General features: G+C 55.8%; 1 protein-coding gene across 2 annotated transcripts; it reads right to left on the bottom strand.

Moving 5' to 3' along the window:
- Positions 1-32,876: 32,876 nt before the first annotated feature.
- On the bottom strand, positions 32,877-66,719 carry CXXC5 (CXXC finger protein 5). Of its 2 annotated transcripts, none has more exons than XM_068980284.1 (3): positions 66,635-66,719; positions 35,406-36,469; positions 32,877-33,868 (listed from the first exon to the last, which is right to left on the bottom strand). In XM_068980284.1, exons 2-3 carry the CDS (start codon positions 36,306-36,308, stop codon positions 33,824-33,826), a joined length of 948 nt encoding a protein of 315 aa, XP_068836385.1. In that variant the 5' UTR covers positions 36,309-36,469; positions 66,635-66,719; the 3' UTR covers positions 32,877-33,823. The 2 variants fall into 2 exon arrangements, with proteins under 2 accessions (XP_068836385.1, XP_068836387.1); XM_068980286.1 differs by lacking the exon at positions 66,635-66,719 and adding an exon at positions 66,472-66,539.
- Positions 66,720-70,289: the final 3,570 nt, after the last annotated feature.

Below are 70,289 nucleotides of genomic sequence, written 5' to 3'. Positions count from 1 at the left end.
GAAGGACCCAAGTTGTGAGTTTGAATCCTGGTTTTGCCACTAATTAGGCCTAAGACTTTCGAAAAGTCTCTTTCCTGCCCAAGTCTCAGTTTCCTTATCTGTAGCATGGGAGTAACAATAGTTGTATAACAGCATCATCATTCTCAGCATTCAGACAGGTGCCACGCCCAACCTAAGGTTCTTGTTACAGGCACTGGGGAGCCACAGAGGAACTCCTGACAGAGGGATTCAAGCCCAACTGTGAAGAGACTGACCACAAAGGAGCCCTCCCTCAGCTTAAAGATCACTAACTCAGGGTGAGCTGCCCCACCCAACGTTTCTTTGACATCTCCTGTTTTATCTTTAAAGAAGACTCTTATGAATTCCCCTATAAGCAATTCAGGCTTGTTTCTACTGGATTTAAATCGTAATATTAAATTATTGATCTCCCCCCCTAGTAAAAGATACAGTAAAAGACAGGAAGCAGAGCCGTTCACTAGCCTGCCCCCAGCCACCCAAACAGCCAGGCCCAGGCACAGTTGCTCAGGTGATGGCAGTCAGTGGCCCAGGATCATGAGGGGAATGCTTGTCTGGGGGTTGCCTGCCTTGACATCTGCTGGTTCCTTCCCCTGAAATGCACTCTTCCTACCCCAGCCCTCAACAACACTAGATTTTCAGAAAATTTGCTTCACAATGGAAGGGTTACCCCCTTCTGAAACTCAAGTGTCAGCTTAACTGTATCCTCCTCAGAGAGCTCTTGCCTGACCATGCTGGGGAAGTTGGCCACATCACCTGACTTTAATGCTTGCCTGTCTGTTATTTTCTTATTTACCTATTACCAGTCTGTCTGTCTTACCCAGGCAGAATGTCTGTCCCATGAAAGCAGGATTTCTGTCTTGCTCTGTCTTGTGTTCCCATCATATGACAGAGCCTGGCACATAGCGGGTGCTCAGTAAATAAAAGCAGGGAGGGAGGGGAGAAAGAATTAACACAGAACAAAATCTGGGTTCTTGTCCCCAAGATTAGGAGGCTCCTGCAAGCCTCAGTCACCCCTTCTGTAGAAGGGACAGGGTTAGGGCCAGGGACTACCACAACCACATGAGGACCCCTCTGGTTCCTGCATTGCTGTCACTGGCCTGCCTCTGGAGCTGCCCTTCCCTTCCCCATCTCAGAGAGACAGAAATTAATTTCCCTTTGGCATAAACTGATTTTGATGAGCCCAGTCCCGGGCGATTCATCACAGACCTCTCGGGGAGCACTGCAGGGAACAGCGGGTGGCGGCATGACTTATGGGCCTCGCAGCCCCAGACGCCCAGCTGCTTCTGATGGCTCCGGACACCTCCAGCCCCCCTAAATCAGCTGCGACGGAGAGACCTGGAGAGCTGCCCGGCCTGTCCTCCTGCTCGGCGGGTGCCCCTGGCAGGCGCCTCCCAGGTCAGGGGGCACAGGCTGCGCGGAAGCCGGTGACTTCATCCAGGCTGACTCACCCCTAGCCAGCCTCTGGGGACTGCAGGAGGGAGGCAGCAGCAGTCCTCACCAACTTGGAGCTTTGGGGAAGGGGGATCCCCACCCTCTCTCCATCCCCAGGGCTTCCCCACACCAGGCTGTGCCCCTACCCCATGGCATACCACCATCCCAGAATCTACATTGATGTCCTGCAGATAGTCCAGGCTGAGTACTGGCCTGAAGAGGTCTAGGGCCCAGGCCCAATGCCCCTCATACCAGCCAGGTAAAATGGACCAAGCCAATAACCTCTGAGATTCAGTTTATTCATCTGTAAAGTGGATATGGTGACCCTGGCTCCACCTACTGCTAAGAGGTATTGGGCAAATCCGCTTGATGAAAGAGGGTCTTGAAGATAGGAGAGTACCTATCTAAGTAGAAGAGGGGACAGGAAGCAGGATAAGTGGACCCGCCCCCCATGCCACAGAGACAATACCAGACCTCCTATCCTGGCCTGACGTCCTGAGTCAATGGCCTACCCTTCCTCTACCCCTTCCCACTCCAGCACCTTTAGCATCCTTAATTTCCTGGGATACATTGTTCTCCTTCCACCTTTTAGGCCTCATGGTTCTAGGCTGTACTCAGCCTAGAACTCTTCCCTGCCACTCTTTCTTCTTTGTCTGGCTAAATCCTGAACCCTTAAGTCCTCAGCTTAGACATTACTTCCTCTGAGAAACCTTTCCTAGCACCTCAGGTAGACCCGCGCCTATGTCCTCACAGTCTAGCCGTTCCCAAACATTAACAGTTATCACCAGTGTCTCTCATCTGCCTCTTAGTCATTGCCTTTTCTCACCTGCAACCCTCTGTCTCAGCCGAGTGCTCGGTGTCTGGCAGGTGCTCACTGACGCGGGCTCATTGGAACTGAATTCCTGTGCCTACTCATATCGGCTGGCAGGGCTGCCTCAAGCACTGGCCACACAAACACACATAGACACCACGCACATCACAAAGTCAGGGCCCAGGACAGGTCAACCGTTCATGCTGCTGTGGCTACTGGGAGTTGACTTGGGAATCGGCACCCTTTCCTCACGTGTCCCTGCCCTCAATCACAGCGCCAGCAATGCAGAGGTGGGGAACAGAACTGGGGAGGGCTTTTGTTCTGAAATAACCTGAGGATGCTTACCTGTGTCTAACAGAAGGAATATTCACATGGAGTCAGGAAATCTGAGTGATAAGTCAGCACCTTCTGACTTGCTTAGAAGACTGACCCCAACACTCTTGAGCCTCAGTATCCTCATCTGTAAAAGAAGAATTCCCACCCTGCTGACCTCACAGGGCTGCTGTGAGGACCAAATTCAAAAGTGTGGAGGCAGATGCTTGGTTCATCTTAACAGAGGATACACTTTATCAACATCAACATCGTTATCATGGACACGCCTCAGCCACTGTCACCTAGGCCAGCGTAGGGCTCAGAGTGTGGAGACCCCAAAATCAGTGCCATTGCCAGCCATGACAGTCTTACCCCAAGGTCCCCCCCTGAGACCCCATCCTCATATAATTGCAGGGCCTGCTGTGAAATTTTAAGAGCAGCATCAGACCATACCTTCATTCTCTAGCTGTGTGACCTTGAGCAAGTCCACTTCACTGAACCTCAGTTTCATTTAAAAATGGCAATGATGGAACTTCCCTTGGTGATCCAGTAGCCAAGACCCGTGCTCCCAGTGCAGAAGACCCAGGTTCAATCCCTGGTTGAGGAACTAGATCTCACATGCTACAACTAAGAGTTTCCATACAAGTAAAGACCCTAATGCTGTAACTAAAAGATCCCGCAGGCCACAGCAAAGACTGAAGATGCTTCATGACCCAGTGTGTGTGTGTGTGTGTGCTAAGTCACTTTAGTCTTGCATGACTCTTTGAGACTCCATGGACTGTAGTCTGCCAGGCTCCTCTGTCCATGGGATTCTCCAGGCAAGAATAGTGGAGTGGGCTGCCATGCCTCCTCCAGGGAATCTTTCCAACCTGGGGGCTGAAACCACATCTCCTGCATTGCAGGCAGATTGTTTACCCACTGAGCCACCTGGGAAGCCCAAGACCCAACACAGTCAAATAAATGTTCTTAAAATGGCAATGATGATGGTAGCTGTCTTCTAGATATCTCAGAAGGATTAAATGGGATAACTGGGTTAAGAGGACACTTAGCACTCAGTCTGCAGCACAGTAAGTGCTCAGTAACTGTTACCCTTCACCATTACCATCATCATCCCCATAAACGTTGTAGCTATGTGTAGGGTATGATACTCACGCTAATCCAAATCCTCCTCTACTATGTGTGTGAGTCGCTCAGTCGTGTCCAACTCTCTGTGACCCCATCGACTGCAGCCTGCCAGGCTCCTCTGTCCATGGGATTCTCCAGGCAAGAAGTGTGTGCTGCCATTCTCTTCTCCAGGGGATCTTCCCAACCCTGGGATCGAACCCAGGTCTCCTGCACTGCAGGCAGATTCTTTACCATCTGAGCCACCAGGGAAGCCCATCCTCTACCATAGTAACTTCCAGAACATTCACAACGAACTGTCATCCCCACTTCCTGGATGAGGCCCACTTTTTGGGCCTCAGAAAAGCTAGGACTTTTCAGACTGAAAACTCCCTGAAGGCAGAGGCCATGTCTCCAAAGTCTGGGCTCCCCATAGAAATGAGGCCATGCCTCTCTCTTCAAACTTTGTCTCCCTCACTGGCCTGGGGGCCAGGTCTCTGTTTTAGACCCTCCCCCAGCCAAGGTCAGAAGAGCAAGAAAGGGAGAGGTCCAGCCACCCTGTCTCCTCGCAGCAGAAGCAGAGGTTCAGGCCGTAGAAAAAAGTTGGCCCAGTCCTGCCTGGTCCTAGCTGCCCCAGCTGATGCAGAGAAGCCTCGTGACTGCCCCTTCTTCCCCAACTCGGGCTCCAGCTTCCCACCTGACTGGGCTGAGCGCTTCAAAGCCAGCAGCCTCTGAAATGAGGCTGCAGCATCCAAACTGGCAGCTGGTGGGGGGAGTCAGGCAGCCCCCTGGCCCCCTGTGTGTATCTCCAGGCACTCCTGTCAATGTTGACTTGTCAGGCAGCGTTGGCCACCAGGGTCCCAGGGGATGGTTCTAGGTGCCCGTATCATGGCCAAAGAAGCATTAAAGCTACCGGCATGCCAGTGAGACCGGGCTGCAAAAGGCCAACATCTTCATGCAAGCAGGCACTGGACGCCCACGTGCTGATGGGAGAGGGGAGCCACGGAGAGTGACTGCTAGGACATACACATGTGCTCACACTCTGCACCACACAGTAGGATGGTACTATGGGCTCTGACTTTCCAGACCCAGGATCAAATCCTGCTTCCCCTATTTCCCAGATGTGTGACCTTGGGTAGCACTATGGGTTAAATTACTTTCCACCCAAAATTCGTATGTTGCTGTCCTTAACCCCAGTATCTGAGAATGTGAACTTACTTGGAGATAGGGCCTTTACAGAGATAATCAGGTTAAAATGTGGTCATTAGGGTGGGCCCTAATCCAATATGACTGATGTCTTTACAAGAAGGGGAAATGTGGACGCAGTCACATATGGAGGGAAGATGATACAAGAAACACGGAGAAGACTGTCATCTACAAGGCAAGGAGAGAGGTCTCAGACAGTTCCTTCCCTCACAGCCCACAAAGGAGTCACTGATGCTTTGATTTTAGACTTCTAGTCTCCAGAACCTTCAGACAATACATTTCTGTTGTTTAAGCCACTCAGTATGTGGTACTTTGTTAGGGCAGCCCTAGGAAACTAATACAAGTAGTGACTGTTGCTTGGAGCCTCAGTTCCCACAGTCCTAAACAGGAAATATAATAGTACTTGCCTCATAGGTTGTATAGGGCTTTCCTGGTGATTCAGTGGTAAAGAATCTGCCTGCAATACAGAAGACATGGGTTCAATCCCTGGGTTGGGAAGATCCCCTAAAGAAGCAAATGGCAACCCACTACAGTATCCTTACCTGGGGAATTCCATGGACAGATGAACCCAGCGAGTTAAAGTCCATAGGGTCACAAAAGTCAGGCATGACTTAGCAACTAAACTTCCAACTACCAACCATATGTTGCTATGAAGCTTCAGTGAGATGCTACCTCTAAAGACAGCACTTAGCATAGGGTTAGACTCTTAGCATGGACTCAATAAATGGTAATCGCTTTACTATTATGGTTATTGTTCACGCATACATTCCTGTGTACACTAACACATTTATTCATCTATTTCACATAATACGGTATTGTACACCTTCCAAATACCAGGCATGTGGGCCCTGAAGTAGAATAAATCCCTGTTCTCTGGGGTACCTGCAAACGCCTGAAGATAGAACTATCCTCATGGAAAACAGACAATCCACATACACACAAGGTAGCTGATGGGAGAGCAAACGTTTAGGGGTTTGCCCATGTGTGCATTTGTTATTGTTGTTTAGTCTCTAAATAACATCTGACTCTTTTGCAACCCCATGGACTGTAGCCCACCAGGCTCCTCTGTCCGTGGGATTTCCCAGGCAAGAATACTAGAGTAGGTAGCCATTTCCTTCTCCAGGGGATCTTCCTTGAACCCAAGTCTGCTGCATCGGCAGGCCGATGATTGTTTACCACTGAACCACCAGGGAAGTCCCCATGTGTGCATCTGTGAGTGTCAGAGTGTGCATATGTGCATGCATAGGTGTTAATGTGTGCATCGAGTGCATCAGGATACTGTGTGCACATGCATGTTAGTATCTGTGCATCTGGGAGCTCAGCTGCATACCAGTGTGAATTCATGCAGAAGTATACGTGTGTGCTGCACATGTGTGTGACGCTTTAACATGTGTGTATGCACATCTTCCTGGGTACATACATGTGGGGGATGAGAACATATGGGCACAGTGTGAGTCTGGATGAGTGAGCAAAGACAGATGTTTAGGCAAGCGTGTGTGAGAACTTTAAAGCCCAAAGCTGGTGCTCCACTACTTACAGTTTAAGAAGGAGGTCTGAAGGCCATCTCGGCCATCTGCCAGCCGGTCTCGAATAGACGCACCCCTTCCCCACATCAGACTTCAATGCTCTTGTGCCCAGGGACAACCCCCTAGAACCCTCCCCTGGTTTTCAGGAAGTCCTTCCAGCATTCTAACCACAATTCCTGGGTGACACTTCAGAAACCAGTAGTCTAAAAGCTCCCAAATGAAACAGCCATCAGTCCTGTGTTCCAAACACATGTTGGTCCTATGTCCTCATTCAGGTCCGACCTGCCTTTCCAAAGAGGAAGGTGGGCTTCCCCACCCTCAAAGATCTGTCCAATTTGAGTATCCTATTCCTGTCCCCAGAAGGCCCCACACCAACACTCCCTGGGTGGGGAGGAGGTACTGTTACCTGGCCTATTTCCCACCATCATGGGGTCTGATGCTTGACAAAGAAGCATGGCTGGACATGGGCCTAGGGTGGGGGTGAGCCCTCAAGCACTAACTAGGCCAGTGCCCACTGGGCATCTGGAACTGTTGGAACTGTGAGAGGACCAATACTTCCCAAGGGTAAAAAAGGACCAAAGTGTAGGGCTTGTGGTAGGGAGACTCACAGATGAAACCGCCCCCTGGGTGGACTGACTCCTAACCCATACACACTCTTCCCTGTCTAAGACTTGGTGAAGTCCTGAAGGACCAGACTTGGGGAATCAGCAACAGCTGGGCCAGAGTCTCTGCCCCTCAAAACTAGTATCTGAACCTCAGACTTGAGTTCTAGTTCTAATAGTGATAACAATGATAATAAAGGCTCACATTTATCACACCCGGACCTATGCTCACACTTTCAATGCACTGTCTCACTGAGGTCACACACTGTTTCAGTGAGGTTAGGGACTATTACTGTTATCCCCATTTTACAATAGAGGAAAACATGCACAGTTTAGCTCAACATGCAGCTGATTCCTAGTAAAGTCAAGAGAGCTTGAGTCAAGTTACACTTTAACCATAGAACCCTTACTTTACAGAGTGACCCTAGACGGTCCCTTCTCTCTCCATCTCCCAGTCTATGCAGTAGGGCTGCTAATGGCCATGAGCACCTAGCTCTGTGGGACTTCCAGCTCTGACTCCTTGGGTGAGGGGATCATGCCTCTGAGAGCCAAGTCCTCCCCCTAGGGTCTTGTGAAGCACGTAGATGACAGGACAACCAAAACCCACTGAATCAGACTCTCAACATACTGCAACCCCTCCCTCCCCACATCTGCAAGCCCACAAGGCCAAATCATCTGCTGTGCACCAAGGTTTGAGAATTTCTGGGGTGGTGGGATCCTTTGACAAGAAGGAAGGTAGTGGAAAGCTCCCCCAACTCAAGCCCTGCTAGAAGGACTTCAAGTCACAAGGCTGAGAATGCTCTGGGGTCTGGCTTACCATTTCTTCCTCATCCAAAGGACAATTCCTCATCTAATGGGGAGATCAGTAAATTCTAAAGGTGTTACCTATTATGGGGGTGGGGAGAAGGAAGAAGTGGGTTCTACCCCTTAATCAGCTCTCCTTGCCATCCCTGAGATGGTCAGGCACAAGGGTCTGAATAGATGCCTCCTCCCCAAAAAAGAAAAAAAATTTGAGTGAGGTGGGACCAACAAGCATAGCTGAGGGAGGGGGAGCCTGGGGGTACTGGAGTGGCAGGCAGCAAGGTGGGAAGACGCACATAAAAAAGCTGACCCCAGCCAGGCCTACTGGCCAGCCAGCTCATCCCCACCCCTCTGCGGCAGGCAGCTTGGCAGAGCTGAGCGCCAGCTTCTCCATCCAAACCCGAGTTCCCACCGAGCGTGCTTAATGCAGCGGCGGTGACATTTCTGCCGTCAGAGGCAAAAACAGGAACTCGGCCATTTTTTTGAAGGGCGCCCACAGTGCAGGCGGGAGATGAAAGAGGGTGGGGTTTCAACTCCTACATCCACCGCCCTAACCACCCACTCTTGCCTCTGGCCCAGGGCTCCAGCCAGGTCATAAAACTTGGGTCTCCAGACAGACTAGGAAGCTGCTACAGAACTCTGACCTTCTTGTAAAAGTGGGGAAACTGAGGCCATAACGCTGACGCTAGCCGTTCTGGAAAAGGTAAAAGGAGGGATGGAGAAAAGCTCCGAGGAGAATGCCTTAAAGAATGTTCAGGTGGGAGCACCAGTCTGAGGAGCCAAAGGGCTGAAGCCAGCAGGCCCCAATGACCAGCCTCAAAAGAGCCCACACACCTGACCCCCCCCAACACTAGCACGCCCTCATGAGGGCGCTCGCGGCATCTTTAATCCTCCAAGCAATGAGAGGGTTAAGCTTCCTCGCGTTACTTGCCGCAGTAAGTGGAAAGGAAAGAAGTGTCAACTCTGTTCTCACCACAGCGGGGCTGTCGGATGGCACCTCCCCCCGCCCCGCGCACCCGGCCGGGCCGGCTCCCCCGCCCTCCTCTCGGAGCGCGCGCACACACCTCCCACCGCTTTGCCCAAATTATTTTCGATCCCGGGAGACTCCGGATGCCAGACGCGCTCCGCAGCGGCGGCGGCGGCCGCGCCTGATTCATTGCGCCAAAGCTGCAGATGCGACCTCCCGCCTGCGCCCTGTGCCCCTGCCCGCGCCGGGCTGCGTGCGCTCCTGGAGAGATTCGGGGGGGCGGCAATTTGTAGGCGCTCCCCCCTCAAGAGGCAGGCTCCGGCCCCCCGGGGCCAGGTCCCCAGTCCCCAGCTCCCCGGGCTGCACTAATTAGCTTCCTCGGGGGGCGCCACGCGGCGTGAGGGGCGGCAATTTCCCGGCTAGGCTGCGGGGGAAGCGCTCCCACTGCCTGGGAAGGTGAAATGGGAAACTCGATTCAAAGAGAGCTTTCCTCCCCCCCCACCCTCCCGCCTAGCGCGGTAGAAAACGGGTTTGAAATTCCTCCTCTCTTTTTTTTTTTTATTTATAGTGCACCGTCTCCATGGAAACCGCGGAGGAGGTCACGGTAGCTGGGCCCCCTCGCGTCACCCCGAGCCTCGCCGGCTGCAGGCGCCGGGATTGCGGCCTCCCAGGCGCCTCGGCCCGCGTGGACTCTACTTTGAGTTCCCCGCCCCCGCTCCACTCAGCCCGCGGCTCAGGCCATATGACTCTGGCGGGTCCTAACCGGGAAGGGCGCACCTGGGCACGAGTGCGCTAGGCTATGCCTCTGTCCCCAGGCTTTGGCACGCGGGAGTGCGCCAAGATACACGTGCCCAGCTCCAAGACTAGAACACGTGCAGCGAGACGCCACCAAGGGGCTCACGGAACTAGTGAATGCCCTGGGCGATCAACCTATATAGGCGCACCACTCCAAACCTCTAGCTAAAACAAGACCACCCGTAAAGAACCTGGAGTCCCGCCTAGGTATCTTACTAGCTGTGACTTCGGGCAAGTCGCAACCTCTCTGCGTCTCACCTTGCTCATCAGCAAAATGGAATTGTCGCGTGGCTTGAGACTAACAAAGTACGTTAAACGTTTAACACTATGTTTGGCACGTGGTTCCGAAAAATGGTAGCTGTCACTAGGGTTATCTTTTACAGACTGCAAAAGCCGAAGCCCAAAAACCATGGCTCAAGGGGGCGGTCAGCCCAAAGGCTAAGTTACACCTTGGGAGCTTCCCAGCATCTTAGCCTAGTCTCAGGCCGGAGGTTGAGGGGACGTGTGCCTGCTCTGCTGAGCCTGGGCCTGCCTGGGGGTGCGACGGGCGGGACCTCTTAGCCAGCCACATCCGCACCCGGAACCCTGGAGACGGGACTCCCCGCAGTGCGCGCCCCACCCCCCTCCTGCCCTAGCACTGTTAGCAACGGGCCTGCCTGCCCTCCCTCCCAGGGCTGAGGCCGCACCTGCCCCACCGGATGGCCGCCCCGGGGCCAGGCCGTGCCCCCCACCGCGCACACTTCCTCCCGGACCCCCAGCGCCCTGTTGAGCACGCAGGGAGGAGGGGACCCGGCCGCCCCCGCCCAGCCAGCTTCCCACAGCCCGAGCAGCCCGGAGCCGAGGAGGCAGGAAGTCTCAGAGCCGGGGCGTGGAGGCGGGGTAGGGGCAGGAAGTTGGGGGTGACTCTCCCAGAGACCCTAGACAGGCCCCGGCGTGGGAGCGGGGTGGGCGGGCGCGTAGGGATTAAGGGCGCGCCCCCACCCCCGCCTCTGTAGCCTTAGGCCACGTGATCCCGGCCGGAGCGCCCCGCTGGGTGAGGGCGAAGGCCGCTACCTCTGGCGACCCCCAGCAGCGCGCAGGAGGGAGGGGCAGCCTTTGTCTACTTTGCCGCAGAAGCAGCCCCCCACAACCCCTCCCCCACGCGCCCGGCCGGGCCCTGCACAGCCCGGGTTTTCCATCCGGCCCGGCTCGGCTCGGCAGCTGTCAGGGGACCGAGCTGACCTTCGCGAGCAGGGAGTTTCAATTAGCCGCAGATCAGATAAGCGGGCGGGCCCGTCTCTCCGGGCACCGCGGGGGCGCAGCCCCGCCCCCGCCACGCCGCGCCAAACGCGCTCCAGATGGGAACAAAGATGGGGACGCAGCTCCACCTGCCTCCCCGGGGAGGGGGGAACTGGAGGCCCCGCCGGGAGGAGCTTCCCACCGGAGGAAGGGGTTGCGCACCCTCCCCAGCCCGTCTAGGCTCTCATTCGGGGCAGGGATCTAGTCAAAACGATCCTTGCAACTCTCCTTGCCTCTTACACAGCGGAGAGGTGCCTGCCACGCTGACCTCATCTCCAGGCGGGCATCGTGCCCTCCCTCCCCCGGAGGAACGCTTTTGCCATCTCTGATCTCATCCGGAGCTCTCCCTGGAAGGCAGAAGGAGACAAGAGCCCAACAGAGAAAGGAAACTGAGGTAGAGAAGGGCTGGACTTCTTGATCCAGGTCACACCAACCACAACATTCTTTCAGATGTTTATCGAGTGCCTACTAAGTACCAGGCACAGTTTAGACTGTGGGGACATCAGCCTCTTAGAGCTTACATTCTCATTCAGGGAGACAGACCATAATCAAGTAAACAAATAGTTTAAAAGAATCATTTCGGAGATTCTAAGGAGCCATAAAAATACTAAAACAGGTCATGTGAGACTGGATTTCAGGGAAGGGACCGTGTTATGGTAGTCAGGGAGGGCCTCTCTGAGGAGGTGACATCTGAACTGAAGCCTGAAAGACCAGAAGGAACCAGTCAAGCAAAGGAGAGGGTGTGGAGCATGCCACTGTGGACATGACTTTCGGTTCAAAGGGGAAGCAGACAGGACAGAGCTTTGCAGACCAGGTGAGGCATCAGGGTTTATGAAAAGTGCAGTGGGAGCCTTTGGTGGGTTCTAAGCTGGGAGTGACATGGTCTGACTTACATTTTTAAAGATCCCTCTGGCTACTGTATAGATCAGAGGAAGGCAGAGGGATAAGAGAGACCAGAGAGGAGCAGAGAGGATGGGGCTGGAGGGGAGGAGTGGGGAGGGGGAATGGCTTTCTGCTGTAGTGATATATTTTGACTGATGAAGTGGATGTGGAGGTGAGGTGAAGCAACAACAGAAGCCTGGTGAGAAAGAGGCAGGCCTTGAACCTGCGTCAGCCTTTGGGAGGGAGCATGGAAGGGCTGCCCAGAGGTGAAGGGTAAAGCTATGGAGCAAGAATGACAGGGTTCAAATGCTGGTACAGATATTTTCCAGCCGAGTGACCTTGGGCAGTGTCTCTATCAGTATCACCAAGCATTTTAAAAAGAATAGCAGATTGTCATTGTAAGGTTTGAATATGATAACATCTGAAAAGTGTTTATCACAAAGCCTGGTAAATAGGTGCTCAATAAATTTGGGCTATTTGATGGGCCTTTACTTCCCCCACACCCACATCCCACACCACCACCACCACCACCTGCCTCTTTGTATCAGGACCATCCCCTGGCATTCCTACCCCACCTCTGGCCTTGCTTTCATTTGTTGAGAGTAGAAACTCCTGCTCTCATTCCCCCCACCCCACCTTTATTTAGAAGGAAGTTGGGTGGGGAATTAATTGGAAAAGGACTAACCCAGTCATTGTTCACTAAACTGACTGCTGGGATCCCTCATCTAGGACCCCAGCTTATCGATCCATCTAACCCTCCAAGCCCCTCAGTGGTCTCCATATGGGCTTGCCCTCCATGCCTGCCAGTGGAGTTGAGAGCATTCAGTTATCATTCATTCAGTGAGATGAGTGCCCCTCTGAGCAAGGCTGAGTTGGGAACAGAGAAAAGCAAACCTAGGCCCTGCCCTCAGGCAGATGCTAGGCTAACTCTACTGTGGTTAGTTAGGGAATGTTGTGCTCTAGGAGCTTAGAGCAGGACCGGAGAGGGTGGTGGAGGGGGCTCTGTTGGGAAAGCAATTAGTACAGTCACAACTCCCATTTATGGAGCCTTTACCCAGAGCTAGTCACTGTACATGCAGGCATGTCATTGAGTCCTTACAACCACCCAATGAGGTCCACACTATTACTAGCCTTAATTTATGAGCAAATAAACAGAAACTTCCAGAGGTGAAGTGCCTTGCCCAAGATTACACAGCAATTAAGTGGTGGAGCTGAGAATCAAACTCAGGTCTGGCTGAGGTCAGAACAGGAGAATTTAAACATTCTACTATCTGGTCTCAGATTCTATTAAATGCAAGGATATCTCTGAAAGGCCTTCAGTCAAATTCCTGTGGTCATGGCTTTTGCCCTTACTTCACTCAACTTCCCTATGCCTGAGTCTTTATCTAAACCCTCAGGAACCCAGCCTGGTGCCAGGTATCCAGTAGTACTACTTAAACATAGCTTCCTCTTGACAAAGCAGTGTTGATGCCTGCCCTCACCACCACTCCCCTTGGATTCTTGGGCCCCTGTATCCCATTTCAGAGCCTGTCAGTGCTGCTGACTGGAAAAAGAAAAGTTCTAGTTTGCATAATATTTGCATCTGCTTTGCATGCTGTTCATATAACATCAAAATACACAAAAGCCTGGTCCTGGCACCCTGTCCCCCCAGGTACCCTATTCTTGGCATACTGCCCCCATCACAACCTGCTGACCAGAACAAGGGGGTAAGGGTTTTGGGGAGTACTCATTTAGGGTCCACAAAACTGCTCCAGTGTTCTTGCCTGGAGAATCCCAGGGACGGGGAGCCTGGTGGGCTGCCATCTGTGGGGTCGCACAGAGTCAGACACGACTGAAGCGACTTAGCAGCAGCAGCAGCAACCACCGTATCTATTTGCAACATTGTGTGGACAGAGATAGGAAGAGTTCTGTCTACCCTCATCCTTCCCTCCCCTACATCCCTTCCTGGCGGAATTCTGGGTCAGGGCAGGGGAACCAGGGGCAGAGGCAATGTTTGTGCAGAAGCAACACGCTCACACAGACACACTCACAAGGCAGTGCAGCAGGAAACATCTGGGGTCTGGGTGCTCAGCACCCCGTGACAGAGGATGAGGAGAAGGGAAAAGAGGGGGTCCTGCTGCTGTTGCGACCGCTGGGCATCCTCACGCCCCCAGCCTCTTCTCTCACAGGGCCAGTCGGCCTCCCCCACAGCCAGCCTCACACCTACAAACCCCTCTACTCTGGCTGCCTGGGCTGAAGGGACATGGGGAGAACGGACAGGAAGAAATAGAGACACCAGTGATGGGATGGTAGCAAGGACTGGAAAGAAGGAAACTGTGGCTCTGTGATCCTGGGAAAAGAGAGGGAGAGTCTGTGTCCAGCCTGGCTTCAGCCTGGGCTGTTAACCACATCAGGAACTTAAGAGACCCAGTGCCCCAGTGCTGGGGCATAGGAAGAGAGAGCTGCTGTGATTGGCCGATGAGGTGTGACCCACATGAGTTAACAGAGGAAGATAACCTGTCCTGATTGGACTCAGACATCACTGTAATGAGTGTCTAGGGGTCTGAAGGGCCATGAGGTGTCAACAATTGAGGACTGTGATTTGCAGAGTCATCTTGGCAGTCCACACATGCCCCTTCCCCTACTCCGGGTTGAGATTTTAGGGTTGGAGGCACCTGGAAGCTGAACAGGAACCAGAGACACAGGAACTCAGAATGGTGGGCTCACATGAGGTCCTTGGAGGACTGGGAGACAGATACTGACTGAGGGGTGACACCGGCACCTTGACAGGCCGTAGAAGACATGAAAGGTGGGTGCACACTGAAGGAAGAGGCTGCCACCCTGGCTTACAGTTCACGTCTTAACCCTGCCCTGGGATATACAAAGTGCTAGGCCTGTAAGGCCCCCAGTCACCGTCATTTCCATACACTCACCTCCCTGCACAGTATGTTGGGATCTGCCTCTGTGATGGACTGAATGTTTGTGTCCCCCTCAAATTCATATGTTGAAAACCTAACCCCCAATATAGTAGTATAAAGAGGTAGGAGCTTTGGGGGCAGTTAGGTCATGAGGGTGGAATCTTCATCAATGGGATTAGTGCCCTTATGAAGGGGAGCCCAGAGAGATCTCTTGCCCCTTCCACCATGTGATGACACAGTGAGAAGATGGTGTCCTTGAATTAGGAAGCATGTCTTCACTGAACACCCAATTTGCCAGCACCTTGGTCTGGAACTTTCCAGTCTCCAGAACTGTGAGTAATAGATGGTTATTGTTTAAGCCACCCAGTCTATGGTATTTTTGTTACAGCAGCTCAAGTGGACCTAGCCCCCATGCCCAGGAGAGGCTCCAGCTGAGCTCCCAGAGGAGGCTGCCACCTGGTATGGCCTCTCCCGAGCCCTGGCCTCTCACTGTGCATGTGCCTGTCACTAGCCTGTGCTCAGCCGAGACCTTCACAGTCATTCCCACAGCCCTGGGCATAACTTCAGCTACCGTAACTTGCAGTCATACAATCTCCTTGGGCTTCAGTTTTCTCATCTCAGATGAAGACAATGCCAACTTTCAAAGATTCTTATAAGAATTAAGTTGGGTGAAGTCCTTAACAGAAGACCTAAATTTCATTTATTTAATCATTTTCTCTCTGAGTGCCTTCCATGTGCCAGGCATTGTTTTAGATACTGGGATTTCAGCAGTAAATCACAGAGATAAGGTCCCCAGTTCTCAGGGGTTTCCACTCTAGAGAGGGAGAGTAATATAAACCACAAATATATGTTTCACATTATGATAAATGCTATGAAAGTATAAATAGGATAATGTAATAGGGGGACATAACAGGACCACTGGATGTAGCAGTGGGTGGTTTTTGATAAGATGGTCAGGGACTTTGTCTCTGAGGTGTCATCTGAGCTGAGATCTGAATAATGAGGAGTCAGTCATGCTAAAAGGCAGAGCAACGGTGTTCCAAGGAGCAGAAACAGCAAGTGCAAAGGCCCTGAGGCAGGAAGAGCTTGCCCTGTGGGGAGGCTGCTATGACTAGAGCAAGGGGGACAGGTAGGGCAGAGGCATGGGCATTGGGGGTCCTCGAAGACCTTGCAAAGAGTCTGTCTTGAATTCCAAGGGCCTTAGCAAATCACTGGAGGTTTTCAGCAGGCATGCACTAGGAATTGATTTACACAGTAATTGCTCAATAAAGGCTGGCTGTTGTCATTGTGAATAATAATAATAATATAAAGCCCAGAGAGGAATAGCAATATGCCCAAGGTCACAGAGTCCCCATCCCACAGCCCCTTCTCCCTTTGATTGGCCTTCCTCCTCCCCTAGGGAGCCCTGTGGATCAGCCCCGGAGCCTGGCGGGAAGGAGGGGAGGGCAGCCTCCCTCCCCTCATTCCCGCTCCTTCCCTCCGGCCATTTCCCGTGCTCCCGGCGCCTGCGCCCCAATTAGCCAGCGAGGCTGACGGCCTCGGCTCCGAATGACAGACACCTCCTGTCACCCCCTGACGGGCGAGGAGATTAACTCTGAGCGGCACTGGCTCCCAGGGACAACAACAGGGAGGGGGAGGGGATGACCAAGCCTCCCCCCCACCAAGAGCCCCCTGTGCCTTGGAAGGGAGGGGGGCTGGAAAGGGCCCCAGCTCTCAGAGAAGAGCCTTAGCAAGTTGGGGAGGACTGCCCCAGTCTGCTGATTGGCTGCTCCAGCTGGGGCCTGCTGCCCCAACCTCGACCTTTAGCGCTCTGAGGGCAGGGACCTTGCCATGCCTGTGGGGGCTTCACAGCTGAGCACTCAGTTCTGGGCACAGAGTGGGTACCCAGTAAACATTTAATCACTGACTATGCTAAGTACATTTTTTTATTATGCAGACTCATTCAATCCTCAGGGCATCCCCATTTTAAAGAATAGGAAACGAGGCTCAGCGGTGGAGGGACTGGATCACACAGATGGCCTAAGATTTGCACTGAGGCTGCCTGATGCCAAAGCTAGTGTCTAACCACTATAGTATATCACTTCTCTCCCTAGGAGGAGACTCAGCTCCTGCCACTTAGGAATTTACAATCCACTTTGGGGCAATGAGACACAAGCCCTGGGAAAGGGAATTAACACAGCAGTTCTGGGTATAGATGCTGAGTGCCAGGCTGGGGACAGAAGTTCCAGATAACATTCCCAAAAGAGTGGAGCCAGGAGAGATGGGTACAGAATGGAAGTGAGTTTTTCAGAGGAAGAAAGGTGAGCTGGACCTCTAACACAGGCATGATTAGTCAGGAAAGGACAAGAGGAAGGTGTTCCAGGAAGACCACTGCACAGGCAAAGGCTTGAAGGCAGAACTGGGTAAGGCATGCATTAACTGGTCAGGACTTCAGGTTGTAAGTGACAGAAACCCAACACACACTGGCTTAAACAAAATTAGAACCTATTGGTTCATTTTGAGGATCAAGTATAAGAGTGGCTTCAAGAGCAAGGATCAGTTTCCCTTTTCTTGCTTCACTCATGGATAACTGTCCCCAAGGGGTAGCAGCCTCAAATTCCACAACATACTAGACAACCCCCACCCCATAATTCCAACCAAAGCCCTGGGGTTTAATCTGATTGGCCAGACCCTGAACTAATCCAGGAATAGATGGAGTCCCTCTAAAACCCTAAGGGTGGAGGGGGAAGGTAAAGGAGGTCCCTGGATTGGGGAGGCATTTGGGGCCAGTCAACACCAGGGTTCCCCATTACTAGGGTTAGATTCTGGGTCCTGAATGACTCCTCCATGGGCAGCCTGAGGACCTCTACTCTCCCCAATTCCTACCTGGGTAGATGACATCCACCAGTCCAGCTCTGGCCAGGTAAGAAGGAGCTCCAGGAAGCCTCTTGATCTAGGCCTTGAGACTTCCCCCGTCCAGGCTCGCTCCGGGGCCTTGGATGTCTCTCCATGGGCCTGCCTGATCTCTCCATCTATCCTTCACCCTTAGCCTGGCTGTTTCCCCTAGAGTTTGTTTCATTAGCAGGGTCTTTAATTGCCTTTCACAAAGTCACCAGCTCTGACTGCCAAGAAGAGCAGTTTTGCAACAGGAAAGACTATGGCCAGGTTCCAGGAAGGACTTCTAGAGGGAGTGTTCCACCCTGTAGCAAGGGATAGACATGACTGTCAGAGTTAGGAAGCCAGAGAACAGGGAACAGCTGGGTCAGCCCCCCAGGTTAGAGTGATAGCTGTAATAGCTCATCTTAGACCTAATGACTCTGGAGGTAACGAGCTTCTTTCACCAGGAAGAGAGAGGGAAGCCCGTACTTTTGGCAGGCATGCTCATGCTTGGGGTTTGGAGCATAGACTTGTAAGTCATACCAACAAAGATCTGAATTCTGGGTCAGCTGAATCACTTTGGGCTTGCATTCTCCAGTCTTGGTTTTCTCATCTGTAAAATGGGGATAATGGAAGGCCTGCCCTCATTCAAATGAGTCTGGCCCTTAGCCTGGGGCCACCAGCAACTCTTTCTGAGCCTCAGTTTCTCCATTTGGACCTCCAGCCCTCTGACTCCTAGGATGGGTGACTTGGATGATCTCACTGAGGAGAGGACCCCTCCCACATCAGTCAATCCATGTGGGTTGTGGGGGCCAGGAGGGAAGGCAGCAGGCAATGCCCAACCAACGATTTCACCAGGCTGGGCAGGCAGCGCCAGGCAGGCGGGAGCTGGTCAGGTTTTTAATTGAACGCGATGCAAATGAAATGTAAATACCATGCAAATAAGCTCTTGCCAGGAGGCTCTGGGCTGGGAGCGGAGGGAGAAGGGAGGGGACTGCTGAGCAGGGGCCCTCCCCTGTCCCCCTTCCTCTCTCTCCTGGGGCTGCCCACGCCCCTGCCCACCCCCTGGTGCTGCCCACCCAACCAGGCCATTACATTCTGGGAACAGTGGGCATTGCATCCCCCCCCCCCAGAGCTCCCTTCCTGATCTACTCCCCTAACTCTGCGGCTCCTGATGGTGGTGATAGGATGCTCAAGGAGGAACCAGCGAACTTGTGGATGGGGCTAGCCTGACACAGACACCCAGTCACACGGACAGATCCATGAAGACATACATGAGACGTGCAGAAACCCACCATCCCCTGTCAAGTTCCCTGCAATACTGTGACCCACACAGACAGCCAATCACACATAAATATACACAAAAGTACTTTCAGTCAACAAATACACACAAATAGACCCAATCGCAGGAGCATGCGCGCACACACATACACACACACACACACACAGAATCTGTCCTGACACAGGGACTGCAGACTGAAGTCCCTGTGCTGGCCTGAGGTCAGGTCTGGGGGGTGGGGGGACAGGCACCCTGTGTGGTCAAAGCCTGGTGGTCTGAATGAGGCCAGATGGGCTGTAGGGGGTGAGGGAATCCTTCCAGGTGGCCTGGGCCCTTTGCCCACCCCCATCCCAAACACATCACCATATCCCAGAGTTCATAATCACTAGACAACTCCAGGTGTTGGTCTATCCCCAAGTCCTGAGGAACTGAGCCCCATCTCTATCCCCCTGTGGTTCCATAGGCCCCTTGCCCTTAAGGAGCCAGCCATCTGGAAGAGGTTGGCTCAGGTGACAGGGCCTGATCTGCTAGGGCAGAAATCCATCCCCCTTGCCAAAGCACAGAGGACTAGGGGAAAGGCCGAGCCGTCTGGACAGAACTCCATTCCACCCAGGATCCACATCTGGAGGTGGGTCCAGCCCCCACCTCTGAAGTGACTCACGCCCCACATTTAACTCTCATTAGCGCCTCTGAACCCAGATGGGAGGGACAACCACCATCTTCCCCCAGCAGACAGGGAGCTCTGGGTGGGCCACCCCTGCAGCCTCAGTTTCCCCTCAAGGGCCCAGCGACAGGGTCTGTGTGGGAAAGCAGTGGCTCACAGTCTCCTTAGTCTGAGCTGGGCCTGTCCTTCGCCCCATGGAATGGGGGACTGGGTATGGCCTCTTCCAGAAACCCCAGCTCCAGTCCCCTGCTGGAGGCCCCACAGCCTCAGATAATCCCCCACCCCAGACTGCGGAGCCTGAGGGGCAGCAAGGAGGGGTAGGGGCAGATGGCTCTGAATCAGGCCAAACGCTCAAGAAAAATAAGTAAGTAAATAACGCTCCCCCGCCACCAGGGCCTTACACCGGGCGGGGTGAATGAATGGGACCAGAGAAGCAGGGACGCGTCCAAAAGGACCCATGGCTCTTTAGGACCTCCTTCCTTCCCTCGCTTGCTTCGCAGGCTGGACCTTGCTCTTTGACCAACACCATAGTGTTACTCCGTCACGGTGCACAAGGCGCGCTGGGCGCTGCTCTCTGGGAAGCTAAGCTGAAGACCCCCCTCCTCCACTGCCCTGGGGGCGCCATTCAGCCTGCCTCCACCACACTCCCTGCCCCCCCCTTCCCCTCTCCGTGGGAAGGAGGCAGCTGGGGCGGGGGTGGCCGCGGGAGCGTCTTGCCCGTGTGATCGTGCCGAGCCGGGAATTCGGGGCCATGTGGGAAAGACATTAGTGCCGGCCGCCCTGCCAGCCAGGAATGCGCCCCCCGCTCCGCAGCCGCCGCCTGCCTGGCCCAGAAACGGTGACTCACCCGCTCCGTGTTCGTGTTCCCACCCCCTCATCGTGCACCCTCCACAGCCCACCGCCGGCCCGGCCGCAGGCTTCCCAGCCTCCCTGCCTTTGCTCCAGCTGGTCTTGCTACCTGCCTTGCCTACCCTCCAGGCTCCATCAGCCTCAAATTGCTCAGCCAGATCACACCTCCTGGGCAGATCTCAGACCCCCTCCCCTGGCCTGTCTATTCTCTCCAGTCTCGCTCTAAAGACTAGCTTCTTAGGGACATAGCCCCTCAGGCTGTTTCCCTCACTCGGGGATGACTCACTCACCTCTGGGTCCCCACTGTCAAAGAGCCTGAAACACAGGGCAGGTGCAGAAAAGAGAAAGGAGTCAGTGTAACCTGTTACCTTTGGGAAGCAGAGCAATGAGACAGAAGTGGTCTTCCTCCAACGTTCCCCTCCAGTGACCTTGGAATAGCAAACAGTGCCACCTACTTCCTAGGCTGTGCGACCCTGGATCCCTTATTCCCCTTGTCTGAGCCTTACTTCATCTAATACAGTAAGATTATAGTACTGACCCCGCTTGCTAGCCAAGGTGGCCTGGGCAGAAACTTTGGTCTGTAAGGTCCTCAGCTCGGGGTCTGTCTGCTGCTTGAGAGAGACCTAATCGCCATGATGGTAGTGATGTCATTACTAGTAACCACAGTTATTTAATGAACACCTACTACGTGCCAGCCCTAGGCTGGTTACTTTCTAGAAGTTATCTCACATCACCCCTGCCTCCGTCCTGTGAGGGTAGGTCCTGTTGTTCTTCTTTTACAAATAAGGGAACATTAAAGTTTGGTGAGGGGAAGGCACTGACTCAGGGACCCCAGGGCTGTTTTTACAGCACCCCTAGGGCCCTCCAGCATCCCCTAGGTCCGATTCTTCCAAAGACCCGACTGGGCTCCAGTTGGTAATCTCTTGCAGACCATACCCTCCTTGAAACCTCACAACCAGCCTCCCACCTCACCCAGATCCACCTCTCATAACTTTTAATAAGAAGTAATAGCACCAAGCAGCGGGCATAGGCTTCATTTTTAATTATCCAATCTACATTTAATTTTCCCCACCAACGTGATGCAGTTTATTAATGTTTTACCTAAGAGCATCTATTTATGGGCTAAAAATATGTTTAGAAAACTAATGGGCAATGCTTCTCTTTTGGAGTCCCCTAGTTCAGACCCAGGGACTCCAGCTGGGGCCTTAGGTCCTATGACCCAGCAAACAACATAGTTCTTGACACTGGAATAATTAGCAAACAGGTATCCCAGAATCCCCTCAGAAAATGCCCCTTCTCTTCCAGCCTTCAGAATGAAATGATGATTATTGAGAGTTTACTCTGCCAGGCACTTTATGGGAATATCTCATTTAATTCTTTCACCATCCCTTACAGACTGGTGCTGTTAAACACCTGTTCTACAGATGGACAAACCCAGGAAGAGGAAGTATCCTACCCAAGGCCACTTAGGAAGGACTAGCATGGCAAACTTAGGGTCTATGACCTGAAGCCTACTCTCTGCACTGCAGGATTGAGTGACCCCCCTCAGAAAACCCATGCACTGGTCCTACAGATACCAGCTCCAACCTTTGAGACCTTAGGGGAAGTGTGCCCTGTGGTTCTCAGGATGTCAGTGGAATTGGGTGCCAGGATGGAGTAGGGAAGAGTAGGACTCAGTAACACAGGTCTCACAGCGTGGACCCCCAGGGCTTGCTGAGATCTGGGTATAGTTTTCCCAGCCTCTCAGCACCCAATGGTTGTGTCTTCCATGTAGGGTGCTGGAATTAGCAGTGGCACCCATCTTTCTTTTCCCCTTTGCTCCCCATATGAAAGAAACCAGGCTTTCTCTAAGGCAGAGTAGGGACTTCCCTGGTGGTCCAGCGGCTAAGACTCCACATTCGCATTGCAGGGGCCCTGAATTCCATCCCTGGTCAGGGAACTAGATCCCTTATGCTGCAACTAAGAGTTTGAATGCCACAACTAAAGATCCCGCTTGCCACAACAAAGATCAAAGATCCTGCATGCTGCAACTAAGACCCAGCGCAGCCAAATAAATAAATAAAAATAAATATATTAATAAATAAAGCAGGGTAGATGAGCAAAAATTCTGGTTTCCAGAACTTCCCTCCTGGTTCAGTGGTTAAGATTCCACTTTAGAGGGCACAGGTTCAATCCATGGTAAGGGAACTTCCACATGCCACGTGGTATGGTCAAAAAAAAAAAAAAAAAATCTGGTGTCTAGGAGAGAAGGGAGAGTATGAAACCTAAAACGAAGGCTGAGTTCAGGGCTGGTGGAGAGAAGACATAGGCTCAGGGCAGAAGGCTGGGGTGGGTACTCACTTTGACCTCAGCGCCTTGTGGGCAGTGTGACCCCTTGGCCTCGGCCAGAACTGCAGATGGGCAGCATGGCCAGACTGCAGGTGGAGAGCCATGTGGACTCCTCCTCAATCCCAGTCATGCTCACAGAACCAGGGACTCCTCTGAGTTTTGAGGGAGCTAACCCCTCCCCTACTACACAGGCACAGACCTCTTTTTCAGCAGATGTCCAGGGGTCCCAGAAGCTCCACTTACTACTGCAGGACAAGAGAGGGCCATCCTGGAACCCAAAGCCCTGATTAGCACCCTTGAGCCACACTTACCTTGCAGCCTCAGTGTGCTTATCCAGAAAAGGGAGATAATGGCCCAGTGGGTAGTTTGGGGTGCTGCCAGGACCTCCATGGCAATGGAATGAGTTGGGGCAGCCAGGGCTTGGCCATCTACTCCATTCTCAAGTCGCCCCTCTTCCTCATAGCACCTTCATTACATGGAAAGGGAAAGCAAGGCCCAGAGAAGCCAGAGGGCTACTGTAGATCTCATAGCAGATTGGGAAGCAGAACCCAGATTTGAGTCTTGCACAGGGATGGGACTTTAGGAAACTCCATGGATCATAGTGAGTTAAGCTGCACCTTGGCACCTGGTCCAGGCTGGGCGTATGTGTGTTGCTGGTTGGGAGTGGGGGTGCGACGGACAGGGTGTCAGGGGAGCTGGCGCTGCCGCCTCCCTGGTATTTTTAGCCTCGAGAATGAGCTGAGCTCAGGGCTCTGAGCAACCACCAGCAGTGAGGGAAATGGGAAGGTCCCCGCCACCCCTCCCTACCATCACCAGTGTGGAGCCAGGTTTAGGTAGTGGGGGCAGCCTAGGAAAGAGCACAGAACCCAGGGGCTGGGAGAAATCAGGCCCTGAAACGCTGCACCCCAGCCCACCCCCATTCAGGTCATCCTTCCAACGCACCCTTCCTGTGGGGTGCATCATCACCCAGCCACGCTGGGAAGGACAGGCACCCCCGTGTCATCCCCTGCTACCCTCAGCTTCCCCTGCTAGGAGCTCCGGGCCAGCTCCTTCCTGTGCAGCCAGGTCAGAGCTATGAGGTTCCCATGACAACGGATGACAGCCGCAGAGGCTGCTGGCCACAGGGTCAGGGGTGAGGAGGTGTGGGTGTCAGAGCAAAGGAAAGGAGGAAGCCCAGCACGGAGGTGGGAGAGGGGGCTGTATTGAAGAACCCCCAAATTATAGCTCCTTCTTGATGTCTAAACCCCTAGGAAAGGCCTAGAACTTTGGCTGATTGATGCTGGAAAGGACTCCTTTGCATCCATTGGAAAGACTAGACAGGGGGACTGGTTATACCTTTGATCACACGATCACAAAGCCAGCTACCAGGTTACAGCTTGGATGGAAATCCTAGCCCCCTGCCTCTCAGCCCAGGACTCTGCTGCCTCAAGGCTAAGGTTTGGGGGATAGGAGTTGGGACCCAGATGTCCCCAGGATATGAACAGGTCCTGAAGCTCTCCAACCTGGCCATTCTGCAACTTGGGTTCCCCATACTGTAATGAGAGGCCCCAGAACAGATAGGTCACTTCTGGCAAGCCCAGCCCCCTAGTTCCTAATTAAGAGCACGTTTCCTTGGGAAGGGGCATGGTAAGTAGCATGATCATGTTCTCTTGCTGACTCCCTAGCCCAGCCCCAGGGGTCCAGAATGCGGTTGGGAATTTGTCCTACAAACCCTGGTTGACTGGAATACCTCATTGCAGATTTAAGTTCCTTCAAAGACTGTCCAGGTTCCAGAACCATCACTGGCTCCCACTGTGCCCAGAACAAAACACAATTCACTCATCCTGGAGCTTGAGGTTGACACCACAGTCTTGTTGGCTCTGCGCAGTGTGGTCTCCTCACTGCTTGAATCTCTAAGTCTCCTAGGTAAGCAACACAGTCATTCAAGGCTCAGTTCTACTCACCCCTCCTCTAAGAAGCCTTCTTGGCTTTTCCCATCCACATAGATCTTTTGTTCACTGAGGGGTACAAGGCTTGAGAGATAACAAGGACATCACCCAAGATGTCTCATTCCATTCTCAGAGTATCTCTGGGAAGCAAAGCCAAGAGAGAGAAGCTTCTTGTAGAAGGGTATGCAGCCTGCGAGCGTCAGCTTCCAGGCAAGTCCCTTTTTCTCTGGGGGGCCCCTCTTGGCAGTCACCAGCCTGTGACCTTGCAGTTGGGATCCTCCAGCTGAGATCCAGGTCCTTTTCCAACTCCTTGTATATAGAGGGCCACCCCATGTTCTCTGGGCTTCCCAAGTGGTACAGTGGTAAAGAATCTGCCTGCTAATGCAGGAGACACAGGAGACTCAGGTTCGATCCCTGGGTTGGGAAGATCCTTCGGAGGAGGAGATGGCAACCCACTCCAGTATTCTTCCCTGGGAAATTCCCATGGACAGAGGAGCCTGGGTTTGCAAAGAGTCAGACATGACTGAATGACTGAGCAGGCACACACGCACGCACACACCCCATGTTCTCTACCTCCACTTCAGCTATTTATTCCACATTATTGAGTACCTAACATGTTCCAGGTAGACAAGCCTGTCCCCTTTGGAGCTTACTTTCTAGCCGGGAAGACCAGCAAGTGAACAGAGGAGGGTTCATTCAGTCTGATCTCAGCAGGGCTGTGATGGGAGCATCCAGGGCAGGGGGTACAGAGAAGAGAGTTCTCCAGCTAGACCTACGGAGTCAAGGTGGATGCCAACCACAGCTCAGCATCCCTTAGGTTCTGCCTGCTTAGGAAACTGTACTCCCATATCTAACCTCAGTCCCACTGGCAGCAACCCCTGAAAGACAACTGGCCGAGAAAGCCCAAAACCCAGGCCCCTGCCCCGAGCGCTGTATTAACCAGCAATCTCACTGTTTCTGCTGGGGATGGCCCTCCCTCCATTGTCTCCACAGACCCACCAAGATGGTCAAAGGGGCTAGCTGGACCATAGGCCCAGCAGGCCTAGGACAAACAGATCCATTACACCCCTCTTTGAGCACCCCCCAACCCCTCAGCTCTGCTTTTGGGATCAGTGGGGTCTAGCAGGTGGTAGGTAGACAGGCAAGGGTCAGAGCCCCGCCTCTTCCAGCTGCTGAGCCAAGCTGGGAACAGAGGAGGGAAAGAGGCCCCAGGATTGCTGCTTGGTCCTCAGGATCCCCAAAGGCCACAAGGAAGGGAAGAGAAAATGAGAAAGAACTCAGTCTTGGCTTCTCAAATCCTCCCACTCGTCAGAACCACGGGGGCTGGAGGAGGCAGGGCGGGCTCCTAACACAGGACCCAGAGCCCCTCCTGGGGGTGGGGGTTGGAGCACTGGGCACCCTCGTGATGAAGCCGGCTGCAGGGCGATTAATCTTGTGAGGCCTGTGCGTCAGCCCCCTACTCCTCAGCCTCCCATGGTCAACCCCGCCCGCGCTGCCCCGGGAGTTAATCTCCGCTCGGGGGACTTCTCAGCCGCTGTCACGGCTGCATTAATTCTGAGGCAGAGGGAGGCAGGCAGGGGTGGCGGGGGGGAGTAGATAGACTCCTTGGGAAGGTTTCGTGGTCAGCAGCTGGTGAGGAGGGGGTCCCAAATAATGGGGCCTGTGTCCCCTTCAAGGCTCAGCCCTAGATGAGGGGAAGGAGGGGGTGTCTGTATTATCCCCCTCAGACCACCAGAGCTGGTGCACCCCCTAGCCTCTAGCCCTCAGCCGACAGCTGAGCCCCAAATGCAGTTTGCAGTTTTGACGGCAGATGTCTCTCCTATTATGATTTATCAAAATGCTTAAGGTAAATAATGCACACAGATTCATAGGAGAGGAGGGGGCGGTGGAAAGTGGGAGGGACTGAAGGGGTCAGGGGGGTTTGGAGCCAAGGGCTCAGAGCACCCTTGCCCCTGTCCCCAACCCTCCCCACTCAGGCTCAAGGCTTGACCCCAGCCTGGCCCTGGGGAAAGAGGGCTGGGGTGACATCAAGCCTACCCAGCGGCCTGCTAGAAGCCGGCCCCCGGGGTCAGGGAGCCAGTGGACCTGTCTCGCTGGGGCCCCGCCAGGCCTGGGAGGCGGCCACCTGGGGGAAGTGGTTGAGCCAGCCTCAGCCTCACACCTCAGCCTTGTTTCCATGGCTTCACTGCGTCCTGGCTCCCCAGGGCTCCGTCGCCTTATCAACAGCGGCAGCGGGCACTGCCCTTGCCCTCACCCTCGCAGTCACTCCCCCCGGACCCTGGCAGCTGCCTATGGATCCCACTGCAGCCAAGCCAACTCAGCCACAGGCGGTGCCCCTTCCTGGGTAGCCTCAGAGCTGGGTGAGCGGCTGGGAGGGTGATGGGGACAGGTCAGGGAGGGGCGGGGGTGTGTGGAAGGGCAGAGGCTTCTGCAGATTCAGGCTGCAGCCACTTCGGGGCCCCTATACCTGATTCTGTCGTTCCAGGGGAGGGGTCTGTGATCCTGGGCTCCCTTCTCATCCCCCCACTCTCACTCCACACTGTGCTGTTTGTTTCCGAACCTTCCTGGGCCTAAGAAGTTTTGGTTAGAGAACTTTATTGGGCTTTCTGATTTGAAAAGCAATACATATTTACTGGGAAAAAAAAATAAAGTAAAAAAAATAGTCAGTGCAGAAAAGTTTAAGTAAGTAATGTCTGACCCTAATCCCACATCTGGGCAGGATCACAGGCAACATGTGGGGTGGGGGTGGGGGGTTCTTCCAGCCAAAGCCTGAGGCATCACCAGGTATTTATCATCTGAAAGCAGAGGAACTTGGCTTTGTGACACTGTGTATGTCTCTCTACTTCTACCTCTCTGAAACTCAACTTTCTGATCTAGAAAATGGGATAACTGATCATTGCTGTCCTCACAGGGTTGTGAGGACTGAGTGAGCTGGTAAATGCAATGGACTGACCCAATGCCTGGCACACAGGCAACAAGCTCTGCCTCTTGTGAGGCGGCGATGTCATCAGCACCTCTGACCAAGGGCAGAGATGCAGAATCTGCAGTTTCCAGCGGGCTGGGAAAAGAGGGCTCTTTTTGGTACGTTTCCCCTCACCTGTGACTGGTACGTCAACTAGAGCTGGAAACACACAAGAGGGAAAACGTGCCCAGAAAGAGGAGATAATGTGTGTATTCAGTCCATGGAAGGTTTCTGGTGCCAGTGACGCCTCACTGAGCTGCAGAACACAGCCCTGAAGCCAGGCCATGTCACCCAGAGTGGTCAGCAGTGATGGGGGTGGCACTGGGACAATAGACATGGCCTGCAGGGTTAAGAAAGCTCCTGAGGAGGTAGCACCTGAAAGGGGAGGAAGGCATCAGTCAGGGAGTAGAAGGTTGCTGGAAACAGACTACATCTGGAGGCAGACCTGTCGCTGGCCGCCAGAGCCCAGCCCAAGCCCTGCCCCCAGCCCAGGCCGGAGCCCTGGAGGGCCTGGGTCCCCTCCCCTGGGCCCACCCCATCTTCACGCCCTGCTGCCTGGAATCTGAGGCAGCCCTTGTTCTCTGGCAGGAGGGGAATTTAATGCCGCTGAGGGATGGCAGGTCGACAGGCGAAGAGAGATGAAAGTGTCCGCTCTGGCAGCTGGGTCGATGGCCTCGGGGGACCCTCCCATACCCCCTCTATCTTCCCCAGCCGTTCTCCACTCGGTGTGGCAGGAGGAGCCCTCAAGGGGCCCTCGGGGGAGATGTAGACCTCAGGGGACAGGATTCCCTGCAGGGCTGTGTGAGCTTGGGGGGCAGCTGGGCCTCTCTGTGTCGCTTAACTGCCTGCAGGGTGCCTAGGTCAAGGTCTGTATTAATAACATGCTGGTGGCTGCCTGCTCCTCCCTGACCTTGGCTGTCGTCAGTACAAGGTGGCGGGTGGGTGGGTGGTGGGGGCCAGGGCCAAGCAAACAGTGACCTCCATCCATCCATCTCCGGCACCTGGAAGGAGTGGGAGCTGGGGCTGCAATCGGGTCAGGCCGAAGTGGCCTTGAATGCAGCAGAGCCATGGGGCCACCACCACCGCCTCTGTGACAGCAGAGCTGGGCTGGCTCTGAGAGTAGAGACTGGGGCCCCACAGCAGAATCTGCCTCCAGGCCCAGTAGCCCCATGTCCCTGTTGGAGGTGCTATAGGTTTTGGCACCATGAGGTGACCTTGTTGCTCTGCAAAGCAACCCACCAAGTGCCTCCCCCTATGGTCCCTGGTTATGTTGCCCTTTTTTCCTGGGAATAGAGAGGCAAGGGCATTTAGCTGAGGTCATCCACAAGGGCACACACACACACAGAATGTGGCTTTGACACATAGTGACCAAGAAGAGGGGAGAACTTATGTGTCTAGACTCAGACTCCCAGGCCCTGCCTTCTTTCCCATCCATGGCAGCAAGTGATCCTCCCAGAGGCAACAGCCAGGAGTCCAAGTTCTAATCAGGTCCCTTTACCATCTTGCTCTGTGACTTGGGTGTGTCTGCAGCTCTCTCTGGGCTTCAGTTGCTCATCTGTAAAATAGATCATCTCTATCCTGATGATTTTCTGGAGCCAAAGAAGCAAATTTATTGAACAAATTGAAACCATCCCAGATTGAAGACAGCCTCCAACTAGCCTTGCGCCAAGGAGAAGTACCCAGACAGAAAGCCTAGTTCCTGGCCCACAGTCACCCAGTATATTACAGGGACTGTCCTGCTTCCTTCTTCCTGCACAAGGACAGTAGGCTCACAGCAGGGGGTCAGAGGCCCAGTCTGGCATGCTGAGTCAGGTTCAGGGCATGAAACAGGGGCCCCAGTTTGAGTGGGGGATAAGGGCAGCAAGGGACTAGGTCAGGCCAAACCCCACTGCTGTGGGGGGGAGGGGGCGCCTGGCAGGCTCTGGGCAGGCTGGGGTGGGGAGAGGCCTTTGGCGGCCACAGAGAACAAAGAGGCTGGGGTTGCCAGGATATTCTGCAGAGCTGAAGCCGGCGGTAGTGGGGCTGGGAGAGGGGCTGTGGTGGCCGTGGGAACTGTGCCTGCTGCCCCCACGCCAGCTCCCCCGCCCAGACTGGGCCTCAGGGCCAGGCTGGGGTAAGAGGGGCTGCCAGGGCCCTCGCTCTGTCCCCAGAGTGGCCCGGCTGTCAGGGCAGAGACCCAGGAAATGCTGTAGACAAAGACACATGGCGCATAACGTGAGCATCACTGAGGGGAGCCCAGGTGCACACCGACACACAATGTCATGAGCACACACCCAGGCAGCGTCACAAGGTCACAGCACGATCACAGGCTGGCAGCACACACTCACACAGAATCCTGGTACCAGGCCCAGGGCCGCACCCATGATGGCCACACAGACACGGCATCGCAAACCGCAGAGAACCACCCAGAATCTTGTCTCAGGATCATGTGTACCATACAGTATGCGTCGCATATCCAGTACCACACGTTCAGCTGTACAACCTGGTATCACACTGGGTCTGTTACAGGATTGAACAATGTCACAGGATTATACATGCAGTGTCACAGGACATCCCAAAGTGTGGGGCCGCTGACACCCCATTCTAATCCATGGCCACACGAGGCCTCACATCAGTCTACCACACACTGCACAGACCCATTTTCATAATGTCTCAGTCTCACATATAGCCACACTGCTGTTCAAGACCTCACCTGGTTGTCAGGGCCTTGAAGCATCTCTTTCTCTCTCTCTCTCACACACACACATACACACACAGAGCTACATGGAGGCTGGCTTTATCTCCAACCCCAGGTGCGCTCACTTCCAGCCTCTCCAACCACCCCCTGCCATCCAAGCGGGGGTACAGGGTACTTGAGGTAAAGCTCTCAGGTCACCAGGAGGTCAGGCTCCCAACTGTAGCATAAGGGAGCTGAGGGCACCCCCAGGGAGGGGAATTGGACACTCAGCTCCACAGGGGAGCCCGCCTCTAAGAACTTCTCTGTCAGATGGGAGAGCAGCAGGGGTGAGCCCACAACAGAAAGACAGGAGTGAGAGATACAGGGAGAGAGACACAAGAGACACTTGGAGACTGAGGTGCACGGCAAGCTGATGAAACACAGAAAACGGAGTCAGAAGCAAGCAATGACCACCAAGACACAGAGCCAGAGAGAAACAGGCAGACAGGGAATCCCCTGGTGGGCTGGGGGTCCCTCAGTGCTTCCAGCACTGGGGCTGAGGTTCAGTCCCTGGTTGGGGAGCTATGACCTCCACAAGCTGCACAGTGTGACCAAAGATAATATTTAAAAAAGAGAGAGAGAAAAAAAAAAAAAGAGGAAAAAATAAAAAATAAAAAAAAAAGAGAGAGAAAGAGGCGGACATGCGGGAGCAGGGTCCAGGGCTGGGGCAGCAGCTAGGCCACTCTGTGCAGAGATTGGAGTTGGGGTGGTTGGGCTTTAGGGAGGATGCACCCCCTGAGGTGGGGGACATTTGGTTAGATTTAGGTGCATAATAGTTTTAAAATAACAGCACCAGCTACTATTGAGAGAGTGCTTACAAGGAGCCAGGCCCTTCCCTAGAGTGCTATTATTTCATCCTCAGGCAACTTGATGGGGGAGAGACTATGATTGTCCCCATTTCCCAGATGAGGTAACTGAGGTCTCATCATGTGTTCAACCTCACAGTCATCCCCACCCCTGCCTAGGCCTGCCCTCTCCACAAAGCACAGCCCAAGAGGACGAAGTGGGAACAGGTATGGGGCCTCAGACTCCAGGCTTCTCTGTGATGGAGGGTGAGCCCAGGAGCTGGGCTATGGGCTGGCACGCGAAAAGGGGACGGGCTGGCTGAGTCACAGCATACCCCCCTCGGGGCTGGCACCAGAGCCATCCACCCCACACCTGTAGGCATGCCAATGAGGACTGGCCGAGGCCATCTGCGGCCAATGCACTGCCAGCAGCCCGGCGGGGGCAGGCCGGGGCCTCCTGCCCGGGTGCCCCCTGCTGGCCAGGCTTCCCATCCCCACTCCCCCGAGGAGGGCCCTCCCTGTCCCCAGAAGCTTCTGCAGGTGCTGCAGTTTGCCTTGTGCAGGGGGTGAGGGTGCCCTGGGCTGTAACACCTCCCCCTGCTCCCTGCTGGATGCCCCCCTTCGGCAGAGCCGCCTGGAGAGATCACAGGCAGCCACATGAAAGGGAATTTTTCCCAGGCAGAGATGAAGTTGAAAGCTGCCTCCCACTACCCCGCCTGCCCCTGCTGTGCCAGGCCAGGCTGCCGAGCTCCAGGTGCTTGGAGGGAGCTTGTGACACCTGGGGAGGGGTCGGGGGTTCAGAGCCCCCACCCAACTTGGCTGCTTTCTCTCCTCTCAGGAATAATAGCAGAGATGTTCCCCCCACCTGACCGCCCACTTAGCTTCAGAAGTTGCCCCTTCCATCATCTGAAAAGCCCTCACCCACCTGAAGCCAGGCTCCAATGTTGTCAGGAAGTTCTTCCTTGAGTCTAGCTCCATGTCAGCCAGGCTCAAAGCTTCTGCGTGGGAAGAGCCCCTCCTGGTCAAGTGGATGATGGTTGCATCCTGCACACATCCAGCCTCTGTGACGTCCAGGGCTGGGGCGTGCAGCTGCCACCCCTTCCTGTTCAGGCTGCCCTGGCCTAGACCATGTGGTGTGGTGACTTCCCCATACACCTGGCCTCAGAGGCCCCAGACAACCTTGCGCCAACAGTCTTTCTAGGGTGAGGGGGGAGAGGGGAGGGTGGGGTGGAAACAAGACCCCAAGCCTGGGACACCTCCAGGCCCTACTCCCGCAGCTCTGAAGGGGGACATGGAGGGGTAGTGGGGGGGGGGGCGTTGTCTGTGTGTGTGTGCATGCTGGGCACAGCCAGGTCCCCATGAACCTGGGCTGAAACTGCTCCCTGCAGCTTCACTTTTTTAGATCCCTGCAAGGATGAAGAAATGAGAACCTGAACAGGCAGCTCAGGCCCTACCCCCAGCTAGAACTGCTGGCTACTGTACACTGATGGGACCTGGTGACTTGAGGTGAACAGGGAAGGTGGCCCCACGTAAGTGATGGTCCCTGGTGGTCCAGGTTTCAGCAGGGGGCGGGGGGCAAAATCAGGCAGGTGAGGTGCTCCAATACCGGCCACTTTCAGATTTAAGAGCATTTCCATCCTGTCCGCCAGGCTGGCTGCTCTGGCTTGCCCCATTTCTGGATTCAGTGAAGACCTCACTTCCCGAGAAATCCCACTCTCAGTGTCCCCAGGCCGTCCTTCCTCCTTCCCAGGGTTGTCCCAGACAACCCCTGCCCGGTAACAGCCCCCAAGCAAGGCCCCAAACCCGGACAGCAAGAAGCCAGTGGTGTTTCGTGACACAAACATGCATTCGTTTTATTCACAAAACAGCCTGGTTTCCTAAAACAATACAAACAGCATGTTCATCAGCAGGAAGCTGGCCATGAGCAAGGGGGCCCAGGCCATAGGGGGGCCCTGGGCACCCACCACCACCGGCAGGGGGCCACACAGGGAAGTCCTTTCTTCTGTTGCCATCAGTAAGGCCAGAAAAAAGGACTTATTTTCTCTAAGGTAAGTAGCCAGGATCAGAAATAGAGACATGGGCTCCCCAGATCTCAATGGATAAATGAACAGAACTTTCATTTTTGCAAAATCATCACTGTTAGGGTTGGGGGGGCTCCCATTCTGGGGCCCCTGGGTGCCCCGGGGGTAGGTGGGCTGCCCCCTCCCGCGCTGTGAGCACCTAGCGGCAGCTCCACACGCATGAATGGATACAGAGGGGCTTTGACACAGCGCCATCAACATTCTCTTTATAAACATGAGTGGATTCTCCAGGCAAACTATGCACTATTTCATGGTCGGAAAGAATCAAAGGAAGTTTAAATGAGGGTGGAGTTAAACTGTGCTAAATTACAGTAGTGCTTATTAGTAACTAGATTTCAAAAGGTTACAGAAAATTTACATTCTCTACACAAAAACTGCATCTCCTGCACAGACAACATCGACATCGACACAGGAAGGAAACTGATTGTCCATTCTTTGCCCAGGAAGTCTCGGTACTTTATAGATTCGTCTTTACCTCTTGGTTTTTTTTTGTTGTTGTTGTTGTTCTTCTTCTTCCAAAAAAAGCAGTTAAATTTTTTTTCTTTTCTTTTTCTTTTTTATACTAGGGACGTGGAGATGTTAAAACGACAACAAAAAATATATATATAAAAACAGGAATGAAATCTGTGAGAGAATATTTTTGGTTCTAAAGACGGGTGCATCCGTTTGTCTTCGCCCGAATCCCTTGCCGGAGACCACACGAGCAGTGACATTGCACGGAGAGGGCAGCTTTGGGTTCCCGCCGCCGTCACTGAAACCACCGGAAGGCGGCTCCCGTCGGAAGCATCACCTTCTGGCGGGGGCGGGAGACAAAAACAAGGAGAGAGTTCAGTCAGGGTCCGGCTGGGCCTGGCGCAAAGACGTTCCCCCGTGGATGGCCTCCTGGCAGAGGGATGGGCATGGAGTAAAAGCAGCCACCCCGTGGAGTTCCTGCCATCCTGGCTGGGCCAGAGGAGCCTGGCCCGCTGGCCACTGGAGGGCCTGGAGCACCCGGAGCACCCTGAGGCCCGCTGAGCCACTGTGCCCAGGAACCCTCCTTCTGGCCAAGAAGACCCCTTTCCCTGGTCCAGAGGCCACAAGCGCCAGGTGGCCCTGGTGCCTCTAGTTGTGTTCACGTTTCTGTTGAATGAGCGTGTACGCATGTGCACTGGACACACACAAGGATGTGTGCCTTGAGCTATTCTACAGTGTGTAGTGTGTCTGGAGCTGTGGTGAAGTGGAAGGATGCTTGCTGTGTTTATTAAGACACTGCATCTATAGTAAGACTGTGTACAAGGCAGGATGTGTGTGTGTATCTGTCTGACTCTACACAAGAGGAGAGTAGGTGCCTTTTTGTGCATCCAGGTATGTTCTCTGGGCAGGAGAGCAGACATATGAGGTTTAGAGCTGGGTGAGGTGGAAGGGATGGCCACGCTGGGGTGCCATTATCATTTTGCAACCATTTTGGACATTTGTGTCAAGCCCATTTGCAGAGTGGCGAGGCAGGGCAGAGACAGCAGGCTGAAAAGATGCTTTTGTACCCAGGCCTGGCATCACAGTGAAGCTGTCATGGCTGGGGACATGAGGATAGGCCCTGCCACAAGGATGGAGAGAAAGCATCACGGGAATCTTTCTGCCTTCTCAAAACCAATCCACAGTGGGCAAGCTTTGCCCACATCCCAGGCTCAAGCCACCTCCCAGGCCCATAGGAACCCTGGCCATTAACTATGCAGCCAGACTGAACTTGGAGCCTCTAGGCACCCCAAGTCTGTCAGTTAGATGCCCAGAGCTAGGGGCTTCCAGGACTCAGGGCAGAGCAGTTGGCACTGGAGCTGCTCTGTTCTTGGGAAAGGGTCTGAAGGGACAAACGGAGGGCTTATCCCTCAAACCCAGAGGATCTACAGGGGACAGAACCCCTCAAGTGGGGCAGGGCAAAGTCCCAGAATCTTAGGTCACAAACTGGAAACTTTAGGAGATGTCTGAAAGTCAGAGACTTAGGACCTGTGTGGGAATCTCAATATCTGACCCAGAATGCTGGGTGGTGCGGGGTGGGGGCTGGGGGGGGGGTGGCATTCGGAGTCCTGGGGCCTGGTGGGAATGTTAGGCCCCCATGTGGAATTACATGCTTGCCTAGGTTGCAGACTACAACCTAAGGGCATCTTGGGATGTGGCTCTGACTCTCGGGGCAGTGAACTGGTGTCTTGGAGCCTGGCCTAAAACTGCAGAGCCCAGGGACAGCCGGGCATCCCAGACACAGGTCCAAGCAGGAAAGGTGGGGATGGGGATGGGGGTGGGTTTGGACTGCCAGACAGACGCAAGAGCCCACACACCTCCCTCTAAGGCGCCGTTACCTCCAGAGCAGCGGAAGGCTTCTTTTTGAGTTCCTCACATTTTCTGAATTTGCAAATCTGATGGCCAGTCTTTCGGTTCCTACAACTGCTGCACTGCTCGCAGTTGATGCGCCGCCGGCAGGGCGCACACATGCCGCAGCGTTTCCGCTTCTTCTTGCCGGAGCTGATGGCGGAGGCCAGCTCTCCCTGCATGGGGTACTCAGCCAGGCCGGCCATGTGCAGCGCGCTCTCAGCCAGGAACACGCCTGCGGGGGTCATGATGAAGAGGCCCGGGTTGATGGGAAAGGCGCCCAGGTAGGGGAAGTCGGACTGGCCATTGAGGGCTTCGGCACCCGCCACAGCCTCCATGTCGGGCAGGCCGGTGCCCGCTTCGCTCATCAGCGGTAGGTGCTCCTGCACCACGCGCTTCAGCATCTCCGTGGACTGCGCAAACTGCTGCAGTGTCAGCTGTCCCTCGGCCGCCAGCTCCGTGGCACGCTCCGCCTTGCTCAGCAGGCTGGCCACAGCACCGCTTTTGTGCTTTGAGGTAGAGTTGCTTTTGTCCACAGCCATGGCCGCCGCCAGGTCGTGCCCGTTGGCCAACAGGGAGGCGGCGGCTGCAGCCGCCTTTTCGGCTGACTCCCCGCCCATCATGCTGCCACCGCCACTGCCGCCGCTGCCCCCAAATGAAGAGTAGTGGGAGAGGGGGCGGGAGCGGCGCAGGCTCTTGTTGAGGGGTTCACTGATGATGCCGCTCTTGTTCCGCCGCTCGGGGGGTGGGGCATCATCTGCCACCGAGGCTGGCGCAGCAGCGGCCACCGCCGCACTCTTGTCTGCAGCTCCCGCCTTTGGGCCACTGCTGCCATTGGTGCTGCTGCTGCCGCTGCCACCGGTGTCCTGGGGGCTATTGCTGAGGCTCGACATGGTGGGGCCGAGGCTCGGACCCCACTGCCGGGGGAGCCTGCCAACTGCGGGAGGTCCACAGACAAGCACCGGGGTCCTGCCGCCCAGGACAGAGAGACCTGGTGGGAGTTGCCCCTCAGCGCAGGTACATGGTCGGGTGTCCACGTGGAAGTGCTTTCACTCTGTCGGGACAAGAGGATGGATACAGGGTCAGAGTGGCAAACACCTCCCGCTGCTACCAAGTGCATCGCCACGGTAACCACCACAGCCTCACCAGGGCATTCATCAAGTGCCAGCCAAAGTTAGGAATTTCTCATTTGTACTATCTCAGTTAAGACTCATAAAAAACCTACAAATGTTGGCTAGGAATACCCTATCTGATAAGGTGAGGAAGACAAGGTTTGGGAGAAGAACTGACTGTCCCATGGATACATGACCACTCAGCAACGCAGTGGAGGCTCAGCCGGGTCCCCCTGCTAGGGTCTGGGAAGACCTCACGGAGGCAGGCGGTCCTTCCTGTCGGGGGAGTGGAGATGGAGAGAGCGGAAGAGCTCCATTAACCTCAGAGGTTACCCTTTGCTTCCTAATCTTTCACTGACCCAATTATGGAGAAGAGGGGTGGACACAGAGCTTGGCAATACAGACCAAAGTATGGAAGCTGCTTCTGGATGCTTATTAGAGATTCCTAATTGCTGTGTTAAGCCTTCAGTTGCGTTCGACTCTTTGCAACCCTGTGGACTGTAGCCCGCCAGGCTCCCCTGTCCACAGGATTCTTCAGACAAGAATACTAGATTGGGTTGCCATTTCCTTCTCCAAGTGATCTTCCCAACTCAGGTATCGAACCTAGGTCTCCCGCATTGCAGGCAGATACCATCTGAGCCACCAGGGAAGCCGAAGATGCCTAAGACACATTAATTATCTCAAGGCTCTGTCAAGTCCTGCAGGTAAAGGTAAGTGACTTTGTTTCACAGAATTTGCCAAATAGAGCACAGAGCCCTTATTTGAAGGAGCACGTACCCTCCTGCTAGAGGGCAGGCAGCCCTGTGCCAGAGGACAAGCCTCCTCCTGTAAGAGTAGGGGGCCACCCTTGTGCATCCATCAGCACATACTCCCCACTCCCTCTCAAACCTCAAGACCCACGTTTGTCTCTAGACAGGCCTCACTGCTGTGCCCAGCCTGGCTCCCAGATGGGTCTGGAGGGAGCTCCCAGTGGAAGCAGAGAGCACAGAGTGGACTCTGGGCCAAAGGGAACTCTGGCTGTTGCAAGCTGGGACCAAGAGGAGGTGTGACCCTCTCAGGAATGAAGTCTGTTCCTTGGCCATGTCCACGTGTAGGGGTGCCCCTTCCCAAGACAGAGCCTGTTCTGCTCAGGCCCCAAGACTAAGGCATGTGAGCAGCCAGGCTCCTTGGCCAGAGCTCTGGAAGAAACTGTTCCAGATGGAGCTGAGTGGTAGTTTCCTCATCAGCCCTGGCTCCCTAGCATCTGCCTGCTGCGGCCCAGCAACCCCCAAGAGAGGGGTGGGAGGACAGGGCCCCGCCAGGAGCAGCTGGCGACTCACGGGGGAGGCGCACATCTGGCCGGGCCTGTCCCGCCCTGGGCTTGGGGGTGGTGCACATTGCATCTCTGTCCCCAGGCAACCCCACCATCCCCCAGTCACGGAACTCAGCCTGTCCTGGGAGGTCATCCAGCCCAAGCCTGTGAACTGACAGAAGGGGAAATCGAGGCCCTGGGCAGGTAGGGCCCCTGGCCCAGGACTGCTAAGGAGCAGCCATGAGGAGAAGCGAGAGCTGGCAAGGGAGAAGCGAGTGCTGGCAAGGGAAAAGCTCCATTCTCCGGGGTGAGGCAAAGGGCAGGCATCAGCAGCTAGCCAGCCACTCTGCCTCCCCAGCAGGTACTGGCCCATGTAAGCTCCTTCGTAGTGAAGGTGGATGAGTGGTGAGGAAGAGTTGGGCAAGCTGGCAGATTCCACTAGGACAAACCCAGGATGGCCTGGCGAGGTGTCCAGACTGGGCCAGGGAGTGTCAGAGGGGTCAGAGTCACAGTAAGAGGAAAGGAGGGAGAGTGCATATATACATCCCAGGATAGCCATGCATTATTCTACCCACTAAGACTCTAGCCCAGGCTGGCCGTTGGGCCCTTGTCATCAGAGATCAGGGCCCCTCCAGGCATCAGGGACCCCGGCTGGGTGTGGGGGACCATGACCACTGAGACCAGGGCCAGTGACTATCATGCCCAGTCACCCAGTCCCTGGCCCATCTGAGCGCAACTACCCTGCCCTGGACCACAGCCCCAGATGCAGGGTGAGGGAAAAGATAGGAGGAGGCAGGCGCCCGCGGGCTGGAGAGGTGGGGAGGGGAGCAGTCTGTGCCCCAGCCCCTCTGTGCGTCCCCCGCCTCTGAGGCCTGCAGGCTGGTGGCAGAAATCGATAGCTGCATTAACGCTGCTTTTGCTCCACTCCCTCCCTCCTTCCAGCTCCACGATCTGGCTCTGCGTGTGGGGCGGGCAGGTCAATTAGAAGTCAGCTCCCTCCGACACAGACACAGCCACACAGCCGGGCCTGTGTTCAGGCTAAGTCTCTCTCCGCTTTTGTCTCCATACCGAGTCTCTCTTGGTGGGGACCTAATCTCACGTTGTTAGTCTCTGGCCCCCTTTTTGAATCTCTCCAATCTGTCATTTTCTGTCCTTCCTCAGGGACTCCCCTCCCCCAGCCCCCCGCCCCCCCACCACGCCCTCAACCCCCCCACTAGGTCCTGGGACATGCTGAGCTCAGGCCCAGAGGACGTGATATGTCATGGAACAGGTGCTGCAGGCAGTGAACGCTGGTTTGTCAGCCTCAGAAAGTGAAGTTAGGGGTACGCAAGGAGGACTGGCACACAGGGTAACTCTGTCCTGAAACCCCAGGGCGGGCAGATACCAACCTCTAGTCCCCATGGCCTGGTCCCCAACCAAGGCTGTCCCAGATCCCCGCATACCTGGCCCATCTCCTTCAGACCCTGGGAAAAGCTGACGCCCTTGTCCCAGCGGACGACTGACCACAGGGCTCATGGGCTCTACTCATGAAAGCGGAAGACATAAGAGGAGACCTTCTCCCAGGCCCCAGCCTCTACCGCAAGGCACACAGCAACCCTCTCCCAGGCCAGAAAGGGCCTGGCAGTGCCCAGGCGGCAGGGGAGGAGCCGGGGCTGCGTTGAAGCGGAGCGGGAATGAGCGGGAGGGAAAGCTGGCGGGCAGGCGGGCGGCGGCGGGCGCATCCATCATCGGCCCTGCCAGGAACGCATCCAGCCCCCAAAAAGAAATACTGCGCCTGAGGAGGGACAACAAAGGGCTCCGTTTCATCAGCAATGCGGAGCCAGCGCCCCGCCGCCCCGCCAGCCGCGGTCAGCCCACAAAGGACCCCTTTGTCCATGCAGGAGCCAGGCCGGCCGGGAGTGGGGACCAGGGGCTGATGGGCGGGGACAGAGCCCAGGGGGCGGGGGTGGGGGGGAACCAGTCATGGAGCACTAGGGGGCAGAGGGGGAAGAATAGAGACAGGTGGTGGGGACAGAGAATCCGAGACACAGAACTCAAGGGGTGGGTCAGAGAAAGGGGCTGAGGGAGGACAGAGTAAAGGGTCAAGGTTAGAGCATCGTGGGGAGCAGAGACTGGGGCAACTGGGTTCAGAGATGCAGGCTACCTGGCCCAGCCCAGGGATGAGAGGATCTGAGAGACATGGAGCCAGAACCCTGAGGGGAATCCCAGATGTGAGGGCCTGGGGACCAAGAGAAGGCAGTTGGACATGCCTCTGGGAGAGGGAAGTGGAGGCAGAGGTGGGGGAGACCAGATGAGCCCTGGGCCGCTCTGGTCCAAGGCCCGGGAGGAAGAGACAGGAAGGAGGGCTGGGGGTCAGGGCTTCCTGCTCTCAGGGCCGAGCTGTGGGGCCCCACCTCCTGCAGGCTGGAGCTCACTGGCTATCCTGGGACGTGAGAGACAGTCAAAGCTGGGGCCACTCCTCCCTCTACTCCCAGACCCAGGCCAGCCCCAGAAAATACGAGACATGGCCCCTTCCTAACCAGCTCTCGCCAAGTGACATTCAGGCTCCCTTACCTAAGGGACCCTATCTGCTAGCATTTAGTGAGCACCTACTGCGTCCCCGGCCCTGTACTCCCATGTTCTACATGTTCTCTCTCCCTTCTGATTCCTCCCCAGGACTCAAGGAACTGGAACTATGAACCAATTCCAGATAAGAAGAAATTAAGGTTCAGGGAGGTTCAAGCTGTCGGGCCAAAGTCAAAGAGTGGTTCCCTGTAGGGGAAGAACTTGAACCCAGAGCCCAAATGTTAGTCACCTTGCTTTGTGACTGCTTTTGCTTTACTAGGGAAAGGTGACCCAGCCACCCTGAGGCTGCCCTCATCCCCTCCCTGTGGGTTGTTACCATGCTTGTCACCTTTACGTGGTTGGGGGCATGAGCTGTCACAGGCCCCAGGGGAGTGTCCCCACCCGGGAGCTTGGAGATACCCAAGCAGGAACAGGGAATGCTGGACCAGTGATGTCATAATGCCAGCTGGCAATGAGGTCACCAGAGGTGGTGGCAGAGTGCTCACTCCACCCTCTGTGCCAGGGGAGCCCAAACTGTCCTCAGCAGGGCTCTGTCCTGGGTCCTCCAGGCTACACAGCAATGGGCAGGGGGTGGGGCAGGAGGGCATGTGGGGTGGGCTGGAGCTGTCTGCATGGAGACCTGCACACAGGTGGCCACAGTGAGATGTTCTAGACCTTGCACACAGTAGCAGTAGCGCCCCATGCCCTTTGGTCCTAGGAAGATACAGACCAGACTGGCACTGCTCTGGAGGGTTACAAAGGAGCTGGGCCGATGGGCACATGAACCAACGTGAAATAGGAGGGTGGGAAAAGGATCGAGCGGGACACTGGGACCTTTCTGGAGGAAGGGGCTGCTTAGCCTGTGAGTTAAGGATAAGGAGAGGTTACCAACGTGGACACAAGCTTGAAAGGGTTCTCAAGAAAAGGGGAAGTGGGGGCGAGGTGTGGCTATGAGGTTGGCAGGGTTTCAACTGGGAGGGGCCTTGAAGTCAAGAACAGGATTTTTTTTTAACATTTACTGAGGTATAGTTGACATACTACAAAATTCACCCATTTCAAAGTATGTAATTCAATCATTTTTAGTGAATTTATGGAGTTGTGCAACTATCTCCTACTCCTCTGCTGATTAGAACAGCTGTCCCGCCTGCCGAAGGAGGGCTTCCTGGAAGAGGCAGCATTATCAGGGCCTTCAGGATCCCAGGTGTGGCCTGGTAGAGCCCACCAGTGTTGCAGACTTGCAGACCCTGGCTCATTGAACCCTTCTCCACACTTACGTGCTACACCCCCTCACATCCCTCCAATCCATCTTGATGGGCTGGTGTGCTTGGTCTCCAATGGAGAGGGGGCGTTGGACAGACTGACTGATGGTGGGCAGGCCAGACCACAGGCTATGGTGGTTGAACTAAGCTGAGCAACTGGGTGTGTGTGGGGGTTTCCATCTCTGATTTCCATGATTCAGCCTGGGGAGTTTCCAGAGGGGAAAAAAAAAGCCCTACTCAGGCCTAAGGAGATACACACGGGGACACTAGTCTTGGAGGCCAGGAGAAATGCAGGCCTTACTAGAGAAACCAGGGCACACGGCCAGCTATGGATAGACACACACATACAAGGACACATTGACCACTGTTAGCACCCAGCAGATGGTCTGGAACGGGCCACACCCTCAATGCCACTAGGGTCTCCCTAAGACTAACACCCCAAGACCAACTGCCAAGGACAGAATGGGGGTGGAGGCTGCAGTCCTATTTCCTTGACTCCACACTCCTCAGGCAGGCTCAGCCCCCTTCCCTAAGGACTGATACATGCTACTGAGAAAACCCAGGAGTATATGGGGTTCTGCCTGCCCTTACAGAGCTCCCAAAAGGAGCTGAAGGAGGAGATCAACCCATTTCATGGACAAAAACACTGAGGCCCCACGCAGGAGGTATGCCCTGACATGGGGCTTCTAGGGAATGAGGTAAGGATCCTGGGACACCTTTGATAAAGACAAGGCCTTCCTCAACAGGCACCTCCTTTGGGCGAGGTTCCTTCTTTAGAAAGGTCATAGGAGCCGGAGGACTCTCCTTACTGTGTGACTGTGGCATATGGCCTCTGAGCCAGTTTCCCCATCTATAACATGGCACCATGAGGATAACAGCTAACACATATGGGGACCTTTCTATGTGCTAGACAGTGGACATGCCTTGTCTCATAGAATCCTCATATCTACTTTCTGAGGGAAGTACTATGATTGCCCTATTTAGAACAGACAGTTTGATAAGCAATTGTGAGAAAATGATTGCCTCCCTGTTTGGGAGCTCCTGGATCATAGACTAAGGTTTCCCAAAGTGGAGATGTCTGAGCTGACACTAGCCTGGGATCAGAGCCCACACTTTCTTAGGACCTCCCTCCCGGTGGGCTTCACCACAGGACAAGCCAGGGAAAGCCAACTCAGAGATATTCGGTCCCCACGGGAGAGGGCATGTATTCAGAGGACTGGCCAGGGCCTGGAGTCGGCAGGTCCAGGTTTGTGGCTCCATCCTGTCCCTTCTTGCTAACTTTGACACCTTTCCCCGCACTCAGCCTCACCTTCCATCTGTAAAATAGAGATCAATGGTTCTTGCTCCTCACCCCAAGCTACAGAAACCATGAGCCCAGAAGGGTCTGTGGGGAAGGAGGTGGAGAGATACAGAAAAAAGACTGCAGATAGCAACCCAAATCCAGATAGCAACCTCCAAATCCCAGGAGGAAGGGAGATTTTTCAGATGGGAAACTGAAGCTTGGAGAAAAGGGTTCTGAGCAGGCCATAGGGTTGGGACCAAGCTCCAGGGGATGTGAGGCTGATTGGGGTGAGGAGCATCCAGCCCCCTCCCTTTCCTATCTCCCCAGAGGACATGATAATTGCAGACCTCAATATTGAGCACTTGCTCTCTGCTACGTATTGTGCTAAGCATTTCACATACATTTTCTCACTGAAATCTCTAACTCTGTAACTACTATTAACCCCATTTAAAAATGAGAGTCACCTGCCTAAGGTCACTAGGTCAATCAGCACAAGAGTCGGGATTTGAAACCGATCTCTGCGACTCCAGGGCCTGGCTCTCCAGCACTGCCCAAAAGTTCCGAGGCACATTTTGGCTAGAGGGTGAGGTCCAGGGGCACCCTCAGCCTAGCGGAACCCTCTTGGTTTCTCATCGGTCCTGGGGGGGAGGGGGGTAGTTCTCAGGCTCTGAGCAAAACACTTTGGGATGCTGTCACAGAGAAGTCTGCAGCTGTACCCTAAGGCCCAGGAAGACAGGGGAAGGGGCTGCGGGTGGGCCGGACGGGCCAGGCTGGGCCAGAGCTCCGGGCATTCCGGCGGCCTCCGCAGGAAGCAGAATGGGACGGAAACCGGCTCCTGCCTCCTCCCCCAGAATCCTGTGGGCAGCCTAGCCGGCCTGCACAGAGGCCCTCTTTGTGCCTGCCCCAACCCGCCACCAGTGGCTGGCCCAGGGTTTTGAGTTTCCTGGGGGGTGGGGGCCACACCACTGCTAAACCTCCAGCTACCTCCGCCTCTTAGAGGCAGTCACAGCAGTCCGCAGCTGGAGGAGGAAGTGAGTGATGACCAGGGCTACCCCAAAGACCCCGGGGCCTGATATGTGTCCACATCTCATTCCCCCAACACACCCTAATCAGGGGCTGGAGGTGGGCAAAGGGACCCAGAGACAGAGCCTGAGAGGCCACCCCCCTGAGCCTGCCCTCCCCGCCAGCTGTCACCAAGCCCATCCTGACCCATCCAGGACTCTCCCATCCCATTCCATCTCAGTGCACTTGTGCCCAGGCTGGTGGACATCCATGGAGGCTGGCCAGGTGGGTAGGGTGACCCATCTGTCAATCATCATTTCCTATTTTCCAGGAACTCCCTGGACATATAACGTGCATCCAAGGGAAGGCCTCAAGCTCACTTCAGCATTTCAGGGGTCCAAAGCTCCTTGGGTGTTGCAAGTGCTCAAGAACACAGAACCCCAGGGGGCACGCTCGAGTTGGAGTGTATATGGTGAGGAGCAGCACTAGGGCCAAGTATATCTGCGTGTGTCCACCTGGGAGGTGTGTCAGAAACCTGTGCACAATGCATGCATGAGAATGTGTGTCTGGGGCTGTGCCCAGGTGTGTGTGTACAGTCTCAGTTATTACTCTGTGGTTTTAAGTACTGATATACAAATGGGGCTTAGATACCAGTGGAGGTGGAGGTCTCTGTGTGACCTGTGTGTAGGAGTGGAGTGTGGCTATCTGCATCTGTGGATGTATGTGTATGACTGAGTGTGCAGTGGGTTCTCCTGGGCTGTGTGTGTGTGTGTGTGTGTGTGTGTGTGTGTACGCATGCGCGCATGTATGCACACGTGTGCATGCACTCACTGAGTTCTATCAGGACCTCTGAGGGGTTCTGAGATATGGGTCTGGGGCTCAACTGGCATGGGGATGGCGCAGACAGGAACTCATGCCAGGTGCTGGGGCCCCTATGGAAACAGGAAGCTGCCCACAGGAACACCTGGGCTATGGTGGAGATTGGGCTCCACTCAGGTTCAGTCTGTACCCCTAAGAAATCAACCCAAGGCTCCACTAGCCAAAAAACTGTCCCAGCCTCAAGGGAGGCACCTGCCTCATCTGCCATTCAAGACCCAACAACTCTGGCCAGCATCTAAACCTGTGTGCCTGGCCTGAGCGAGGAGAAAACTGGAAAACAAAAGCCCCCAGACCGCAGGCCCTCCCTGCAGAGGCGTGGGGGAGGCAGGCAAGAGGCGGGAGGCTCAGGAGGAGGGAGGGAGGTGTCGCCGCAGCCCCGGAACACAAAAATAATGAGGCGAGAGGGGCCATGGGGCCTAGCCGGCTGGTTCCGGAGTCGCTATCTGACCTTGACAGATGCCACAGCTGGGCGCCTGGAGAGGAGCCGCCGCCACAGTGCTGCAGAACAGCCCCCCCGCAACCCGCCACCTCCCCCAGACCGGGTCGATGGAGGTTCAGACAGGCCCCAGCCGCAGGCAGCCACCCCACCAGGTGGGAGCTGGGGGACCTCAGAGTGTAACCCAGTCAGGCAGCGGGTAGGGGGAGGAGATGGAGGCAAAGAGAGTGAGTGGGGGCAGGACCTGGGCACAGGAGGCAGCAATGGGGTCTCCGGAGGGCACCCTGGCCCTCAGGTGTGGCTGTGTGTGTAGGAGAAAGATGTAGAGCGTACTATTGTGCTTGTGTAGCTATGAGGCTGAGAGTGTGTGGTTAAGAGAAGCAAGTTGTGAGTGTGGGTATAACAAAGATCATATATGTGTGTGTGTGTGTGTCCTTGGTGTCACCGATCTCTCCTCTGCCCTCTTCCAGAGCCACACCTGTCCTGGTAGGAGCAACCCATGCTGGGGTCAGGGGTGGCGGGGTGCAAAGAGAGCCAAAGGCACCCTGATCCTTGGCTACCACCAAGTTCTGTCACTAGAAGACAGAGGAGAGGTGGCCCTGTGGTCTTCCTGGCCTCCCCTTTCTCACCCGAATGGGTGCTCCAGGCACAGAGACGGGCTTGGAGCTAGACACCACCAGTCTGGGGACACCAGTGAGGGGCTGGGGTACAAGCTGCAGGAGGGGATGGTTGGGCTAGAGGCGGATTAGCAATTCCGAGCACTGGCTACATAATTAAAAAATCATTACGGCAGGCGGGCGGGCAGAGCCATGTGAGCTCACGCTCAGAGCGGGTGGGGACACGGCCATGGCACTCCCCCTCCCACTGCTTCCCGGAGGAAAAATCCCACCTGCTAATATAATTATGGAAAAACACAAGCACAGAAATTCGGTTTCAGCAAACAACGTGCCTGAGTGCCCAGGGCCTGCCTAGCCCTCAGCACAGTGGGCAGGCTGGTCACCGGTGGCCAGGCTCCCAGCGGTAAGCTGGGTCCAGACCCCCACCTCCTCCGCCTCAGCAGCCCCCAAGAGTGGGGGTGGAGGTGTGCGGGGGACATGTAAAGCCCAGCTCCTCAAATTCCAAATCCAACAGAAAACTGGCCTGTCATGATAGTTGACAAATGGGGAAACTGAGGCTAAGGAATCCTTGTAAGGTTATAGTGTTTGTGGCAAAGCTACAGCACCAATGGACCACCCCAAAACTCAAAACCCTCCCCTCCCCTGTAGTCCTCCAGCTTCCCTATCTCATCGGTCATCCCCCGGCCCCCTCCGCTCTCGGCTGGGGTGGGGGGTGTGTGTGGGACGCGACACACGAGCAGCTCTCTCCCTGAGTTGGAACTGGACTGTTCAAGTCAGGTACTCCAGCTCCGCCCAGCCCCTAACTACGCCGGGATCCTAGGGTGAGGGGGCGCAGGGAACCCCAGGCTCCCAGTTCAGGGACAGGGCGTCCTGGGCTCGGCTGGGTTAAGCTAGGCCAGCAAGGTTGGCTCCCGCCCCGAGAAGGGCGGCCAGCTCTGGGGCACAGGCCCCAGAACGGCAGAACAGCCGCCATCACCTCGGGCCTGGAGCGGGAGGCGGCGGCGCGGGGAGGGCAGCCGGGCCTAATTAGTCTGCCTGGGACCCGGGCGGGCGCCGGGGCGGCAGACGCGGCCGCCGGAGCCGCGCAGGCACGTCCGCGCCCGGCCGGGAGGCGGCGGGGAGCCGGGAGGCCGCGCGCCCTGGGACGCGGTGGGCCGGCCGGGCGGCCTGGGAAGGCCTGGGCTGAGGAGATGACGGCCCCGAACAGGCCTGCCTTCCCTCATTCCTCTGTGCCACCAGGCGCAGCAATTAGAGGCTTTCAAAGTTTGTTCTTAATTGGTTTCATTTTTGCCTCATAAATGATTCATGGCCCTGGAGGTCTGGGAAGGGGAGGGAGTGGCAGGGGGAATTTGGGAGCCAGGCCCCCTACCTGAGGCTGGAGAGGGGCCTGAAACCTTTGCCCAGTTGAATACAGGGCTTGGGGAAGCCTCGGGCAGGTGGGATCCTCCAGCAAAAATAAAAACCCCCGGCCCTCTCCTCAGGGCACTAACTAATTAGCAACTGTGACTTCTCTGCAGACCAGAGCTCTGCAGCCAGGCCCAGAGCCACTGCAGCTGCTGGGGCCCTGGGAGGGTGAATAATAATATAATGATAACAAAATACAAGTGTTAATAGTAATAATAAAGATGGCGAACACTTACAAAGTTCTCACTTAAGTTTCGGACATGCAGTTAAGAACATCTCTTTTAACCACCTACCCTAAATCCCCAAGCACTGGCAGGAAGAGGTACCAGAATCCCCATTTTGCAGTGAAAGAAACTGAGGCTTGGAGAGCTTAAGGTCTCTCCTTTGCCCCTCCGATGCCCAAACTCCTCACTCCCCAAGGTCTCAGTAGCTTGGGGCTTAGGACTGGACACCTGAATACTGCCAGTGAGTTAGGAGCTGCAGGTCCTAAGGAAGCCTCCAGAAGACCCCAGAAAGGTCGAGTGACGCCATATCCACCTGGGCCAGGTTAGCTCCGCCCCTCACAAGGCTGTGTGACCTTACTGAGCAATGTCTTCACACAGCCTTAACTGGCCCATCTGTCAAATAGGAAACAGTAGCCCTATGACCCCCACCCAGCGCTCACTTGTGCTGGGCATGGGATCAGAGAGATGTCATGGACCCCATGCTCAGGGAGCTCCCAGTCTAGGGGAACATGGATGTACACAGAGAGAAGGGCTTGGTAGAGTCTGTGCAGAGAACTCCGAGAGCTCAGCCAGTCACCTGCTGAGGGCTTCTTGGGGGTGAGGTGGGCAGAGGAAGCGTCTCCCTTTTTAAGCACGTTCCCCAGTGGCTCAGATGGTAAAGAATCCACCAGCACTGTAGGAGACCAGGGTTTTTGATCCCTGGGTCAGGAAGATCCTCTGGAGAAGAAAATGGCAATCCACCCCAATATTCTTGCCAGGAGAATTCCATGGACAGAGAAGCCCTGGTGGGCTATAGTCCATGGCGTTGCTAAGAGTCGGCCACAACTGAGCTACTAACACAACCCACACAGAATGCTCAGGGAATGGATGTGACCCACTTAAACCCTCGGCTAGAGGTCAGACCTTGAGGAAACCCAGAACTACAGACTACATCAGAGGGATATTCGATGCAAAATGCCCAGCTTAGTCTGTCCAGGACAGTCACTTTTATCCTGAACAACTATGAGAGATGAGGTCTACACAATTATCTGCAAGGCCCACTTGGTCCCTGGGGACATCCCGGAGGTAAATGCACTCAACAAATTCAGGAGCAGATGCTTTATGGGGCTTTCTGGTGGCTCAGTGGGTCAAGAATCCACCTTTGATGCATTAGACGCAGGAGACATGGGTCCAATCCATGGGTCAGTAAGATCCTTTGCAGGAGGGCCTGGCAACCCACCACTCCAGGAGAATCTCAGGGACAGAGGAGCCTGGGAGGCTACAGTCCATAGAGTTGCAAAGAGTCGGACACAACTGAAGTGACAGAGTAAATGCTGTATGGACTGACTCCCCCTAGAGGCCCCAGAGCTCTGGGCCGCTAGCTGGCGGCTCTTGGGTACCTCATAGATACTGCCTCCTCATGTGTCCTCCAGCTCCTGTCCCAACTACTTGCACCAGATTTCCCTCCACAAACTCTGCCTTCTTGGGCCCTGGCACCTGCTCAGTTCCCTTGGCTCCCTGCTCTCCCACCCAGCAGGCCTCCACCAGGCAGTGAAACAGAGGCTTCAAGTGGTTATACCTCCCACTGTCTCCTTCTTCCCTGTGCCTCCTCACAGCCCTGAGTGGCATACGTGATCTTCCCTGTGTCCCAGTGAGGAAAATGAGGCTCTGAGCAGAAGCTAAGGGACTTACCCAAGGCCACACAGCTTAAGGAAACCCAGGCCCAAATCTCTTGAAAGCCCACGTTGCTCACCTTGCTGGCCACCTACAGGTCACATCCCTGACCTGAACCAGGACTGGCTACTTCTTGCCGAAGCCCCGACCCATCTTCTGTCTAGACAAAAACTATACTGAATCTGCACTCCTCCAGACACAAGATCTCGGTCAGACCATTGTGGTTAGGGCCCTGGAGGGGGCCTAGGAGGTAGCAGGGGTCCTTACATACTCCGAGAGCCCTAGGGTATGGGGCCTCCTGCCTCAGCCCAGCTGGGTCATACCAAAGATTGGGTGGGAAAAGTCCCAAGATACAAACACAGAGTACCACAAATGTCTGGGGAGGGGTGTGGAGGAGGCACAATGTCAGGGTGGAGGGGGTTGGCCATGTTCTTTGGCCCTCTCTTGGGTACAGTCAACTTTAAGGTTCCTATCACACACTAGGGAGGGGGCTGCCTGTGGAAGAAGGGAAGAACCCTAACCGTTATACATCCGCTACTCCATTCTGCTGGAGAATATAGCTGAATGGCTTGGGCAAGTCATACCCTCTGAGTCTTCAGTTGTTTCATCGGTACAGTGGATCCAAACTCTATGGAAAAGCTTTGGGAACAGGTTTAGAGGTTTTCCTTGAGAAAAGGGATTCAGAAGAACTGGATGAAACACTCAGTGGTCTATGTTGGCTGGGGGCACTTGTATAGTAGAAGCTTGACAACTGCTTGGTGAACATACAAACAAGTGGCTGAGTTCTCATATTTCAGAGTGCCTCTTAGCAAGTCCAGGTGACACCCACTTCCCAGGTGTCCCCCCTGAGCCAGGACACTGGTCTGCCCAGCCAGGTCACCGGGGTCCCTCTCCCCGGCCTGCCCATCTCAGGCGGGTCAGCACTGACGTCAGCAGGACCAGCTGGGCGTGGAGCCCGCCACCTCCGGAACCGCCAATTAATTAACTTTTTCAAATTAATTTCCCAAGCAAAATTCCATAATTACATCTGTCACCATCAGCCTGAGCTGGGCAGGCAAGACGACCCCGCAATGATGGAATGTGACCATACCAGGGGGTGACCATACTGGCCCCAGGAAGAAGTCAGAGACTGGAGGTTGGGTTTAACCCCGGCAGGGCGATGGTCTGGTATCCTTATGGATGCTGAATGGAAGGGGAGGGGGCCAAGAAACCAGAGCCCCCCTACCCCTGCAAGCCAGGCGGTGGAGGGCTCAGGGACACCCATGCCTACCCAGCTCATCCTGCTGCCCCCACCCCCCACCCTGTGCCCCCAAACCACAGTGGGTCTTGGCAGGGCCCAGTAGCAGCACAGGCACTGCGAGGCTGAGGAGGCCACGACTGCGGCGTTCTAATTTCCCAAAGGGGCTGAGATTAATTAGCTCACACACAGGCGCAGAGAGGGAGAGGAGAGTGGGAGCAGGGGCGGGTAGCGTCAGGCAAGGAGCTGGCTGGCACTCCCCCCACCCGCCCGGCAGGCAGTGCAGTCAGGCGGCCTTGACAGCCTGGGTGCTCTGAAGGTCAGTGGCCAAGCCGGCTGAGCCAGCAGACTGGCACTGTCGCCTTCCCAGAAGCCCGGAGACCAAGATTGGGAGGGGCAGCAACCAGGACAGCTGGCGGAGGTGGGGGCGGGGGCCACACTGATGGAGTCCGTGCCAGGTGCTCTGTCCACACCCTCTTCTATTCTCCCAGCAGCCTAAAGAGGTAGGCACCATGGCCTTCCCATTTCACAGATGAGAACACTGAGGCTCAGAACTGAGTTAAAATTCTCTCAAGTTGTGGATGGTAGAAGTGGCCCATCTCTAGAGCCCACCTTGCTGCCCGCTGAAATCCCTGCTGACACAAGGTCTGCAGGAGCCCTGGGCCTGGGGGACCCGGAGACCAGCTGCAGAGTTTATGAGTGTGGCTGTCTAACTGTGGCTTACCTCTGTCTCAGAGCATGTGCTCGGCAGACTCTCAGTCATTTCAGAGATGCAGAAACAGACTAGAAAGGGGAAGTAACTTGCCACATGGCACAGGGCCCCAAACCCAGACTTTCTGCCCCTCCATTTCAGGCCAGCACCAACTTCCAGCAAAACAAACCCAACTCGGTGACCTCTAGTGAGACCTGCCCCAGGGCCACGCTATGCCTGGTGCTCTCTTTAGCTAACCAGTACAGTACACTGATCGGGTTGGGGTGATCACTGTCACCCCTGTGCACAGAAGAGGAGGATAGCTCCAGCTCAAGGGCACTTTCTTAACTTCTCCCTGCAGGGCTCCCCAGAGAGGAGAAAGGCATCCCCAGGGAGGTGGGAGGGTAGGGATGGGAGAGGTGTATGATGCTGACCAGGCCCCTAAGCAGCTCTCACGAGCCTAGCAATTGATCTTCTCAGAAGTCTGCAAGAAGATCCCTGCAACCCTAGGGAGACTCAATCTGCTCCCTGCGCCACGCCTTGACTCCTACCCGACACCCAGTGAATCATGTCTCCGCAGAGGCCAAGGGCAACAGGGCTTACCTTCCCTGGGCTTACGGGATCAGCAGTCCCAAGGTTCTTGGGTCCAAGGTAACAGACGGCCCTAGAAGAGTCATGAGGCAGTGCCTAGGTGGGGAGGGGGCTGGCCCAACTAGGAATATTCTTCATTGTGTTAATTATGGGAGATGGGTAGGAGCCCCCCTGAGGCACAGGTCTACATGGGGTTTGGAGCCAGGGTTCCCCTCCCACTCGGCAGCCTCAAGCTAGGAGACCTCAGACAAATGGCTTGACCTTGCTGAGCCCACTCCCTGATCTGTGAAATGCCCACCATAATAGCCCCACCCCCACCTAGGGTCCTGTCTAGGGTCCTAGACAGGATGAATGTGAGGTTCTCAGTGCAGGGCCAACATGCATAGGTGCTCAATAAATGAGGGCTGTGTGGTTATTTTTACCGTCATCCTCAGCCAGCACCAGAATGAGTGAAAGCACTGCTCGAGCCAAGGATGTTGGGTAACCCAGGCTGTGGCCCCAGTTCTGCCACTGTTTGAGTCTGAGCCAATCGCTTATGTCTCAGTTTCCCCAGGCTCAAGTAGAGCATCCCCTGTCCTGCCCTCTTACCTGCAGGAACCCGGGGAGGTACGCACACGAAAGGGGTCTAAGGGGTCTGAGGGCTACAGCGAGGGCAGTACTTAGCTGAGCTTTTCTGACCACAGGAAGAGCCCACCTCTGCTTCTTACCAACCCTTCCTCCTATTTCCTTGTCCGCTTCCCACCCTAGCCCGGCCTGCTCCATGTCCATGCTTCTTCAAGCTCCCACAGTCCCAACAGCCCTTCCATAGGCGTATTCCAAGCCCTTCACTGCCCTGCAAAGGCCACATCAGCCACCTGGAAATCCCTGCCTGAGTCTAACTTGTGGCTTTGCTATCTGTTGGGGATTAGGGGATAGAAAAAAAATCTGAGAACCATGGTTGGCTTTCTGTGTATCTAACCATACTGTGAAGTCCCCAGGAGTGTGCACCCAAGAACTCCAGGTTCCTCTGTCCTGGGTCCCATCCATTCCCAACCATTCCCCTCCCAAGCTTCCTCAATCCCACACTCCATCATTCCCATCTAAGAACAGCCCTAGAGAAGGCTAAATCCACGACATTCTAATTAAGAAGTCTTTGGTGTGGGGTACCACTCCCAGAAAAATGCCAGCTTTGGTGGAGCCAACAGGTGGAGAGGAGGGCTGGACTCACCTGGAGATCCAAGTGTGACATGGTGCGAACCACACCCCACCATCTACTTCAGGTCTTGCAGTTTTAAGACAGAGATAAGGCTCATACCCATTTTACAGGTGGCTAAAGTGAAGTCAGAGAGGTTGGCAAACCAGGTCATGATTACACAGCAGGCAGTAACCAAACCTGGTGTGGAGCCCAGGCCTGTCCAATTCTAGAGCTGACGGCTCAGGGGACAGCCAGTTCTCCTGACTGGCCACTGCTGGTTGTTTTCTTTCGGTTGCCTGGTCCTCTCTTCTCCCCAACCACTAACCAGGCCTTTATGGGGGAGACCTATGTGGCCAGGAGGTGGGAGCCAACATGGGCCAGCGTTCACCTGCCCCCTTGACTTCTGCTAGGCTGTCTCAATCCTGTGGGACCAGAATGAGCTGCCCTCTGAGTGTTAGGAGACTGTGTCCAAAGTCCTTCATGAGCAATGAAGCCATTTTCATTGGACTCAATTCTCTCATCTGAAAAAGGATGCCTTTTTCTGTGTGTGAAATATGGGTTATGCCCCCAATTCTGCTCACTCAGGGAAGGCAAGCGCCAGCCTCAATGGGCAGCAGAAGCACAGAGGCTCTCTGAGGGCATCCCCTAACCCAGCAGCCCAGCCCTTCCTTGTACTCAGGCCAGGGACTAAAAATCAGGGGCTAAGTCTGAATTCTGAGTCTTAGTGTGCTGGCTGTAAGGCAGGAGGCTGGGGTGACCAGGGAGGGTGGGCTGACAGACTCCTGAGGGCACTCAGCCCACTAGATCAAGGGAGTCTCATTCCTCCCGTCTCTGGCACCCTGCAATCTCTCAAGGACCCCGCTCTCCGAGTGGGGGGAGCAGCTGGCCACTTGGCGCTCCCAGGAAAATCGATTCTCCATGGCTTTCCTTCTCCAGCCTTTCCTCTACCGAGCTCCCCCTGTCCCTTCCCCATCAACCCCCAACCGGCTCTGCCTGGGCTAGAGTTCCCCATACTGGAGGGCAAGTGAGTTTAACACTTTCATGCCTGTGACTGGGGCTTCCTTCCCCAGGGGTGGGGAAACATCTCCCTTCCCATGCCCACCCTGCAGAATTCAGCTGACTCTACACGGCCGAGGGTGGGTCTCCTTTGTGTGAGCCTACACAGGGGCCTTTCAGTGAATGGAGCCCCAGCCTTGTTGGGAGCGAGCCTGTGTGCACACCAGGCTCCATGGGGTCAATGCCCTGTGCCCAACTCTTCGCACCATCTGGGTGAGAGCTGTGGCCGGAGAACAACGGCCCAAGCCTGTAACAGGACGGAGCACACGTACCAGCGCCTTACTGGAGTCGTGTATGGGGTCCATGTGTGACTGTGTTTGTCCATTCGTCGGCTTGTCTGTGTCAGCATGTGTTGTGTGTGTGCGCCAGAGGCTGGGGCTGTGAGTGTGACAGCGAGTGTCCACAACGACTGTGACTGGGCCCTGCCCGTGAGTGTCAGCAATGTGTGCTGAGTCGTGTGCTGAGTGACTGTTTGTCCCAAGCGTGTGCCCCTGGGTGTGCCGCGTGGGATGTGCGTGAGTACGCGCTGCCTGCCAGGCCGCAGGGCCTTGTGGGGCTGCTGGGGATGGGGTGACTCACATCTCCTGAGCTCATCCTGCCGCCAGCCCGCCCAGCTCACCCTGCTCTGCTGGGCTCATGGCCGCCAGCGCTGGGGGCTGGGGGGGTGGGAGGGAGGCAGGCGCGGGCAGACTCGGCAGGGAGGCCGCTTGATAAATAACCTGCTGGTTCCCCAGGCCTCTGAGAAGGGGAGGCTGCATGGTAGGGAGCAGGGGGGAGCAGGAGGGAGGCAGTCCTGGCCCCCCAGCTTCAGCGGCCCTGGCCCCCACAGCCCAGGCTATGGCTCCGGTTCCTGTTTCATCGAAACCTGAGCTGGGAAAAGCCTATCGGGTCATCTTGCCTGTCCCGCCGGCCGCCAGGCCCAGGCAAGCTGCCCCTCAGGGGACAAGCCCGCAGCCTGGCCGCCCAGCCAGTGGGTGGGTGGGTGGGGGGAGGATATTTCTGTCCAGACTAAATGGAGCTCAAGGCCTCTGTCTGCACCCCCCCAACAGCTGCTCCCAGGGGCCCCCTGGCTCTGCAGGACTGAACTAAATATAGGCCCCCACCCCAGCAAACCCCCAATGTTCACCTCTTCCCATTGATCCCACCCACATGAGGGTAGGGAGAAGGCTGGAGAACCCGCTGTGTGAGCCTAGGCCAGTGTATCCCTCTCTCTGGGCTCTCAGCTATGAAACATGAAGTATTACTCAGCTCTAGGCCCTGACCTGCCCTAATAGGCCTTATCGGAGAGAAGATGCAAGTGACTAAATTGGGGTCTTTGTCCAGGGAGGTAAGGGCTGAAGTCCCCTCCTTCAAAATGACTCCAACCTGCTTCAGCAAAAGAATACCAGGGGAAGCTCTCGCCAGCATCCCCAAGTACCTTTAGGCTTATAAACATGGTCCCCTTCATCCTGCTTGTTCTTTGCCCAGGCTGGGCAATACCAGGCTCCTCCAATCTGCCCCAGCCGGACCCTGGCCAGGAAACAAGTTGTGCCAGGCTTGGGGAGGGGGGAGACGCGGGAGCATGACAGCTGCTATTTCCTGGAGGCCACAGTTGGGCACAACCCGGATTCCTGCCCAGCTCCACACTCCACCAGACAGCCTCTCCCAGGCTCTGGCCTTCAGCAGGGCACCCCTTCCCCAGTGTCAGCCCCGTCATCAGCCAGGGTCCCACCCAGTCCCTCTTGTCCCCTGCACTGGTACAGACAGGAAGGAGGTGCCGGATGCACCTTCTGGCCTGGGCTGGGAGAATGGTGGTCTCTGCAGGGTTCAACAGGCGGGGGAGGCAGCCCCAGCTTCCCCTCCTGCCTGCCTGCCCACCCGGCTGCTTCCCCCAGCCCCACACGCACCGAATTCCCTACATGCCTGTCTGTCTCTGACAGCTCGCGCAAATACTTGGCTGCGCGGGCACCCGCTGTTCTGAGCCCGCTGCGCCTCCTCCCCTGCCTTCCCCGGGGGGCTCTGCAGACACAGCCAGGGATGGGAGGGGGGCCAGAGCCAAGAAGCCTGGTGGGCAGTAGGGGGAGTGAAAGCAGGAGGAATCAGTCTCAGTGCTCCATCCCCAGGCCTGGGGGAACTGAGGGACTTGGGAGGCCACCATGAACCAGCCTTAGCTGGGTGGCAGCTGCCGACGCCCCCGCTGCCCCCCCCCCCCCCGGAACCTCCCAGGAGGACCTTCCGGAGGCCTCCCACTCGTCTCAGCCGATGAAACAGCATCTGCCACCCCCGCGGCGGCAGCTCAGGACAGGGCGGAGGGCACCACAAGGCCCCTGGGGAAGGCTTTGAAATCTGGACTATGGCCCGGCCCCTCCTGAAAGCCCCGGCCCCCCACCACAGGCCCAGCCCCTGAGCTTGAGGGGCTGAGTTCCAGCCCTCCTGCAGTGTGAGGGGTACACCCGCCCAGCTGCCAGGCCTGGGACGCCTCCATCGGACTGGCTGGGGGCCTCGTTTGCCCCCAACTCTCCTCCTTCCTGCTTGCCTTGCCTCCCTCCCTGGGGACCAGTGGAGGAAACACTTCCTGAGAACAGCTGGGATTTTCCACTGGACACTGGCCTCGCCGGTCAGCCCCTTATGTGCACCCCCAACCTCATTCCTTCTCCCAGAGTCACCCCTTCAGCCAAATCATACTCCCACCCCACCGCCAAGGACACCCCTCCTCTCCCTACCATCCTCCCACTTGCCTCAGCATCCCCAGTACCCAGCACATGTCCAGGCACTGAGTAGACAATGAACGAATGGCCACATGGAATGACACGCTCCATTTTGCAGATGGGTATACCGAGATCAGGAGCGAGCCCAGCTCCCATCCAGGCTCTTCCTGAATGGGAAGAATGGCCCTGGCGGCAGGGCCCTTCTCTATTGTTTCCCACCTGGTACACTTTCTACCCCAGGAACCAGTGCAGCCCTCCCAAGCTTCTCATGCATCAGGGTGACTCCAAACAGAATTTATCAGTGCTCTGGGGCCAAATGCCCAGCTGACTATTCAGGACCACTGGTCCAACTCTTCCAAAGCGTTAGGGTGGGCTTTAAAAGAATCGCAACTGTACTGTCTTTGTGACTAGACTGTGGGGTGAAGCCTCCTCTCCCCATTGCACAGATGGGGCTGCAGAGGCCCCCAGGGGAGGGGGGAGCTGCAGGCGGCCGTGAATCAGAGGGGGAGCTGGGAAGCCGCCCGGCCCTGCCGGCTGTCGCTGGAAGCAACAGCCTGCGTTTCCTCCTCACACTGGTGCCTGGGGAAGCGTGGGCAGCGGGCGGGCGGGCACTGCCGTGAGGACCCCTCCCATGCCCGCAGGCTAGCTGCGTCCCCTCACTGCCTGCCTGGGCCCACACAGCCCACTCCCCGTGCTGGGGTGGTTTATTTCCAGAGAGGGGCAGACCAGAGGCAGAACTGGGTTTCATGTCACTGGCGGGCACCACAGGGAAGCCCCTCCTCTCAGATTCTCAATGTTCTTAGCATCGAACAAGATTGAAACATGACCATTCACTCTTCCTTCCAGCAGCAGAGCCCACGGTTCTGTGATTCTAGACTCTCAACGCGACAAGAATCCTGACAAGAATCCCTCAGCTCCAAGCATTCTATGATTCTAGACTTCTGTGACTTAAGATTCCAGGCCACCAAGATCGGACACCACCAGAAGAAAGGGGGCCAAGTCCACTCCTACCTGCTGCTGGAGGCCCAGCTAAGCAATTTTCTATCGAGCTTTGGGGGAGGCGGGTCAGGCAGGAAAGGAGCTGGGCTCTCCCATCAGGGTCACCAGGAACTGGACATGAGGCTGTGGGGCAGGGCAAGGGGTTATGGGGATCAAGCTGGTCTAGTCTTGGAGGACAGGCGACCACCTTGTGGCAAACACAGCCATGGACGCTGCAGCTGTCAGGAGGCCCAGACCTCGCTAGAGTGCAAGCAGGTAGGTAGGGCTTTGTCAGCTTGTGCCCCCACCCTGGAGCTCAGAGGGAGGAGGGGTGTCAGGTCAGGGCTGGTCTCCCTGCTTCTCAGGTTCCAAGCCAAGCTCCACGCTTCATCTTCCAGTCTTCACCACCCACTGCTTCCTCCTTCCCACCACAGTCCCTCACCTCTCAGGCTCCCAGGCCAGCCCCAGCCCAGGCCAGCTGGCAGCCAGCCAGCCAGGGCAAGGTTCCCAAGCCCATTTGATAGATGGAAAAACTGAGGTTGGAGGGAGAAGATGACATGACCTGCCCCAAGGGCTCAGCCTTGGTAGCCTACTGGTCTCTGGATGCATCTCTCAGTCCCGCCCCTCAACCTTGCTTCGTAGAATCCTCTGCAGGGCCAGTGGGTCTCCCCTAAACAGTCTCCTCACCAACATAAGTACATCTCCCCCTCCTGGTGTCCCTTGAGAGCACTCAATTCCACAGCCAATCACCTGCTCATTCATTGATTCATTCTTTCATTCACCCAACTAGCCAATCAGCCCATCTTCCCAACAAGTGCCAGGTCCCTTGCCAGGGGTCTGGGGGACTCAAGAAGGAAAGAAAACAAGGCCTGTACCCCGCAGGCATTGACGGAGTGCCTGCTGTGTGCTAGGCAGTATGGACTGCCACGCACAGCCCAACCTTGGCTGTCCTTGTGGTGTTCACGGCCCATCAAGGGCTCTGCCAGGACCCAATCCCACTTGCAGGAGTGGCAAGTCCCAAACGCTCCAGCCTCAGTTTCCTCATCTGTATATGGGGAAGCTAATGGCACCCACATCACTGGCCTACTGTGAGGAAAGAATGAAGTGAAGGCTAGAAAGCCGTCCACACAGTGCCTGCCCTCAGTCAGGGGCTGGGACGGGTTAGCCATTGTCATCACCATTGTTAAGACCTACTATGATTATCATAGTAATAACTGGGAGACAGCAAGTGATTAGAGCAGCAGCTAAAGCTCTTCAAACACTTAACTGGTGCCAGACACTGAGAGGACAGGAAGGAATCACTGCCACATCCCGTTGCAAGGCTGGCAAGGAGCAAGCCCAGTAGCCTCCCATTAGCATCTGATGATCAAGGGACTCGATGGTTAGAAGCATGGCCCTGCCTCCACGGAAGGTCTACTCCAACATGTGTTCATGGGTGCTGCACATGTATAGCAACCTTTTAACCATGCACATTAATACATGTCTACACATGAAAGCTGGGAGGGCCAGCAGGTGAGGTGGGAAGCGAGATGGCAGTGAAGGGAACACAACTGCTGACGCTGGCTCAGGCCTCCCACCCTAGCCCACCCCACCCTGGCCAGTGATCACAGCAGAGCTGAGGGGACTGTGGCAAGAGCAAGGACCAGGCCAGTGGGGAGAGGCCCGAAAAGATGCTTTGCATAGTTCTGGCCACCAGATTACAGGCCTAGGCTAGGCCCTTAGGTGGGGATGTGGGGGCTGCCAGGTGCTTGCAGTCCCACATGGGGCAGGCTACTGCGCCTGCACTTTATGCTTGTCCTGGCATGGCACGTGAGCGTTCCTGCTGGCAGACCGGGCGAGTCCGAGGAGGTCAGGGGAGGTCACAGTGAAGGGAGGGAACAGTAGGCCCAAGGGCCAAGTGGGGTCTGCCGGACAGGGGAGGGTGGGCACAGGGCTCCCCCGGGGCCACCGGGCAGGCCTGGCTCTGCCCTGCTGGGGCCAGCAGCTGGAGGGAAGTAAATATAGCGCGGGGCGTCCCGGCCACATTCCTGGGAGGCCAGTGCGGCCCGCCTGCCCGCTGCTCTAGGCAGAGCGCAGCAGCCAGGGCCCAGAACTGCCCCTGCCCTCTTCCCAAACAAACAGAAAAATAAATAAAACCAGCTCTCACAGCCAGCACAGCTGGGGGGATGGGGGCAGGAAGGGGTGGACAGGGTTGGGGGGGCGGCCAGGCACACCAGTTGCCACTGTTTCTGTCCTGCTGGGGAGGAGCAGGCCAACAAAAAGAGAAAAATGGAGGGAAAGGGCAGAGGGACAGTCAGAGATGTGAGAGAGGAGGAGAGGACCCGCAGGAGAGATGAGTTGTGACAGACAGAGGTGTGTGTTTGGGGGGGCAGGTCAAGAGGGATACGGATGGTATCAGGGCTGGGGGGAGGCACAGACAGCCCCGAGGTCAGTAATTCAGCAATTCAGTGACAGGGATACCCCAGGGCGGGCAGCAGGCAGACAAAGGGGGCCTGTGGGCTGGGGCAGGGGGCTGGCTCCGAAGGCCATGAAATATTAAAGACCTTAGGCCAATGAGTGACAGAGGTCATAGAAATAAGGAGACTAGCCAGGGAGATACAGGGACCCTGGAGCAGACCACCCCCGCCCTCCCCAGTCCCCCTCTACCACCTCCGGAGCCCAGCCAGCCTCCCCCAGCTCTCCTCCTGCCGTGGCTGCTTTCTGTCTTTCCATCCAGACGGAGGATGGGCTGAGGGTGGGAGGGGCCCAGGGGATTAGTGAGGGCAGGGGACCTTTGCGGTTCTCTCTTCCCTCCGGCTGATCTGTGCACAGCCAGCCCTCCAGAGCTGCCAGCCACCCTAGTCAGAAGGCCAGGAGGCCTGTCAGCACAGCCACTGCCACAGGCACCTCCTGGGGAAGGAGGGGGTAGACATCCAGCTTCCCCTTCACAGAAAAAAAAAAAAAAAAAATCAGCCGCGCCACCACTTTCCACAGAGATCAGCGGGAGGGAAGGCCATGCCTCACAGCTCAGCTGAGCCAGCCAGTCAACAGGCAAGCAAGCCAGTGGGTCATCCCCCAGCCCTCCCACCGCCGCCCCTCTCCCCCGCCCCACCATCAACCTCATGACCTTGGCCAGTCTCCCTGTCCCCGAGCCTGTGTCTTCACCAGCCCCACCCCACCCCAGGCTTGGTGTGAGGAAAAGAAATAAGAGTACAAGTAACACTTTGAAAACCTGCAGAGGGGGCTAGGGCCAAGCATGCAGGTAATCCTGTGAGGTCAGGCCCATCGTGGGTCCCATCTCACAAATGGGGAAGAGAAACCCAGACAGCCAGAGTGACGTACCCAAGGTCATACACCTGGCAACTAGCAGAATAAAGACAGAAACGCTAACCATGAGCCATGTGGGGGACAGGAAGTCCTCATCACCATAAAAGCCAACTTCTATTGAATGCTGACTGTGGGCTAGCCACTGATGGTGGGCACTGCACAGCCTTCCCTGTGTCCATGTGAAAATAGCCTTGTGAGGCAGGCACTCTTACACTCCCATTTCAGGGATAAGGAAACTGAGGATCACAGAGCATATATGGACCAAAGGTCATACATATATCCAGCTTGGCAGTGACATAGCCAGGATTTGGAGCCAGGTCTGACTCCTGAGCCAGTGGTCAAATATACCTGTTTGGGTGAGGTCGAGGCTGGGAGTTAGGAGGGGCCAGTAGCGGGGGAGCTCAGTGATGCTATCGGTGCCTGGAACAGCCACCAGGAAAAGGTCAAAAACAAAGTCACAACTGCTAGACCAAGGGGTGGTCAGCAAATCCTCTGGGAATAAGGAGATGGGCAGAGCCTGTGGGGGTCAACAGTGAAGATACTGTTTAGGGGCTTGGCCAGAGTGACCTGCCTGGTCCACTCAGAGCCCAGGTACCAGACAACACAAGCCCCTCCCCCTAGCACAGGGCTACTGAGGCTGGTCATTAAAGGCTCAGCAAAGCCCCGTCCTGTTGGCCCCCAGGGCTGCAACCAGCACCCGAGGGCCGGTGTGCCAGGAACTAATCACACCCCACCTCCAGAGCCCCCAGTGCAGGCGGAAGAGGGGGCAAGATCCCCTCCCTCCCTCCCAGGCCCTGTGAGCCCAGAGGGAGGCCAGCATCAGAGGCAGGAAATGAAGAAGAATTTGCGATCTAATTGAGCTGGCGGGGGATTAGGCGGCAGAATGCAATTACAGGGGCTGGAGCAGGGCCAGGGGCACTGACACCCTGAGATGTGGCCTGGCCCAGGTGACTGGGCTGAGCCAGTCTCTGGCCAGAGACACCCTATGGGGAGTGGGGTGTGGAGAAGGAGATAGGTAGGCAAAGATTGGGGCCAGACCACTCTTCAGCACACACAGGATTGCAGGGTTCCAGCTCCATGAAATACCCAAAATCAAGTTTTCCTGAGAATTCTTCCCCAGAGAACAGCCCTATGCACTCTATCACCGGGAGCAGGCAGAGAGGAACACACGTTCTCACAGGCTCCACTCATGCATATACACACATGTGTTCATGCTCCCAGGAAAGGCCCACAGATCCATGCTCACTTGCATGGGGACAGGCTCCCAACCTGCAGACACACAGCAATGGCCCTTTGTTGCCAGTGGCTCCACCAAAGAGGGGAAAAACACAAAACAAAACAAAAAAATACACCCATGACCTTAAAATCCTTTTATTCCCATAATCACAGGCTGCCATTGCCGTGGATACGCGCTGTCACCCCGGCCCCAGCCTGTCTCCCTCCATGGCTTCCAAACTCCCAGCAGGCAGGCAGACGGGGAGGCTGCCCAGTTACTGCTGGGGAGGGCAGGGGAGGAGAAGGACCGGGTGGGAGAGGTTCAACACCACACACGTTCACAGACTCAGGGCCTCAACTAGGGAGGGAAAGACTCAGAAAAACAGATGGGCAGACAGAGATACAGAAAGAGCAAGGAACACAGACACCAGCTACCAAAGACATAGACCACTGTTAGCATAGCTCAGACATGCCCACTCCCAGAGTCACACACGCTTTCCCAATTCAGTACCACCCAAGGAGTGACACAGTCCCCAATTTACAAGCGTATATAAAACACACAGATATACACAAATATGAACACACCCTCTCCGAAATTCTAGGCCCACACAACTTAGAATATACACGTTCCTAGATTTACAGAGACAGACTCAACTTTCAGATATAGACTCTCAGGCTCACAACACACACGTATATATATATGCGATGCAGACACAACTTTTAGATCTATAAACACACGTCCTGATTCAAATACACACAGGCTCAGACTCCCAACACCCCAAGATAAACAGACACACATTCAACACACATAGTCACAGATATATCCATCTTGAGTCATTAGCACACACACTGCCCAGATTCCCGCATCCCATACCAACAGACCAGACCTACACAGCCTCACTGAGCAGCTGACTGTCTTTGGCTTTAGAGGGTAGGTGGAATGGTTGGAGATTCCTGGGTCCTTGAGGGGGCAGTCCTTTCTCACTGCCTGCAGCCTGGGAGGTGGGCTCAAAGTTGGGGGGAATAAAGGGGGAAGTAAGAGAAAGCAAAAAAGAAAAAACTTGAGTGGGATATTCTTGTTGGGCAGTAGCGCGTGAGTAACTGGGGAGGCTTTTTGTGGTCTGGTGAGTTTCAGCTATGAGTGAGAGTTTAACTATTAATACACTTAATCAAGGGCACTTCACACACACACGCACACCCTACAACCATACGCAGAGGCTAGGATGGGACCAGGTGGTGGTGGGGGGGGGTAAGAGAGGGAGAGCCACAGATAAAAAAGGGGAAAGCTCCATTCAGGGGCCCAGGGGGCAGGTAAACAGGGCAGAGTTTCAGCCCTGGGCCTACCTCCAGGGCAGTGGGGGGTAGAGTCAATGATTCATTTCTGCAAGTCCAGAGGGTGGGGCTTGACACATAGTAGGTGCTCAATAAATACACAGTGGGCCAATGAATGAAGAACTGAACCACATGTAAAGGGTAGCAATAATAATAACAACAGTAATGATAAGTGAGCCCCGCCCCATCTTTGGCTGATTGAGACATGCTTCAGAACACCAAGCTGGGCAGCTGGCTTTGACTTCATGGTCACCCCAAAAAGACAGGGGATCTAAGAAAGTAGGCCAGAGTCTGGCTCATCAGCATCCCAGCATCCCTCCATCCTATCCTTTACCCTGGAAAGGCAGCTGACCCCGGCCCGGCCTACACCCCTCCCTCCCAGAGAGACCCCCCAATCTCCATTCTACTGTCCCATGAATAAGTAGGTAAGGTCCCAAAGAAAGCAGGGCATTTAATTCCCATAGACTTGTTTCTTTATCCAGATGGAACCTGCCTGCCCCCCAATCCTATGAGCCTCAGCTTCTCATTTGCCAAATGGGTAGAAGCTGAAAAGAGGCAGCAAGAGCTGAGGGTCACAGTAGGAACCCACAGAACACAGGCTTAATCTGGTCTGGGCCCTGGATGCAGAATCCTCCCCTTCCCCCACCCAGCCCAGCCCTGCCGGGTGGACATTCCAGGCCTCACGTGATAAAGACGAGGCCGCTGGCCCACGGGTAAGTCAACAGGCTCTGTCGGGGGAGAGATAGGAGGCCCCGGCCAGGGTCACCTGCTGAGCCGGGAAAACAGCCGGGCCCAAATACACACATAAATAAGGCGCCAACGGACAGTCAGCAAAGGGTCTGTCTTCTGCAGAGGAACCTCTGCCCCCCACCTAGGAAAGGGAGGTGGCATGCGAGAGGGAGGCTCAAGGCTAGCTCTTGCTTCCCTGGGAGAGCCCCAGTTCCTGCCAAGATTGGAGGTGGGGGTGTGGGAGGGGTGGGCTTCTACCAAGTGCCCCAGGACTAACTGAGAACTCAGAGGCCAACCTCCCTCAGCTGTTCCCACCCCTTTCCAGGGCAAAAATCACCCCCTCTCCCTCCTCCCCAAGGAGAGAGGACAATTTCCGTTCTGGGAAGGGGGTGACAGCTGCAGAGCGGGCCACTATCCACCCCCCTCCCGCCCGACCCCGCCAGCTCTTGCTTGAGTCTCATCCAGGGAAACTGCTAAATCAACACTACGCAGTAGTAGGTAACGCGGGCCTCAGTCTCCCCGCATCGCTCTCAAAAAGGCGTTTGGGAGGCGACTTCTGGTCTCAGTCCCTGGTTTCCTAAGACGGTAGGCACCTAGGGTACGGGGTGGGTGGGGGGGTCTTTCGGGAGGGGGATTAGGGCAAGCTTCGGCCAGTACGCCCCCTAAAACCGTCTAATTGAAATGCTCTCACTTGCATGAAGAGCCTTCCCCCGGCCCCCGCCTCCCGCCCCCGCGGGCCGGGGCAGCTGAGGTGGCGCCGGGCGTTCAAATAGCGCTCCAAACAAGTCCGCAGCGACCGCGCACGCAGCCCCCGCCAGGCGGCCCCAGCGGAAAACTTGAAAGGGACTCTGTTTGCCGGCCGCCCTGGGGCGGCTCCGGCGGGGGCGAGGGCCGAACGAACGCACACGCCCCCTCCCCAGCGCTTCCTGCGCAAACGCGGGGAGGCGGGGGTGGGTGGGGGGCAGCTGGCCCACCACAAAACCTCGAGCTCGGAACAGCGGCTGCGGCGCAGGGAAAGGCGGAGGTCAAGAGGCTGGCTCGCCAGAACCCCCCGCCCCCCGCTTCAGCCCCTTCAATCCGAAGACGCGACTCTCAGACCACCCAGGGTCCAGGGGGCAAAGTAGGGCGCGGCTGCCAACCCTTCAGACCGCCGTCGCAGGAGACAACAGGGAGCAGGTCTTCCCGGAAGAGTCCCTACAGAACCCCCAAATCTGCTGGTTCCTCCTTGCAGCCCGTGGCACCAGCCCAACTCCGCGGACCCCTTCTGATTCCTGAGGTGGGGGGCACCAAAAGGCGATTTTGCTCCCTCATTGGGCGCTTCAGGTCTTCTGACAGGTCCCGGGAGGCGGCCCCCCGTTTAAAAACCGGGGTCACTCACTTTCTGTGGATCCTACAAATAAACAAAGCCAGGCGCACCCCGCGCTCCCCGCCGGAAAGCAGCCCATTACGGGCGAGGACAACTTCCCCCAGCAAGAAAATTAACACATTCTTCTCACGGCGGTTCGGCCCCTCGCTCTGGGGAAGCAAAGAGGGAGGGGGGCTCGGGGCCAAACTTCAAGGGTAAATTTGGGGCCAGAGCAGCGAAGCAGGCGGCTGGGACCCACCTCCCACAGCTCCGCAGCTAGAAGAACACCCCCATTTTCCCTCCCTGGCTTTGCATGCTGCTTGGCCACGCGGGGCTCGGGAGACAGGCTGAAAGACTCCCTAAGGCTAGTGAGGAAGGGAGAGAGAGGCCGCGGGGTGCAGTGGTGGTCGGGGCTGATACTCTGACGAAAAAAGAAAAAGGTCAAACTTGATCTGCCCGCCAGACACCCCGCGGGCAGCGGGGGCGAGGAGCCTGAGGGGAAATGTAGAAGTGGCCACCGCCCCCTCCAAAAGGAGGGGGAGACTCAGCCGCGCGTCGTCTAGGACATTAAGAGCAGTGAGTGATGCCCCCAAAAGACAGGACTACGAATAGGGTCTGTTGGGGGGGAGTGCGCGCCGAAGATCTCCAATCAGCCGCCCCCGCAGACGGAGCGCGAGCCCAGCGCCGAGAGGTAAAGACACTGGCTCCCGCCGCCCCTGTGCCCTCAAGCTCGAGTACTTGGGGAGGGGACAGTACCCCGCAGGGAGAGCCCCTGCCCCAATCCAAGGCGCCCAAGCCGCCGTCCCCGACCCTAAAACCCCTCTTTTTGTCTGAACTCAGTGATCTGCGACCGAGCTGACTGCGGCTTGGGGAGGCTTGAGTATAGAAGAGGCCACTGAGCGATCACTGGAGCTAGGGCTCCTAGCCCCCGGGGCTCCGAGGCTCAGATTACGGGCGCCCCCCGCCACACCCAAGCACGGACCCCTCTTTTCCCGTCCCTCGCTCTCCGCACCTGAACTTCGGGGGAGCCCGCGCCGCCAAACTTTCCGCAGACTTGCAGCGAACTCCGGCCCCGGCCGCGCACCGGGCCCGGGGGGAAGAGCGGGAGGTAGGCGGGGAAGGGGAGGGGGCCGGCCTCCGGGGGGGTCGGGGGAGGGCCGTGGCCCGACACCTACCGGCTCTCAGAGTCCTCCAAGCCGCCACTGCCGCCGCCGCCGCGAGGCCGAGGGGGAGGGGCGGGGCGGGGAGCTGCGCTCCGCTCTGGGCACCTCCGCCGCCGTGCGCTCCGCTCCAGCCGCGCCGCCCGCCGTGCCCGGGTCCAGAGCCGGAGTCACGCCGCCGCGGCTGGCCGGAGGCGGGGAGGGGGGGGAGCCTGCAGCACCTGCCCCTCCTCCCCCTCCCCGCGGCCCAAATTAAAAAACAACAAAAAGCAACTAATCACCCCCGAGCGTAGCGCGGAGCGGCTGGCTGAGGGCGCAGCGTGAGGCGCCCGGACTCAGCAGGCGGCGCGCATGGCTGGGCAGGGCTGGGACGCGGGGCCCGGCTTCGGGGAACAAGGTTCGGCTGCTCTTCTCTCTCGGCTCGGGCGCCTGCTCTCGCCGCCGCCTCTGCTGCCGCCTCTACATCGCCGCTCAGGCTCCGCCGGCGCGCGCCCGCCCGGGCAGGAGCTCTGAACGCTGCCCAGGGGCTGCCAGCAAAACCCGGACCGGACTGCACGCTCCCTCCTCCTCCCCCCCCGCCCCCCCGCGCCACCTCGGCTCCCCTCCCTCCTCCCTCCGCCTCCCTCCCGACGCAGCTCTGGCCAGTTGGACGCCGCAGGCTCTCAGGCCGGAGCCGCAGCCATGCGCCTCTAGCTCCCTGCGCTCTGACGAGGTCGGCCAAGCCTCAGCTCTCCAGCGCGCCCGGTCTTCACCTCTTTTCCCGCAACTTTACAAAAAATACGAGGACCTCACCCGTTCTGTAAGGAGTGCATGGGCTTGAAGACGCACCTTACGGGGAAATCCGGCATCCCTCGCCAGCCGGCCGCGAAGCTACAAGGACCTGTAGGGAGGGTTTAGCCGCGCCCCTCAGCTCAGGTGCGCGTGGGGCCGGGTACTCCTAGCCGAACACTCTTGGAACTAGACGAGTGTTCAGAGTCCACTCTTCCCAGAGCGCTTTCCCATACTCAGTGGGCTCTAGTTCCCAGGGAGAAAGGGGGCAGACGTCCCTGTTCCTATTACCCAGATGAGGAAACTGATTCGAGAAAGGACATTTTGTTTGCTACGCCGCCCCCAACCAAAATACTTGAGTCCTGAAGCTAAAGCGACCACACAGTGGTGTTCTGAGACGGTGGCCTGTGAACTCTGAGCCTGAAACAGTGCCTAGCACAGCGCCATGTTCAACAGACACTGGCTGAAAGAATAAAAACGCAGTGGATTCAGATTTGGACCCGCACATCCTCACCGTCATTCACCGGGCCCCCCCATCTGCCCAGCTTGGGCTAATCCTAAAGCTGCATATATCGACCTCTTCACCACTTCAGAGACCCATAGCCACTTCAGAGACCCATAGCGCAAGCCCCGTGGAAAGTTTCTTCAGTTCTGTGGAATTCGTGGGGGTGGCTTTGTGCTTCCTGCGATAGAGAAAACACAGCCCCCAGAGGAGAGACCCTAAAGGGGCAGGGCAGTTGGTGAAGTCTACCTAGGGTTAAATGTTACAGCCTGGGGCCTAGATAACTGGGAGTTAACTGTGGCAGCCTGGGTGCCTCCAGTCACAGGAGCAGTCTTAGTGGAAGAAATGGAAGCAGTTCCCACCTCACTGTCTCTTCTCCTTGGTGTTGCTTGCCTGGGTGGCGCAGCACCTGGGGCCTGGGTCTCACAGGAGCAGCCTGTGGATGCCCACCGTCCAAGCTTTCTAAATTTGGCTTTGGGACTTTGACCCAGCCAGGGGATAGCGGTGTGAGGGAGGTGTCAGAGGGCAGAGTTCATCTAGAATGTGTTGCCTGTCTACCTGCCCTGACCTCCAAGGCCACAGGGAGTGACCCTTTCATGGACACCCCCTCCCTTTCTCAATTGCTGAGAAGTATTCTCTCAACTGTGTGTCAAGGAATGGCTCCTAAATGGGGGGGAGGCTTTAGCCTCTCCTCTCCAGCAATGTTCCACAAAGCCACCTCAAACATACCACATGAGGAAAGCAAGGTACTTGATCTGAGAACATAGTTTTAAGACAAATGAACACCTCTAGATTATCACCACTAAACTGCTTAAAGACAGACATTCTGGCCGACCCTGAGTGTCAGGTACTATGTTGGACACTCACTTGACTGTACGAGGAGATATGAGGCAGCGACCCATGCCAAGATGACCAAAGATCTCCAAACACTCAGCCCACCACGATCTACCTTTTCTGAGGAAGCTCAGGCCCAGACTCTGAGGGGGGACTTGCTCCCCAGAAGTCAGCAGCAGACCTGAGAGGATTAGGACCCAAGAAATGAAACTCCGTCCTCAGGGAACTGCAGCCTAGGCGGGGAGAGTACCGAATCAGGCCCTGCACACCTGAAAAAAGCTTCATGCTGAAATTCATGGGGTGTGGGGGACGGTACTTCCACCTTAGGGAATTACTACTAAATATCCACTTTTTCCCCAAGGACGTCTGCCCACCCTCCTCAACTTGGCAAAGGCCAAGGGGCTGCAGGCTGCAATGGAGATGAGTCAGGTGATCCCAATGGTGACTTTCTCAGGGATAGAGTGTTTGCATATGTCTGGCACAGTTGAGTCAGTCTTGGAGTCTTCCCCTTCTCCTGGAAATTAAGAAGTAGAGGGAGACCCAGATCCTCACCTCTCTACCCCAGATAGGAGCCAGAGAGGAGAGTGGCAGAACTGTCCACATGGAAAATGCAACATGAACAGGAAATGCCATGTGCAAATCATCTGCATAGAACTCTAACCATAAAGAGTGAGACAAGGGGGAGACAGCCAGGAAGGATTGGGCAGGAGGTCTCTGGCCTTGGGGGTGACTATCCCCACTCTATGCCCCTTCCACAAGAAGTAAAGGGATCCTGGTTCACTATTCCTCCCCAAAAGTATTTGAATTTCACATTGCTATTCAATCAATCAGCTTAGATTTAGGAAGCAATTTCCATAAGTCTTCAGTACCAGTGGGGGAGAGAAGAGGCATGTAGCCACCTGCCCTGTCTTCTGGGTAGGATCTTGCTCTCCTGGTTCTGGTTAGAATATCCATAGCTGGCATTTACAAAGCCTTAACCCTGAGTAGGGCATTAAACTAAACAGTTAAGGCACCTTATCTCATTTAATCCTTACAGCATCCCCAGTAGTGGTAGCATCCCCAATTTTCAGATGAGGAAACTGACATGAGACAGGCACCAAAGTTGTTTTCCTAACCCCTGAGATTTGTTGGCCTAGTGAAGCTTCTCTGTCTGGGATTCACCTTGGTCATCATCCTATAGTGACTCCTCAAAGCCCACCGGGCTCAGCTCAAGCGCCTGCCCCAGCTTGGTCTGGCTTCCCTAACTGGTCCTGTTCTTCCCTGCAGTTCCTAAGCCCTGCTGACCAACACCATTCAACACTGGTGGTTCTTTCAGACACCTCAAAACTTCCCTTCAAGTTTGCATGTCTTTGTACAAATTGTTCCCTCTGCCCAGAAGGCTCTTAATCAAGCTCACCTCCTGAAGTCCTCATTGAAGACCAAGAGCATGTTATCACTCCACTGGGAATCTTCTCTGACTTCTCTGCCTCAGTTTGGCTTCTCTCTACAGAGCCAGCACTAGCCTTTGTGCAAATCAGAAAAAGCTACCACTTTTTGACAGGTATAAAGTGAAAGTGAAGTCACTCA

Source organism: Capricornis sumatraensis, chromosome 9, assembly GCF_032405125.1.
Source record: "Capricornis sumatraensis isolate serow.1 chromosome 9, serow.2, whole genome shotgun sequence".
In the NCBI taxonomy this organism is placed as follows: domain Eukaryota; kingdom Metazoa; phylum Chordata; class Mammalia; order Artiodactyla; family Bovidae; genus Capricornis; species Capricornis sumatraensis.
This window is presented reverse-complemented; position numbering and strand designations above follow the sequence as displayed.

Bases quoted from the DNA above. Each gene is read 5' to 3' on its own strand.
- CXXC5 (XM_068980284.1), bottom strand. From the start codon at position 36,308: ATGTCGAGCCTCAGCAATAGCCCCCAGGACACCGGTGGCAGCGGCAGC. The intron at 33,869-35,405 runs GTAACGGCGCCT...CGCCCCCGCCAG, and splicing joins AGCCTTCCGCTGCTCTGGAG to AAGGTGATGCTTCCGACGGG.